Below are 57,065 nucleotides of genomic sequence, written 5' to 3'. Positions count from 1 at the left end.
AGGAAGAGAAGACAAAAAGATGTGCGTTTGTTCAGGGGATGTTGTTGTCCACCATTCTTGATGACGGTTTATGAAGTTTCCATTAGGCTGCTGGAGTGAAGTTTTCACAATCAAGAGAGAGCCCCTGCACCTGCATTCCGTGGTGGGTTTGTAGCGAGTATGCAAATGTACTGAACACAAAGAGTGTATGGAATGAATAAGTTGTAGGATCGAGTGTAATTATCTGGCATGTGAACTTTAGTTTATAGGCCTGAACAAACTTTCATATCATCTGTTATTTTCAGGTCGTTATTTAGTTTAAAGAAAAAAAAAGAAAAAAAACACTATATTTTCATTAATACTTCGCCCCTCAAATTCCTTTTTGCACTTTGTCCAAGCAATTTAATTCAAGCTTCTCCATCAACCCCTTTTTTCCTTCTCCTTTTGGATCTTTCTTTTTGGGGGTTCTGATCTCCTTTTTTATATAAGATTGCGCTAAGGGTGAGAGTGAATGATGGGACACCAAGTAGAAAATTGAACGTTTGGTAGAGTGTAGTCTCTTTTCTAGGTAACCCAATCTTTCTAACATGTAAACCAAATTCTTTGGCAGCATATTGAAGGAAGAAATGGAGGCCAACTTCCAAATTTTCACCGAACTAAAATGAGGGGAAGTTTTAGGCCCCGAACATGGCTAGGCTAAAAAATGTTTGGGATTTGGGAAAACGCAGTCATCCTCATCTCCACAACCACCTACCAACTAGAAAACAAAGGGCGCTATAAAGTTTGTTGAATTGGGAATGGGTCATGGGTGGGTGTGAAGCATAATTGAGGGGATATGTGAGCCGGTTACTTCATACAGTTGAAGAAAAGGACCCCATTGGAATTGACCAAAAATACCAAGGACCCCATTGGAAATATAGATGATAGAACAGTGGAGTTGTTTGTGAAAACATTAGTGGCATTGACATGGTGGGGCTGTTGAGCGTGGGCCTGGTGATGCTGGTCTTTTAGTGGAGGGTCGAGTCGGATGACAAACAAAAGGCTGGCTGGTGGCGTGAGTGATGAATAAGTAGCTTGTTAAATTCACCCACTGTCCCTTTTTAACTACCAGAGGCATCATTTTTCTGATAGAATCCATATTAGCAAGGGGGATTCGAATTCAGAATCCCGTATACAAGAGTAATTGCTTTTAACCACTTGACCACTTGACCGGCATCATTTTATTCCTAAATAGTAAATGCATGAGCCATGACAAGGCAAAAAGTTTACAATAGCAGACAGCTAGAATAATAACAATCAGGCTGCAAAGCAATTGGGGAAAAGACAGATACATAGCATTTTCAGTATACTGGGATAAAATTCCACAGAGAAAAATATAATTTGAATTAGCCTATCTAAACAATTACTGTAATGGGATTGAATAAGAATGGGGGGTCTTTTTTTACCTCAGTGGGAGTCAAATCTATAAACAAAGCTAAACAAATTATTGTCTAAATTCCTAACATCAAAATGGGATGAAGGGGTGGAAGCAGAAAGACACTTGTTGAATCAAATACCTACAGACCTAATCTCAACCACTGCTGTAGTTTCGTATCCAGGATCCTCTTTACGACTTCCCCTACAAAAGATTCAAAACAAGATGAACAGCAACCTCTTATCAGACTTGTCTTTCCGCCCACCGTTAATTCAACGTGGGAGCAGGTTGATGGAGGAGACACAGCAACTACCTCATTGCTTCTGTGCTCACGTCCACATACAGCTAAGATGGTGTGCGTTGATCTCCTCGCAATTTCCTTAAAAGTACCTTTGTCTGAAACACAAGAATACAAGGAGTTTGAACATTCCCATTGGAACAGTAGATAAAAATCTATTCGTCAAGTTCAGAAATACTCATAGGCACTTTAGGCTGCCTCATATATAAGAATCATAAGAATAAGGGGCTGGATTCAGATGAAGGCATTTCACATATCAATGAAGAAATGCCTCCGTCGGAATCAGTCCAAAATGAACTAGGTCATGTTTGCATACAACTCACTTGAAAGTTCACATACCTAAATTAATATCTCGGGACAAGTTATCCAAGTGGCCTTTGACCATCACTTTCAGCTGTTCCTTTGCTCTGTGAAAATCACTCTGTTCTATAGCTGTATTAAGGGTAGGGGGCACGCCACCATCAGATCTAATATTTGGTATACTGTTGATGTGATGGAACTGCCCATAACCTGATATTGAATTCATCCCTGTAAGTTCAGGCCATAATGCTCCATTGAGAGATCTATCAGCAGATGGTGCAATTGGATCCTGGATTGCTTGCCTTCTCTGATGGCTTGATGTTGATGAAAGAAAATCATTATCTTGCACTTGTGCTAAAGGATTTTCTTGTAATCTCTCCTCAAAGAACGTATGGTAAGATGCCTCCATTTCGTCTGTCCTTGTATGTTGTACTGTTGTTTCCCTCCCCTGAGCAGCTTGAGAATTTAAGAAATCATTACTCAAATTATCAGACGAGTTCCTCTCAGTTCTGGCCATGTAACTCGTTCTATTAGCATAAAGTAGTTGTTGAATATGACGCTGTATTAGGCGTCTCCCTGATAAAGTTGGTGCCCCAGCCCCAGATACCGGGGAGGCTGCTTGAAAACCTCCAACAGGAACTCTAGGGGATGATGGATTCCCAAATGCTTGAGTAAAATGTGAACGAGGTGAGGACATCAAATTAAGATCTATCTCTAAGCCTTCATCAAAATTTACAACAGGTGATTGTCTATTAGACAAAATGTTGTTTGTAGTTCTCGGATCAGACAACCGACCCTGAGCCTGTGAACTTGAGGATCCCATAGCTACAGGTCTACAACCCTCACAGTACCAATTACCTTCGGGTACTTCCCGCCCAAGACCAACACAATAGGTGTGAGCAGGTGAATCACATACATCACACAGTAACATGAGGCCATCTTCCCCACCTTCGTGGCATTCCGTACATATCACATTCTCATAAGGGTCAAGATAACTCCTGAGTTCTTCTTCTGTCGGTTGATAGACCTGCATAAAGAAATAAACCCACTTGAACAAAAAGAAGAAGAAGAAGCAGCAAACAGAATGCAATATAAAGCATGACATAACAAGTAATAAGGTACCTGATCACGCTCAGGGACCTGTATTACCACTTCTCTCAAATCAATTCCTGTTGTAGATCTTGCAGGCTTACTGATCGTCTTAAACCTCTGCTTGCACAATGGGCAACGACTTTCCACTTTTCCCCATTCCATGATGCAAACAAAACAAAAATAATGAGTGCAACAGTCTAGTGTTCCCCTCACTCTTCTTTTATCTTCCTCTGAGAGACAAATTCCACAGACCTGCTTTCCCACCTCCACCTTCACTTGCTCAATCTTCTCCTTGCCCTTCCTTCTAGGAGGCTTTCTTGGCTGCTGTACAAGTCTATCCTCCTGAATGTTAGTAGACACGGATGAACTTCGCAAATTAGTTTTCAAGCTTTCACACAACTCCTTGGCTTCCCTCACTTGCTCTCTCTCTTCCTCGGAGATGGTGTAGTCATAATCAGATGATCCAGAAGACACAAAATCTGAATCTGACGGTGCAACACATCTCCTCCTTTTCCTAACCCTTTTCTTCTCATTCCTTTCTCTCACAGGCAGGTTAATGTCCATAAAATCACCATCATTTTCAATATCATCATCACATCTTACCTTCCTCCTCACAGCCTGACCTTTTCTACCTTTCTTTCTCAAAGGCTTCTTTGAGGCCACAGATTTTCTACTTTTTTCACCTCTTAGAGGACCCTTTTTCTTCAAACGCCGCTTGCCCACTTTCACATTAGTTTTCTTCTTTTTCACCACCGGTTTTTCTTCCACCTCTGAAAAATCATCTTCATCTGGTGTAAACTCCTCATCGTCATCATCATCTTCATCATCATAATCTTGATCCTCTGCTTCTTGATATGCAACCTTTCTCCTCTTTCGTGATGGTTTAACCCCATTTTTCTGCCGCCCAGAAAAACCATTTTGAACTTTTGATCTGACTGTCTTCCTGATCTGTTTCATTTCCTCTTCGTCTTCTTCCTCCTCCTCATCCACAATAAAACCATCTGAACCCTTTTTTGCTCTTGGTCTACTGTTCTTTCTCACCTTTTTCACTTCCTCTTCATCTTCCTCCTCCTCAACAAAACTCCCAAAGCTCTCTTCTGATGCATCTCCATTCACAGAAGAACAATAATCCTCCTCCAAATCGTCAGAAACTTCATTTTCTTCATCTGAAATGACATAATCCTCATCCGAATCATCGGAATCCTTATACTTAGACTGAATTCTTGACGTAAATTTTCGCTTGGAACTAACCTTCCCTCCCTTTACCATCTGCTCCTTGCACCCAAATTAAAAAAGCCAAAAGTCCACATTAATCCAATTTTAGATTCCAAAATCCAATTAAAACAAATCAAATTTCAATCGTCCCCAATTATTTTCCTCTGTTTCGTGTTTACCCATTAACCAAGCATAACAACCAACCAAATATTTCCTATCACCGATCTGCTATTTTTGGCATTCAAAATCCAAACGAAAAACCCAGATTTGCTTTCCTACAAATTGTTTTCAACCACACAAAAATCCATAAACAAAAAATCAACGTAGAACATCATTCTCCATTTAGAAAAAATTATCTCCCCCCTCGTCTTTCATTTTCCTTTTTTTTTTTTTTTTTGAGCTCGAGTTTATACAAATTATCAACAAAACTACAAGGAGATAACAAATTCCCAATTGAAGAATCAAATCAAAACAAAAACATCAAAAATAATTCATCGCGAAAAACACAGAAATTAAAACCAGAGCTGGGCTATATATCTTTTAAAAATCAAATTCCAATTCATACAAATACACAGATAAAATACCTATATATACATACACAGAGGAACAGAAAATTGTAGAGAGAGATAGAGAGAGAGAGAGAGGGAAGGAGGTGTGCGGTGGGTACCTGAGAGAGAAAGAGAGCACCGGAAACAATGGAAGATGGTCCGAAAATTTGTATATATTTTGTTTTCCTTGCGTTTTTCTTTTTTTTTTCTTTTATATGTTATTTTGGCGTTATTTTCAGCCAAAACTTTTATACTGCGAGAAGAGAAATCGCTGCTTCTTACGGCGTGCGCAACTTGGCGTCCTCGTTGGAGGTTTCCTTTCAGGGATTTACCAAAATACCCTTCTGCTTTCTGGGCCGTTATTCGTACATAAATTTTGTAAGTTTGGTATATTTTGTGTCACTGCAGCTCCTGACTGCCAAGATTTGATTGTTGTTTAACCCAAAAAAGCGCCCCCTAAAAGGGTTACTTTTTTTTTTTTATCCTATGAAAATTAATATTATTTTTTTATTATGTTGTCAAATCTTTTATATTAAGTTAAAACATAAAATAAAATAAAAAATTATTTTGGTCAGATTAAAACCCAATATTATATTGGGATACAAAAAGGGAAAGCCAAATCATTTAAAAATCCCATTTTAGGAAGCAGAAAATATAATTGAATTGAATTTTTATATTGTAAGATACATTTTTAACGTCGAAATCTGATGGAGAATCATAACCTGCCTGAAATATGGATTTATAAATAGATTTAGTAATAAAGTTAAAAGAGTTAATTAATCAAGTTTTGCTTTCTTTATTATTTCATTTGCCATCATTATTATTCATAATCATTCAAAGGATTTCTTTAATTGCTGAGACCCCATCAAATATGTGTCACCATTAGAAATCGGCCCAGTTTGGAAATGCACCCAATAATTATACCCACAAAATGACATGAACCTACAGCTCAGCTACAGTGCTATTTTTATCTTTACTTTTTCCTTTTCCCTCGTTTGCAACCCAAAATATTGAGATTAAATTCTGGTTCAAGATTTTGTCAAATGATGCAAATTTAACTGACCCATCTGGGTAGGGATTCTGTATAGCCGCCAACAAGAAACACAAGAGAACAAATTAGTCATTAATTACAAAAGATTATGGTGTTCATTTTTGTCATGTGCGATCATGATTTTAATTGGGCTTTTGGATGAACAATTGACGGTAAAGTTATGTTTTTTTATTTTTAAATGAATAACACGAGTCGTTCTATGGTGAGGTTGTCATATATGGATAACAAATGTGGACCTTCATATAAGCCACATAATTCATCTGAATAATAACTTCACTTAAGTTTAATAAAATGATCATGTGACTAATATAAAGATCTGAGGAATTCATATATGGCACCCTCATTATAAAATTTCGTCATACACGATATATGTGAATTGGGCTTTGTTTTGGACACCATAATCATTCTTGAGCTTGGGCCCAACCAGCATTGGAAACCATAACAACTTTAGCTTGGGCTGACCCAACCAGATTTGGGTCTTGCTCTTTGTTTGTGGGTTAGCAATCAAACTTTCTGTTTGGGCTTTCAACTTGGTTTGAATTGGAGTTGAACCCATTTTTTTGGTTTTTTTGGTTTTTTATTTATTTATTTTTTATAGTCAATAAATAAACATTACAAAGAAAGAACATCCTCCAGTGATATTCACATCATATAAATCACAATGTAACTTATGTAAAACATCCATTATAAGATTTCCAAACCAAACACGCGTAGATGAAAAAGAATGATCATGTTTAACTAGAATATCTGCTACTTGATTAGATTCCTGATGGGCATGTTTTATCAAAACTTAATACAATATTTTACACAATATTATTAAGCTTGGAATCAATCAGCTTTCTTTTAGGTTAACAACTCATCAACTTCCTTTTCTCCCCACAACATGATATGATATGACTTGAAGGGGAGTTGAGTTGTCCAATCCAATCTAAATGGCTATTAGGCATAAGCCCCTAGCCACTCAATCTAAATGTTTAGGGACCATCCTAGTGGCTTAGTTTATGATAACATAATCCTGGCCCCTTAAAGAAGAACATCAAAGCTTCAACACCAACATCTTAGCTTATCTTTTTAGCATAGAAGCTCCTCCATGCTAGATTTAGGGTGAGATTAAAGGAGGATGTATATACAGACATAATAATTTAACAAGTCCTTTAGGGTGAGATTTGGACTGCCAATGGGTCCTTGGGTGGGTTGTAAAACTGAATAAAGCTGGCATATGGGCTAAAACTAAAACTAAGTTTTAAGATAATTGAGGGTTGATTATGGTTTTGAACAAAGTTTAGAGGGACAAATGACAATTAATAAAATGTTGGGTTTCTTTTCATTTTTATGATGAAACAGCAGACAAAACAATGTGAGAAATGTCAATGTTTTATTAAAAAGGTCACCTAGTAGTGGGATATATTTATAAGTTATGGGTTATGACATGCCTTTTACCCTTCATTTTATTTGGTTGGTCCAAAATATATGAGGCGGCAAGAAGACATAAAATTTTGATCCTGTCATGATTTTAGGGGAAAGTGTCATCATGATTAATTTCACTCTCCAGTCACCCTTGCATATGAATATGATTGGTCTCACTCACTCACTCACTTCTTATCATCATGGGTTTTAAAAATAAACAAACGGGAGTGTGAGTGGACAAAAAAGAAGTGAGAAAATCAACACCCTTAATATATGCTGCTAATTATGATAAATTTGGGTCGAATTAGTTAGGTTGGGATTTAGATTGCAAAAAATCGGGTGCATTGACGTTCTTTCTAAGTTTCTATGAGTGTGTGAAAGCCATGCCCTAAGATCCTGTGTTTTAAATACCAAAAACACTTGGGTTCATTGAGACCTTGTAAGTTGTATTGGGGTTGGTCTTGGCAGCTAGCCATTTGGTGGAAAATTGAGCACCATTAATTTATTTTATACTATACATATTGTGCTAACATGTCTCAATCCTCAACCAACCATTCTTGACTTGGAAGCCTTGGAACCTTTTCATTCTAGTTGCTTATGGGGAGCAAGTCATGATAATTACCACAACAATAGTAATAACTAAAAAGTTACACATGTATCAATCGTTGTTGATGATTGTATATCCGAGTTATAAGTAAATTTTGATTCAAGTGTTGTTTTTCAAGATAAAATTTACTTATACGAGTGTTGTTTTTCAAGTAAAATTTACTTAATTCGGATTTATATCATGACTTGCTATATGAGTGTTGTTTCCTAAACTAAATATGTGCATTTGTTGTTCAGTTCGTATTTGAGATTTTATGCAAAAATAAAAAAAGATTCATTATTACGTAATCTAATTGGATTCTGTTAAATTTATAAGGAGAGTCTTTGCAATCGCTTTTGTCTTGTAAAATTATAGAATGAAACTTGTACTCCATATCACTAACAAGGACCATAGTCCTCCTTTTATCATGAACATTTCATTAAACATATAAATTTTTCTTCCATACAAAAAATAAATTTATTTTTGTCATTATTATTATTATATTTTTAAATCTTATATTGACTCTGATTTGATAAGAACTAAGGTAATCATATAATTAGACCTAACCCTAAATCTTGGGGATCGTCTTGAACAGAAGAAAACTTGTGAATTGATTTTTCCGGCAACACTTTAGCCGGGCCGGTGGATCCCACTTGCTGGCAGTGTTGGGCTTGGGCCGGCAGCCTCATATCCTTAACTAATATTACGTAATGCCGGCATGGTTTTTTGGGTCCTACCAATTGTACTTTAATTTTTGGGCCCCACATCATGTTGTCAATCTCTTAGTCCCCGACTAACGAACATTTAAAATTGGCGCCGAACCTATTAGGCTCGTAATGTCCTAACCGTATGTTTGAATCTTTCAACCGTTGGAGGGAACGGAATGTGATTTACAACAAAGCCCTTCACTTCTCTTTTGTTTACTCTGATTTTATTTTTTGTCGTTGATATAAGCGATATTAAGAAGAAGGGGAATCAAACATAAGACTTCGGATATATGGGTAAATGCTCTTAACTACAAACTCCTTACTTGTTTACCGTAATGTTCATATTATATCATCATGCCAATCGGATTTTATTTGTTTATCAATTCTTTTTGGGCCATTTATGAATTATAAGTTACTTAGATTACAATAGACCCTAAAGAAAAAGACTTAGAGATCTCATGTGCATCTTCACCTTATCCCACCCCACCTCACCCCACCACAGTGACAAAGCCTAGAAGAATCTTGGACTAAGCAACTTTATCATTAAAGGAACCAAAAAGAAGAAATAAAAAAAACCCCAAAAGAAAAATATGGCCTAATTTCAAGATATATAACATATAGGCTTGTAATAAATAAACAAAAGCCTAAATCATGAAGTGGTGCACATATCATGTGCTCTCTTTCTTGCCCTGTCCATGTTATACTGGTAATGGTGAAATGGGCCATCAATCATCTTTCAGTGACAAGTGGAAGAAGATAAGGTGGTGCAGCAGCTGGTGCTCTTCCTCTTTCAATTTCCTTTTCATTGGTTGGATTTTGCATTTGATATCTTTTTTCATGATTGTGTGAGTTTTGTTTATGTGGGTTTTCAAAAGCACTTTCTGATTAATTTGCATGAGAGCTAACAGCTGAAACAAGTAACATTATCTGAGGGCCAAGTTCTCAATTCCTGGTTAAGTACAATGGTCCTAATGATCATCCCAACTTTTAGCAATTGAATTATTGTTGTTTTTTTTATTTATTTATTTATAAAAAAAGGATGAATATCTCCAATAACCATGGTCACATGTTTAGCCTTTACACATAAGCAAAGGGCTTAGTCTATGTTCTTGAAAAGACCTAAATCATATGCACTTGCTTTAGTTCTTTTCTAATTAAATTAATTTCAAGCTCCTCTTCAAAAAAAGGCTTTGACTACATTTTGAGTATTTTCCATGTAAGTTGGGTTTTCTTGATTTTGCCTTTTATTAATTTTTTTTTACCAAAGAGAAATTTCATTAAATAAACTTGAACGGTACAATAATAAAAGACATCAACAAGGTGGTAATTGCTTATCTTATGCGCAAAAAAGAACAAAAAAAAGATTAAAACAGAGAGGTCAATTATGATTTTCATGAACTAAATTAGCTTGGTTTCCGAATATTCATGAACTAAATCAGCTTGGTTTCCGAATGTTCTTTTTCATAACCAGAACAAAAACTTTGGACAAAACAGTAACTTCATGAATCATAAGACCTGTTCCCAATTGTTTCTATGTTTACCAAATTTTTTTTACAGAAACAATCCCATTAATCCACCTTCCAAGACAAAAGAAAAAGAAAAACTCCATCTCTCAACAAAAAAAAAAGGAAAAAAAAGAAGAAGAAGAAAAAGGTAAATTTTGTCGAGACACTATATATTTCATCCACCACCAATCCAATTGAGCAAAGAGCCTTCTCTGATTTGTCTTCTTTTTCACCAATTTTATTTTTATAGCCAACTAATTTTAAAAGCTTTTGTCACGCGTGAAATATAAACCGTTGAAGCCTAGTTTCTCCGAGAGGCTCGGAACTAGGTTCGGTGTAGCTTTTTCCCTTCAATATTAGACAGACAGAGCGACAGAGAGAAGGGAAACAAAGCTAAAACGAGAGAGAGACCCCAGAAAACTGAGAAACAGAGAGAAAGTGAGGGAAAGGACGACAAAATCATCCAACCCCAATCTTCTCTCTCTCTTCATTTTTGAAAATTCTTTTTTCCTTTTCTTTTCTTTTCTCAAATAGGACCTAATATCTTCACAACCAAGTCTCCCCTTTTCTAATTTCAGTCTCTCCCTCAGAGAATTCAATCAAACTTTCATAACTTCACCTGAAAAAGAAAGAAAGAATCAAACTTTTCTAAATTCCCATTACAGTTTTGGCTTCTGAATTGTGTTTTTAGATATCTTGGGCCTTTTGGATTAATGGGTGGGAGTTGAATTTTGAATTTGAGTTGGTTTCAAAGGCCGGACATTTTGTTTTTCTGAGTTTTATTGGCGGTAATGGCAACAGAGCAAGTATTGCCCTTCTCTATAGCTTCTGTGGTTGAAGACGTTCTTCAACAGCATGGGAGTCGTTTAAGCGATATTGACTTGGCTTCCAGGAAGGCTGAGGAAGCTTGTAATTATCTTTCCTTCATTCTCTTTATCTTTTCGACCTTTGAATTTGGATTAATTTGAGTTTTATTTTATCTAGTTTATTGGTTCTTCCATTTCTCGGGGGCTTTCTGTTTTACATTCGATTGAAACTTGTAGAGTTTTACCAATTTTGGGGGATAAGATTACGAATTTGTCAAGCAATATGTGGTAAGATAATAATTTGATGCAAATTTAATGCAACGATTTTTGGAATTTCTAGAATGCTGAATTTTTCTGCGTGGAAGGAGGAATGATTAATTTGTTCTCGTTTTTATCTATATCTCTGTAATTTTTCTTGATGAATTTTGGCATTGAAAACTAAGCAGTTAGTTGAATGTAAGTTTGGTATTAAACTTTCAATGAACTTGGAGATGAGTTTAAATATCATGACCTCAAATTTACAACAACAATTCGAGAGTAGAAGCAAAGTTTCTGATCACCTCTTCAGTGATAATCATTGCATTGAGATTTGGTATATGGCAAGTGAAAAAATGAATGTTGCCATGCTATTTTGCAGCCTTGAGAAGGTATGAAGCAGCGAGGTGGCTGAGAAAGATGGTCGGAGTTGTGGGGGGTAAAGATTTGCCAGCTGAGCCTTCTGAAGAAGATTTCAGGCTTGGATTGCGAAGTGGGATAATCCTTTGTAATGTTCTTAACAAGGTTCAACCCGGAGCTGTGCTGAAGGTATGACTCAACTTGGTTTTTACTTTGTCTTTGTTCAAGCCCTTTATTTATCGACTGTTTTTTATAAAGTTAGCTGCCTATATGTTTTTAGGTAGTTGAAGGACCTTCCGACTCTGTTCTTATTCCTGATGGGGCAGCTCTATCTGCGTATCAGTACTTCGAAAATGTCAGAAACTTCCTTGTGGCTGTGGAGGAAATGGGGCTTCCAACCTTTGAAGCCTCTGACTTGGAACAGGTTGGTGCTGTTTTGGTTGCATTGATACTAAACTTGAAGAGTCCATTCTAGGTCCTTCCCTCAATTATGGATGTTTGAAATGTACCCAGCAAACATTTATGCATCGTTACTTTGTTTATTTTGTCGTTCTGCAGTAACATTTTTCCACATTCTGAATTTACAGGGAGGAAAATCTGCAAGGATTGTGAACTTTGTTCTAGCACTGAAATCATATAATGACTGGAAACAAGGAGGTGGAATTGGATCATGGAAATTTGGTACAAATTTCAAACCACCTACCTCTGGGAAATACTTTTTCCGAAAAAATTCAGAACCCTTTGCAAATTCCGTTACAAGGACCTCATCACTGGGAGAAAAGTCCCTAGATAGTTTGTCCAGTGAAGATATCAATGAAGCAGTTAGTGAGATTAGATGTTTCTTAAATTTTTATTTTTACAGTGAAGATATCAATTGCAGAAAATAATTGTTCTGTCTTCTGATCTTCAGAGTTCCTCTCATGCCTTACACATGCTAGTCCATGAAGCGCTTTTCGACAGGAGACAAGAAGAAATTCCACTCGTAAATGTTCTTCTGCCTGTTATACTGATTCTCTTAATGAATTATAATGATGTGGAGGGGAATCAAAATAACTTTCACTCATTTCGGTCATGAAAGTAGGCCATTAATTGCTCTGTAGCTTGCTGCCATCCATTGAAATTGGTATACACTCCCCATATATTGAGAACATCTAGTGGAACTAGAAGTTTATTATTTGGTCTTTTAAGGGTCACATTCTTGCTCACAATATCATGTTTCCGGTTAGCCTGAGCACTTGTTTTTCCAATTCATTATATATGCATGTATACATTACTTACTTAGAGAAACAATTTCCTGTTGCTTTTAACAGATTGTGGAATCTATGCTGAGTAAAGTCATGGAGGAGTTTGAGCATCGGCTAGCAAGCCAAAATTCACTTGTAAGAAGCTGTCTTTATTCAACATTGGTTTACTGTTTCATAAGAAAGCTCATTGCTTCCTGACTCACAGAACTTGTACTGATTTTTAAAATGACAGATAAAAACAGCTTCCAGAGATATGACATTGTCTGGCCCTGAAAGATCTCTTTCTGAATGTTCTGCTGACATGAAGGTAGATGACCATGAAGAGAAAGTTGCGGCTGATATCAAAGAGGAAGAAATATCTGACCATGAAGAGGGATCAAAAACTGAGTCTTTTAAGCAGAAAATGCTGGTTGACCGACAGCAGAAAGATATTCAGGTAAACTGCAGTTGTATCATATTAGCAGCTACAAATTTTGTTAATATCCCCTAAATTACTGGTGAAATTTTTGTTAATATTCTGTAGGAATTGAAACATACTCTATATGACACAAAAGCAGGAATGCGGTTTCTACAGATGAAGTACCAGGAGGAATTCAACTGCCTAGGTATGACTTTAAACGAACATTGGTCTAATTTTTTATTTTTCAACGAGGCTAGCTTAGGGTGCTCACATTTTTTGGCTTCCCCGAAATAGAATGTTTTAAAGTTGTTTCACTTTCTCAATGGAGGACCATAACTAGTTTCCCATGTAGGTAAGCACCTGCACGGTTTGGCTCATGCAGCAACAGGATACCAGAAGGTTCTTGAAGAAAATCGCAAGTTATACAATCAAGTCCAGGATTTGAAAGGTAATATTTCTGGTCTTAAATTGTGTTGACTTCTATATTTAAAAATCAACTTATGTTTTCTATAAGATTAAATGGTCATCAATTATTTTGGTTAGGAAATATAAGGGTATACTGCCGAGTGCGGCCCTTCTTGCCTGGGCAATCAAATCGTGCCAGTACTTATGATCACATTGATGACACAAGTATTAAGATTATCACCCCTTCAAAATATGGCAAAGAGGGACGGAAATCTTTCAGTTTCAACAAAGTGTTTGGTCCATTTTCAACCCAAGGTTAGCTAATCTGCATATGTGTTCATTCCTAACCTGTCATATATGTCAGCATTTTCACTGCCACTTTTCTTTCACTGCAGAGGAGGTATTTTCAGATACGCAGCCTCTGATTCGGTCTGTTCTTGATGGTTACAATGTCTGTATATTCGCTTATGGCCAAACAGGATCAGGAAAAACTTTCACAATGGTAAATTATGTGCATAGATATTTCATCATGTAATCTTTATGCTTTGGCCAGTTGACTCCTGAAAAATAATGAACTAATTTTGTGGATTCATTTTGTTTACCAATAAAGACTGGACCGAGAGACATTACAGAGGAAAGTCAAGGTGTAAATTATAGAGCACTTAGTGATCTATTTCTTCTATCAGAACAGAGAAAGGACACCATTAGCTATGGAATTTCTGTTCAGATGCTTGAAATTTACAATGAGCAAGTTCGGGATCTCCTGTCGATGGATGCCACCAACAAAAGATATCCTTCATGAGCCATGACACTAATTCACTTTTCCTTATTGTTATTTTCTTTACAATGCACATATCATATTCTTGTGTGTTCTTAACTCTAACATACATTAGAAATTCGTAACAGTTCTCAAAATGGAATTAATGTACCCGATGCAAACCTTGTTCCTGTATCATCAACATCTGATGTTATATATTTGATGAACCTCGGGCATAAGAATCGTTCGGTGAGTGCCACAGCCATGAACGACAGAAGTAGTCGGTCACATAGGTAAGATTAATGATACACTGTAATTTGAATCGTGTTCCCTTCTCATTTAACATTTTGAGCAAAATTCTGAAGTGATTATGAGTCCATCTAAACTAACTCCTGTCACATTTCATACGCATAAAGCCGTAGACATTGACTTCCTTATGTTACCATAAACAGCTGCTTGACAGTTCATGTTCACGGGAAGGACCTGACATCTGGAAGTATTCTCCGTGGTTGTATGCATCTAGTTGACTTGGCAGGAAGTGAAAGAGTTGACAAATCTGAGGTGACAGGAGATAGATTAAAGGAGGCACAACATATTAACAAGTCTCTCTCAGCTTTAGGAGATGTCATTGCCTCTCTTGCTCAAAAGAATTCACATGTTCCTTATAGAAATAGTAAACTCACACAACTGCTCCAAGACTCACTTGGTAAGATTGTTTAATAAACTTGAGCTTACATAGACATTTTCTCTTTTTTTATTTTTGCGTAGTCTAATCATCTGATTCGTCCTTAACAGGAGGGCAAGCGAAGACGCTCATGTTTGTTCACATTAGCCCCGAGCTTGAAGCTCTTGGAGAAACACTTAGTACACTCAAATTTGCGGAACGTGTTTCCACAGTTGAGCTTGGTGCTGCTCGAGTTAACAAAGACAGTGCAGATGTAAAAGAGCTCAAAGAACAGGTGGAGTATGGCTTATATTATTATTCCGAGTTATATGTGCAATAAATTTATTCTTGATGATTTGGAGGGAGAACAACAGAGGTGAAGCTCTTGTTTACTATTTATTCTTTGCTTTTCAGATTGCTACTCTAAAGGCAGCCTTAGCAAGGAAGGAAGGACAGGGAGTGCAGCTTCAACATTCTCAATCCTTAAGCCCAGAAAGATTTAGAGTCAAGTCTGCTGGGTCTTCCCCTTTGCATTCTAGTCAGAAAAGCACTGGAGATTGGTCTGGTGGTTCCAGGCAACAATTGGAGGATTTTGGAAATATAGAGGTACTGTCCAAGTATTGAATTTATATGCCAAAGACTTTATTTTATCTATGTCATTTAATGAAATCTAAACACTATATGTTGCTTCAAATATTCATCTCTATTTGGATTGCACTAGGTTCGGAAAAACACTGCATCAAAGCCGAAAAGGCGAAGTTTAGATCTCCATGATATGCTAAGGAGTTCACCTTCCTGGCCACAGATTGGCAGTCCTGGATTGAGTGGAAAGGAGGATGATAAGGACTCAGTACTTTCTGGTGATTGGATTGATAAGGTGATGGTGAACAAGCAGGAAAATGCAAGCGGAGAAGAAAATCTATTAGGAATAGGATGTTGGGATGTGGACAACAGACAGTTGCCAGAGATGTTTGGTCCGAGCAGCCTCCCAGACCCTCCAAAGTTATACATGGAAAACCAAAACTTTGGCAAATTAATGGCAAACAAAGAGGAGAGCCAAGACTATGAAGTACAAAGGAGTCGATATGAGGCAGCCACCACGGATGACTCTGATGAGCTTGAGGCTGCAACTAGTGATTGCTCGGAGCCAGACATGCTTTGGCAACTTAATCCCCCGAAAGCGACTGGCATTCCGAATGGATTGGGAGCAAAACCAAAGAAACCTTATCCCAGGCCAGTAAGGAGTCCGGAAACTAGGTAAACTCTGACTTCTATCAATTTGCAATGCTTTCTTTGAGCTGCATTGATATATTGTGATAAACTGTTTCCATGTATCTGCTTGTAACCAGGAGTTTAATTCCATCATTGATTCCTTCGCCATCACGGAAGCCACCAAATGGGGTTAGTCAGCCTCTGCATAGAACTGGAAGGCAGGCAGGTCCTGGTGAAGGGAAGCGAAGATCTGGGAATGCTAAGTGATCGATGATGAGTTTACTTTTATGGTGTGTTGAGGGAAGTTTGGTTGCTCTACGATGAATTCTTTTTCATTTTTTATTTTTTGGTGTCAATTTTTGCGTATTCATATCTAGAGAGAGAGAGAGAGAGAGAGAGAGAGAGAGAGAGGTTTCTATGTATATGAGAGGTGGCAACAATTGCAGTTGCCTGAGTTTCTGCCGTGGTGGTCATATATGTATGTTGTCGCACCCCGTTCATCTCAATTTGTTTATATGAGTATTGATATTTCAATCAAAGAACAACAATTTTTTTTTTCCTTTGATGTGTTCTTAAAAAGAGAAAATGTGGTTTTGTATATATAATTCATTCCCAATGTCTCATAATGGCTGGTCTATTTTTATACGTACTTTGCTTGAGTCCAAGACAGATTGAAGTTGATACTCATTCATACAAACAACAAGGTTTTAAAAGCATGAAATATATTCCCTTCCCTTCCCTATGAAGCTAAGCTATCTATAAAACATATAATATAACTCAACATGAGAATTTAAATATGAACATTGCTTCGCTCCTATGCGTTAGGGGAACCTATTTCTCCTTATGACGTGGCACACTCGTAGTTCAACAAGTGTACATCTTTGTTTAATTATAAAACACTTAACTCATCCTCTCTTGTTATATCTATGATCATGAGATACATGTTGTCGCATTATATTCATCTCACTTTGTTTAAAGGTTAGTCTAAACAACAACGGGAAGTAGAGTTTTCACACACATTATCAAGGTACCATGGTGGTTTAAACCTGAGATCATTGATCTGTAAGTCAATATCCTTTTCCACTGGACTAGACCCATCGGCAAGAACTATCAAAGTTGATATACTTTTACTAAACCCAACAAAAAGAAAACAGAAATAAAAAATCTTGCATTCAAAGATTGAATATACTTCTAGAAAACATCCAATTGATGCAAGATTAGCCACATAATCAAATAACAAATAAATGTTGATATCCCAAGATTATAGAAACAAGCATCAAAATATAGATATAAATTTATTATTTCGGACGAGAGCTACGATTATATATATATATATATATATATATATATATATATATATATATATATATATATATCTTCGCCCTACTGAGTTTATTTGTCTCCCTGGATCGAAACCAAAGTGCTGGCACAAACAACAGCTTGAGTTCGATCAAAAAACACACCATTAAGAGGAAGATACTTAAACTTTCTGGTTTCAAGGTTGTAGAAAATTAGCACAACATCATCCCTGGCCACCATAACAACTTCCTCGCTCTTCCACAACGCCAACGGGAACAATGGCTTTTCCGGCTCAAAGGTTAAGTATTTTGTCCAGGAACCCTTCTTCCCACTCTCATCCATCACCCATATGTCAAAGCAATCTGGCATTGACGCATAAATAAATATAGCAACGCTTTCCTTCCACACCCCAAAAATCTTGCTCTCATAATACCCTACATCGGGAGGATACGGTATTATATCAAACACCTCTTCACCAAAGTCGAACGAAAGAATTCCTGCTTTCATGTCCCTTTCCTTCCTCTCCTCCTCCTCCCTCGCCTGCCGCTCGTTGTTTTCGGGGTTGTCTTCGTCGCCGTCGCCCTCGTTTTCCTCCCCGTAATCATACTCATCGTCTGTATAATTATAGCTGACGACGTACTCCCTGTCCTTATCTGTTGCGGGCCAATAAACAACACCCTTGCAGTACACAGACACAGCATGCTGAGGCCAAAAGAATCCGGTTTTTGTCACTATGTTCCCGATCTCGATCTCTTTCCACGAATCTGAACCCTGCAGGGTGAACACTTCTGCTCTCGGAGGATGAACAACGAAGCGATCGTCGTCAACTTTTTTGTCTCCATAAGTCACAAGCCGGACGACTTTATAATTCTTAGAATGCTTGAGATCACGCCCCAACCCTACCCCAAGTATGGCGACTTCTTCCGGGGAAGAAAGAAGAACTTCTGATTCAGGAAGAAGCTTGATTTCTCTAATGGCCGGGTTGCATAAGGCCACCTTTTTATGGAAATCAGTCAGACAGACGATCCCATCACAATGACTTGAAATGTCCGCGCCAACCCTATAAAACTCTGCCCCTGTGTCTACACCTCGAAAACAAGAAACTTCAAGGTCCTCGAAAACGGGACGGAGGTGATCATCGCCACCGTCCATATCATCATTGTCAACATCATCAGCGCGGAGATTAAACATCGAGAAAATGAGTTCCTTTTGGTCTGTGTTGAGGTCTGTGAGGATAAAATGCTTGAAAAGGATGGTGGTGGAGGGGGTGGAGATTTGGTGTCGGGTGGAATTGAAGTTGGAGAGGTGCATTTCTACAAACTTAGGGGTAGTGATCAAAACATACCACGACTTGCGGATGCATTTGAATCGCATGAGAGATTTGGGAGGCAGCCTTGACAGGATATGCGTCACCAGCTCTTCTGACAATTTTGAAAAGATTTGATCTGCCATTTTCTGTCTGCACTCTCAATTGGATCTCCTTTTCTCTTCTTCTTCCTCCTCCTCTTTTCTCTATCTCTATTACATGAATATTGTTGTTGCTAAGGCAAAAGTAACGGGGAGAGAAGAATGTGGGTGTAGCGGTGAGAGAGAGGAATATAGGTGTAGCGGGGAGAGAGGAATGTGGGTGGAGTAGACAGTAACTACTTTCCCTTAATTTACTTAAGCAAATTAGTTTTTAATTAATATTATACCTTTAGATTGTGGTGTATTAAGCATAAATATTTTCAAAATTTTTGAATGTTTCACCATTTGAGGCATTCTTTTTATATATATAGATAAAATATAGATATAACAATGTAACGTTATACTTACAAGAAATTACGGAAATCATGAAGCAGGTAACTTAAGAATTTGGGAATAAGGAATTGGAATTGGAATTGGAATTAGATCAACTACTTTCATAGATGAGAGTTCCAAGGTGAAATCCATAATCAAATATCCTCAAAACTAAGAATTAGATCAACTACTTTCATAGTTAATCTAATTCTTAGTTTTGAGGATATTTGATTATGGATTTCACCATGGAACTCTCATAATTTTTATTTCCGTATGTGTAAATAAACGCAATAGAAATAAGGAATTAGAATAATTTCAATACTCATGTGTTAGTAAACACAAGAGGAAGAAATTGGAATTATCCAATGCCTTTCAATTTCAGTACTGATAAGTAAACATGGATTATTTTTTTGTTAAGATAAATGATAATATCAGCTTTTTATTTATTTATTATAATTAAAGATAAATGAGGTCCAATTGTGTGTCTAGATATAAATAAATAAATGAAGTGAGATGTTACATAACATTCATTGGGATCCAAATCGAAAAAAATAGAAATAAAAATATGAACCGTTAGCGACACTCGATAAAAGGTTATTTAAGTCATTTTGTACATGCATGCAGTTCTGCACCGAAGGATTCGGACATAAATGTCATTTTGACAAAGTTTTCCCAAAAATCGCACCTTTTTTCCACATCTCTCCCTTTCTTCCAATCAAATCATAGGAAAAAAAAAAGTGACTCTCTCTCTCTCTCTCTCTCTCTCTCTCTCTTAGGGTTTATTTTGGAACAACCAGTGGGAGTTCAATTTCAATGAAGAATCTGTAGATGGACTTCAATGTCAGGTCCTCCCTGCTAGATCCGTCTGTCACTATCTGTGTTTCATCTGTGCATTCTAAGGTACCCAAATATTTCCAATTTCCACTGATTTTTCCATTTCGAAACTTTTTTTTTTCTTTTGCAATTTTTATCGTTTTCTGTAGTTGGGGTTTAGCTCAGTTTATCCATTTGGGGCTTCGGTTGACTTCTGTGTGACTTATCTACTGGGATCTTTTGATGGGTTGCGGCTTCTAGAGGAGACAATTTTTTGCACATTTTGTAAAGTTCTTAATTTCTGAAGTTTACTTCACTGTTTAGTGAAGTTGGAAAAATTAGATTATTAGGTGATTTTGGCTTTGATTTGGGTGGTTGGTTTTGGTGAAATGTGGTTTTGAGAATAAAAGGTATGAACTTCTAAAACTATACTACCAAAAAGAACTCTTTTTATATATGTTCTTTTATGTGCATTCTATTGGTTTTTGTTTTTACTTTCAAAATTGTCTCTAGCTTACTTCGTTTCAGTAGGCCTTGACACAAGGGACTTAAAAAACGTTTAATGCATTCCAACATTATTATTTTATTTTGTATCTGTTTTCAGCACTTATGTTTTAGTGTCATGTGCTGTGTTAACTAATGATCATTCTAATTTTGATGTGTAAATCATTTGAATCAGTTGGTGGAGATATGAGGTGCTTTTAGTACATGTGTGCATGTATGCAATCAAATTCTGACAAGATTTTCTTCAATTGGGTCTTGGGAATGTCACAGCAGAGACTAAAATGAGCCAGACTGAAGTATCGGGAATGAAAGCTCCTCTTGTTCCACTTGCGACTCTGATCGGTCGTGAGCTTAGGAGTGAGAAGGTTGAGAAACCTTATTTGAAGTATGGGCAGGCTGCTGTGGCAAAGAAAGGAGAGGATTGCTTTCTTATAAAAACAGATTGCCAGAGGACTCATTCGAATACGTCAACATCATTCTCTGTCTTCGCGGTACTCCCCCACCCCTATTTTCCGTCTTTGTAGAACTGATCTCTGGTTGGATTCTTTATATAATTGTATTTTGCCCAGTGGAGTGGAATCTTATTTTTCTTGGGTTTGAAATGGTGTGATAAGAGAGAAATCACAAGTTTATCAACTTTTCTTTCTTGTTGTATATTTGTCAGCAACAAAATGGAGCATGAATTCAATCCCATACTTTCTCTGATACATATTTGAAAATTTTGATCTCCAGATTTTTGATGGGCATAATGGTATATCAGCTGCTATTTTTGCAAAGGAGAATTTATTGGCTAATGTTTTGAGTGCCATTCCTCAAGGAATCAGTAGGGATGAATGGCTTCATGCCCTTCCTCGGGCGCTGGTTGCAGGTTTTGTGAAAACTGATATAGAATTTCAGCAGAAAGGTATACATCAAACCTTTTGTTTTTATTATTACAACATGTCTCTCTTTTCTTTTCGTTTGCTTTTGTTTTTCTGAGCTTTATGGTGTAATATAACCTCAGGGGAAACTTCTGGTACAACTGTGACATTTGTTGTGATTGACGGTTGGACTGTGACTGTTGCATCTGTTGGGGATTCTAGATGCATATTGGACACCCAGGGTGGCGTTGTTTCACTCTTGACTGTTGATCACAGGCTGGAAGAAAATGAAGAAGAGAGGGCGCGTGTCACTGCCAGTGGTGGTGAAGTAGGGAGGCTCAATGTTTTCGGGGGCAGTGAGGTATAGGATAGCTTATTTTGTTTATCGTTCTAACTTGTAAACTGAAAGACATCTCAATGGGAAACATATCTTTGAAGGTCTAAATTTTGTATTTTTACTTGGTTCACAGGTTGGTCCCCTGCGCTGCTGGCCTGGTGGATTATGCCTTTCTAGGTCAATTGGTGACACAGATGTGGGAGAATTCATCGTCCCAATACCCCATGTCAAGCAAGTGAAGGTAACTTCATACTGCTATTGACAATGGTTCTGTTTACTTTTCTTTCTTTTATTACAACATTTTAATGCTCAATACCTTTTTTCTTTCCTGGTTATGTAGCTTTCAAATGCTGGTGGAAGACTTATAATAGCTTCTGATGGCATCTGGGATGCTTTGTCTTCTGATTTGGCTGCCAAGTCTTGTCGGGGATTGCCTGCAGAGCTTGCTGCAAAGCTGGTCGTTAAGGTAATGCCTGAGATGCAAACTTTATGTACAGGCCAAGAAAATAAGTCTGATTTTACTGATTTTGTCCAATTTTCTTTGTTCTACTTTAGGAGGCTCTGAGGTCAAGGGGTCTCAAGGATGATACAACCTGCCTAGTTGTTGACATAATCCCTTCAGACCACCCTGTCTTGCCTCCAACGCCAATGAAGAAACAAAACATCCTTGCTTCGCTTATCTTTGGGAAGAAAACTCGGAATTCTGTGAGCAAAAGAAATAAGCTTTCTTCTGTTGGAGTTGTGGAGGAGTTGTTTGAAGAAGGTTCAGCAATGCTCGCTGAAAGGTATGTGCAGCATAGTTTATTATGTAATTGATAAGACAGTATTGCTAGCTTGAGTATAGCCTTTCTTTCTTTCTTTTCTTGACGGAAATGCAGGTTGGGTAAGGATTCTACTCTGGATGCAAATTCTGGTCTTTTCCGATGTGCAGTCTGCCAAGTGGATCAGCCTCCAGTAGAAGGTTTATCAGTAAATTCTGGGCCTTTTTTCTCTCCAGCATCAAAGCCATGGGAAGGTCTCTTTCTTTGTGCCAAGTGTCGGAACAAGAAAGACGCCATGGAAGGAAAAAGACTGAGCTCACCCACGGTGATCTTGTAGTAATTTAACTGATTGCATATTCTGTTGTATTTTTTCTCTGGCAGTGTGAGCATATGCTTGGTTTTCCTTTTTTAGGTGGTGACTATTATAGATGTGTGTAAGAAATGAAGTTGAGGTATGCAGAGTAAGTAGGTGTTTTGCAGTTTCAAAAGTTTGTGTCGGTTCTGGTTTGTGCTCAGCTGTTGGACTGACTGACTGACTGACTGAGGGCAGAGGTGTTATCATCACTAACAGCTTTAATTTGTAAGTAAATCGAAGGTTTGCGTAATACTTTTGGTGTAGCTGTTCACTTGAGTTCAGTTGGAAATTAGCAACAGCACGCGATCTAACTCTAACTCATTGGTGTTCCCTCTATTTTATTTTGTTAGAACAATTGAATATATAATCTTTTTATTTTGCAATTGTCTACGAAATCTGGTTTGACCCGGTTTGCCACTTCTTCCATATTATTATGCTCTTGTGTGTTACCTAATTCATTCTTTATTATTCCGATAGCATATTACTCTATGTTTAATGAGGAATGTATTTGAAATTGCGTGGAGGCTATAACGAGGAGTTTAAAGTGAGGAGGCTATTTGAGGAGGTCAATCACCATCAACAAATGTAAAGAAATAATAGGACTTAAACTAAGTCGGTGTAACTTTTAAGTAATTTCAGAGGGTGAGATGAGTAATTTGAGGGGTCACAATAGGTGCAGCCCTTCTTAGAAAATGAACACCCTTTTGCATATATTTTTATCAAAAATTTATTTTTAATAGAACTAGAATAATGTTGGCACCAATGTCTCTCTTCTGGTTGCTCAAATCGCTGTTATTTCTACAAACAAGCTCCTTCCTAAGCACACAAGAGTTCACAACTATTAAATTCATAATACAAGGCCAGAATTTACTAAACCAACAATCAGAACAAAATTAAACATGAACCACAGAAAGCAGCTGAAGACCAAGAGAAAGAAAACAACTTTGTTACATTAGGTTGCAAAGAAATGCATAGATACTAATAACATTTATTAGATTCTAATCTCCTCTTCCATAAGCACACCCAACAAACTCAACTCGGTTAATTCGGAGGCAGCCATTGCAGCTCAATGCCATAGCTCCATTTCTCAACAGGATCTTCGGGTCGAATATCAACCACAGAAGTATAAGCAGTGCAGCCTCCAACCCTAACCCTAATCACATATGAAGTCATATGTGAATCTTTCAAGTAATGGCAGCAGAGGCCACCTTTGCATGCATTGTTTTTGCCCTCCAACATTTTGTCCTGAAAAACCCTACAGAGGCTATTTGAGGTACAGTTGAGTGGAGATCGAAGCAGATTGTCAGAGCAATTGAGCAAGATGACTGTGTTGCGAGTGGACACATTGAAGGGCAAGTGTTCATCAAGCCTCAAGCCTTGAAGAGAGAAATCAGAAGTTTGACACGTGTCACCATCTTGTACCAGATCAGGTGGGCTTATGATGAGCCTCTGAGCACTTGGGTCAATGCTGAGGATCTTGTAGTAAAACCCTTCAGCTGACTTGAACTCAAGAATGCTATTGCCATTGTTGCTGTTGTTGCAGTAGATTTTGTACCTTGAGTCTCCGCACGTGTCATCTGTGCTGAAAGGGTATGGAACTTCCACATTGCCACATTTTGGGCAAGATCCAAGGGCTGACACATGGCCAGTTTTGATGATATTCATGAGCATGAGCACAAAAAATGTCGAAACCATCTTGACTTTAGCAGAGTCGGAGACAGAGAAAGCAAGAAATGCTTAGAGCTAAGTACCTATTTATACAAAAAAAACCACAGAATTAGTTAATCAATATGGGAACTTACAGAGTGTTGCTATTTCTACTGCCTGTCATATTTCTCCGCTCACCTTATCTTCCCATCCACCATATAAATTTGAAAAAACACAATCCTATCTTTCCACCCACCATTATTCTTAAAATACCCTTTAATTATTAATTCAAGCAAATTTTTTTGCTAATTATTAGTATTTGCGATACGAAGAGGATCAAGCAAATTCTCTTTCTTAAAATAAAAAAATAAAAAAGAAGTAAATAATCTAATTAAAATAGAAAAAATATTAAAAGATAAAGATTTATTTTAAATATATTTACCCCTGCACTTGATATCCTCGATTCGATTCTCCCCTCTTCCAATATTGCTTGTATAAAAAAAACATATAGTAGAACGTTGGTATGAAAATGAAGTTCCTTTTTTGTGAATGAATAATAATAATCAACAAAGGTGTGGCCAACAGGTGTTAGTGTATAAGATTTGGACGGAGAGATTAAGAAATGACAATGAATATACAAATCTTAATTACCCAAAAGAATTATATTATTAAGTTTATTGGCAGCCATGAAAGATGGAGCTAATTAGCTGGTTTTCACCCATTGGAATCTCATATATTGTATTGTATTATTGTATCTAGATTTGCTCCACCATGCCATTTGCATTCATCAACCAGAGAGGAAAGAGCCAAGTGTCAAGTAATATGGAAAGCAAAGAAAGAGAGAAGGCAAGGTTAAGATCAAATTAGATTAATTGATCTCCAAGCCAACTCGTGGTGAGGAACAATTGGGTTAGCATATCCCACTTTCGATTTTGAAGGAAGTTTCTAGGTTTCATTTGCCTTTCGAGGGGGCAGTGGGGCACTCATTTCCCAAAGTGGCCGAAGTTCTAATAGTATAAAGAAACGTACATTTTGGGATAAAGCAAAGCACAAAGTTCTAATAGTATAATGCTATTTTGAGAAATTTATAATTAAGAACATAAAGTAGCACACAAGGTAGACAAATATGTAAGCCATGACCCCTATCTTACATCAATTTATTGGTCCACATTTAAAGCCAATTTAATAAGAACCGAAAATCTTTAATCCAAAATATACCCTTACTATATACTATGGTTCTTGACGGCCATGTGTCGTCCTATAAAGTTGCTAGATGCAGTAGTCTGCTGCAAATTATATCTTATATTGTAAAGAGATCAAGCCAACGTTACGATCATTTGTCTTAAGGAAAAAGTGGTTTATTCCCAGCCCCCACCAAACCAACCACAAACCACTCTGGTTAATTAACTGTTGAACACTAAACACCTATGAATAAAATTTGAAACAGGGCAGGCACAAGGAAACCACTTTTAATTTGAAGACAATCAACATATGATTAATAATACTAAAGGAAATAATGACTTCATTTTATAGGATTAAGAACATCAAATAGTCTTTACACATTGATCTCAGTTGTTAAGTACCCCCCCTTCTCCAGAAGAGAGGGAAGGGTAAATGACTTCATTCACTGGGGAAAGAAAGAGAAGAATGAAAACTGGGTGATATATCAACACATTGAAAAACAAAACTCAAGCATTTTTCTTTGCTAGATTATAACTTACAACCAGACAAGAAAATATAGCATATGCTTCCTACAAAAGTGGCTTGAGCTACTCTTCCTTTCCAGGGCTAAGTGTTTTCCATGATGTGCCAATCAACTGTTCGCTAAACCAATTCTTCTCCTGCAAGTAACAAATGAGCACATTGATCAAAACATAAATGTCAAAAAAGGAAATGGTATAAACTCAAACAACTAAGGTGTTTTTGTCTGAAATACTTTGTGCAGCACAGAGGTAACGATGGTATTGCATGTAATGTTAGTTTCGTATGGAAGTCTCACGATTGGGATAGCAAGGGAGTACATTACTATTTACTAAGGGGTCATGTCATTAGCTGCAGATACTATAAAAAGTAGAAGGAAGGAACTTACGCAGATCATCCAAGGATATACTGCTGATGCTTTCTCCAGTCTTTATAAGACGAATCTTCCCTGCAGGGTAAATCACACTATATAAGTAGTTTCACGTTATCATTATAGCAAGACAATCGTTGAACAAAATACCATGAACATGACAGAGTTCTATTTTCTTTTCTTCTTTTTGAAGGGTTGGAGGGATGGGGTGGTCCTTTCAAGGCATACTAAATATTGATATTTATCCTTTCAACTTGTATTCGCCTTGTCGGCACTTTTTCTACTGATGCAGAACAGGGTCACAAATATGAATCTTCATTCCCATGTTTATTCACCCATCAACAAAACCTTTAAATCTATGAAATTCAGACATGACAATGTTCTATGCTAAATTAATGTATCCTCCCAAGTTATCTCATAGCAACAGAACATTGGAACATAAATATTAACGAAGCAAAGTCATGTAATATACACAAGTCAATCCAAAAACACTGCAGAATGAAAAATTACGACTTAAAAAATAAACATTTAGAACAAAGTCAAACTGTAATGCTGGTATTTATACCATCGTAACGAACACATATCTCTGGAATATTCTTAACTTCACCATTGATGCTGTCATTGTAAACTCTGGTTTCAATGTCACCCTCCACATAAATTGATGAACTGCAGTTAACCTTCAACCATTAGAGAGACAATATACAGAAACTTCACTCATCCTAAAAAATGGACACATACTTCTTAAAAAGTTGTTTAACCGCATAAGCCCCAAGTGCTTCATTATGCACAGCAATTCGATGCCATTGAGCGGGTCTTGGCAAGTCCTTTGCACCCTCTATTCTTTGGTCATACATGCCCCCGGTCCCAACTGTGAAGATGGTTACAGTCCGGCCATTCCTCAAGATCTTCTGCACAGGGGCTTGCCCAACTTTACCGCAGATAATTGCCTGTATAAATTAAGCATAGCCTAGCATAAACATATGACAAAACATATGGAAGAAGGATATCCCTACACAACTGATTGATTGCTGATTTTAAAAAAAAATAGAGGAAAGATTACTCGCTCTGGTGATTTATGTTGTTTCCGTGTCCTAACATCCCTAATGGAACCAACAGGTTTTGTTAGGCTTATATATGTACAATAATACATGATGCACTTGCATTTGTAATTTTGTTATGTGAAGGTACATTTACACACATGAAAACTCTAACATCCAAATGGGTAAAAGTTACAACTTTTGTTCTATTGAAACTACATATGAAATACCTTGTGCACACCGCGAAATCCCCAGCCCCTCCTGGGATCCACACCTTGGGCTTGAAAATGCGAATCTTTCTTCTCACCCAAAATTTCGTCAAAATCATCTTTTGCCTCAGTTTTCTTTGTCTCATCATTGCTAATGTCAGATGAGGTGCTGGAGCACCACAACTTTGAGCTTCTTTGCACACTCACTGCTGTAATAAAGGTCAAAAATCAACATAAAAATGGCACACTAAATTTCATTGTTCAGATTCTTGGCATGCCCATCACTATTTGAGAAAATTGTTCTAAGAAATAACATGTAAACCATGCTGAATTCTATGCAACCTGTTATCCAAAAAGCCTTTTCTGGACTAAACCCATATCTGGAATTTAAAAGTTCAACTGACCGACGAGATCATTTAATTTTGTAGAAACTTGAATGTGTGGTTCCATTTAAAAGGCGTTTGAACTCAACCCATGAAAAAAACAACAATGTTAAACCGAATGAGATATCAGAAATGAGCACCGCAAATAACACATTCATGTCATACGTACAAAAACAAAATAAATTTATGGAGGAGAGAGACAGAGAGAGAACCAAGTGTTGGGTTGGGCGAGGAAGGAATAGAGACTCTCATAAACTTGGCAAATTTCACAGCGAACGAACTCATTTTCAGCTGAAAAATCAGTAAGTCTAGGTAAAGCGAATTGGTAAAGACTGGGGATGGGAGGGTTCAAGGAGGGTTTAGCTGTTAGGAGGCGAAAAAGAGAGGAAGGTGCGAGGTCGGGTTAACTATAAAATTTAAAATAAAAAAGGAAAAGAAAAAGTTGCAATCCCTAATTTTGTAAACTGAATTTGCTCTTGAATTTTTTTTCTTCTTTAAAACCTATATGTATGTATTTTTATTTTTTGAGAAAAAAGAAACCTTTTTCATCACCCCATCCTTTCCAAACTCTTCCGTTTCCCTTATAAAAAATAAAAAGTAAAAATAATTAACATGGAAAACATTATTTTTTAAATATTTTTTATTTACGAATGCAATATTTTAAACTACATTAATGTATATATCTAAAAAAACTACATTAATGTAAGAGGAGGGAATTTGAACTTAAGTGCAATGGAGAGGACCCACTGCCTTAATCAACTTAACCTATATTTGCAATGAGGATAACATGATTTGTTAACACAAAGACTAAATGCGGTGGGTCAATATCAAGCACTGCTTTAATCCACTGACTTAACCTATATTTGCAATGAGGATACCATGATTTGTTAACACAAATACTAAATGCGGTGGGTCAATATCAAACACAAGTAACCTGTTTGTACACAATAAATTTGTTTAACTAGTAATTTTTGAAAATTATTTGCTTTTCTTAGCATGCTTTATATGAGTCATTGAATTATTGGATGATTACTTTTGTGGTGTTCTAGTATCATGATCAAATAGATCTTCATTTCGTAATTAACCTACAAGTGAGCTTTCAAGGCTCGTTGGCAGGCACGTATCAGATTGAGTTCCAAGGATGGGAGAGAGATGAATTGTTCTTAATTTTAGTTTTCATATTTCTAAAGGGCAAAAATAATAGTTCCAAGAAAGAAAAAAATACAAATCTTTTGAAGTGTCCTCATAAAATTGAAAAAATAAACCTTTTGAAGCCCTCAGATTTGCAGTTGGAATCAAACTACTCTTATAAACGTTGAAACACAAAAGCTATTCATATTCGAAATTCAGGACAGAAAATTTAGCAAACAGGAACCGCTGGAAATCACCTTTGAGAAGCTACCACTACTTTGTATGTAAGCATGCACAGAAATAGAAATGAATGTGGAAGACAAGTATGGGAATGGGAGGGAACCAAACTAACTTCCAAGTCTAAACTTTGAAGATTACAAAGAGCATTCCATGAGAAGACACTCAGCAAGATGGAAACGAAACAGGGGAAAAAGAAGATAAACTAAAAGCAAAGAGTAACAGCAGCTCCACTAGGTCTTTCAGTACTTAAATAAGAATAATAATCTTCTTAGTTCACCCGGAACATTACCAGCTTAATCATAATCAAAATTGCCCCAGGATCAAGCAATGCCACAAAAAACCTCTATATATGATTAGCGCTCCGACCCACGGGATGGAACCCTGGATGAGGACCAACTAGATTTTGAGCCACCAAAGGTGGGGGGTCTTCGCTCATCACTGCGCCACCTATCACTTGATGGGGGTGGGCGGTCATCTGGCCTACTTGCCCTACGATCAAGATCTGGAGGAGTCTGTGCAGAGGGTTCAGTTCCTCCTCGCCGAAACCTAGGCACGTATTTCCCAGGGGCTGGTGCGGCGGCGGCAGCAGCAGCAGCAGGAGCAGCAACTGCAGGCTCAACTGGACGAGGCTCAGCAGGCCTAGGAAGCTCAGCTGGTCTTCCCAAAAGTGCTTCTTTCCGCAGCCTTTCTTTTTCTTCTAATTCCCTCTCTCTTTGCCTCTGCTTTTCAGCAATCTCATCCAGTTTTGCCCTGCGCTCAGCTTCTTCTTTCCTTTTCCTTTCGGCTTCTGCATGGTTCAAAGCAGCAATGGTTGATGAACATCAGAAGACAAAAACAAGAAGACAGTAAGGGTAAGAATTATAAAGGAAAATTATTCAAAAAGCTTGAAAAACTAATAGAAGAATTGCAGGAATCAGAAATAGCCATAAGCAGGGAGAACAATACTTCACTTCATGTTTTCCAAAGAAATGATAAAATCATCTCAAATGAAATTAATTTCGTAATCCACACAGAGAAGATGCTCTAGTGCTCACAAAAAGCTGGATAGACTAAATTTTTTGTAAGAACACATACCTTCACGCTTGTGCGCTTCCTCTTCTTCATGCAGCTTTCTTAGCCTTTCCTCTTCAGATCGCACATAGAATATTTTCTTCCTCTTTGCCTCCCTCTCATGTTTCCTGGCCTGAATCATTTGACTGATTTGTTCCTCTCTCTCTGCCGTCCGTCTGTCATATTCTGACTGCCTACGATGCAACACCCTTTCCTGGAAGCTCATCTACCAAAGAGAAAAAAGATTCATTGTTTCTCAGCATCTACCATACTTGTGAATGAACACGTCATGATAACACAAGTGACCAGAAAGAGTTGTATGAACCTATTGTTTGGAAGCATTGGGATAGAAACATTTATAGTTTGATGATAGTGTTAGTGGTTCTGTGCATGCATATGTTATTGCTTTCCCCAGGAATCAGAACATGCACATGTTTTAGGGCGGTGTATACATTCTAGACAGAAATCTTTGTGTGAAAATGCAAATAAAAGTGTAATTTGTTCGGTCAGGTAAAATTGCAAACTCACCTTATTCTCCAACATCCGCGCTAGCCTATTCTTCTCCTTCAGATCTCCTTCATGTCGCTGTTGGCTCAGCTCAACTTCCAGCTGCAAAGCACAATAATGAATTACGGCTAGCATACAAGGCAAAGGGAAAAAAATCAACATGAATTGTAAGGGGAAAGAATGGGAAATGTAACTGTTATATATACCTGTTGATTACGTTCATGAAGCACCCTCTCTTCCACTAAACGTTGTTGATAGGCAGCTTCAATCAGCGGAGCAGACTCTTCTCTTTTTGCTCTTTCCAAGTAATCCATTGTTCTAGCAAGTTTTAGTAATTTCTTCTCCATTTCTTGCCTTTCCCTGAGCTGTTCACTCAGGGCCAACTCCATTAGAGATTGCTTAGTCACCTTTTCCTGTATAAATATAAAACTCATTAGATACTGATAAGATGGGGTCTTCCATCAAAACCGTACTTAAATAAGACATCTTTCACTCACTCCTTCCAAAAGTGGCTTCTTTCCCTTCTTTCTACTGCGTGCTTCCAGAAGGAGCGCCTGTGCTTCTTCAAGTTCTCTCTCCTCTATTTCCTTTAGTATCCTTTGATTCTTCCTTTGTTCATATTCACTTGCAAGCCTCTTCTGCTCTGCTTCTTCAGTTATTTTCTGTAGTTTGAGCCTCCTAGACTCTTCCTCACGTTCCTAAAAAAGGAAAATTGAAAGCTTAGTCTAAGTTCCGTCCATTTCCAGACTATTATCAATTGCAACTCAAAAGTATATGCAGGCATACCATTTCCAGAAGTTGACGTTCTTGTTCTTCCTTCCTTTTCTCAATGATTGATTTCCTAGCAAGAAGCCTTTTATGTTCCTTATCAACAGTATCTGCTAGAGTAGGCAGAATTTCACCTAGCTTTGATGCTCCCTTTAGAGGAGGGTACATCATAGCCCTTCCCTCATTTAAAGACTCAGCAAGATTAGTCAGGTGATCTCGAAGCCCGTCAGACTCCAAACCCTGAAAAAGTTTGCAAGAGAAGACAGTCAAATTGTGACTTGTACAACATCAACATCAAAAATTATAAATGCAGAGAATTCAAGCTCTAACTTACCAAGTTACCAAACAACATAACCCCCTTCATATGGTCAACTTTCATAGCTATAAAGTTATGTTTAACAGCATCCACATAAATCTTCTCAACAACAGAAAAGTCATAAAATGGTATCATCGAAGATAAACATTCAATCTTCAGTGTCTGATACACCTGCGAAACCTGAATAGCGTAGAGGGAAGAATCATCAACTCTGTTATAGATTTAAATGAACTAAAATGTACAACTCTGAATGAATAAGAAACCAAAAACTCAACCCACCTGCTGGAGCAACCTCAGAGTACCAAGCTTTTCAAGGGCTGGAACATACTGAGACAGTTGCACTTCTGGAACAGAAGAAGCCGAAGACAGCTTCCCCCCAACTTTTGAGATTTTGGCCAACAATGGTTGCATCTTTACAGCAAGATTTAGAGGTAAAAATTCATGCTCCAGGAGATGGTAAAGATCTTTAACTTCCTGGGTTGCACAGCTCAACACACCTTTGGAGACCTGAAAACAACACCGAAATAAATAAATAAATTCCTAAGCTGCATAATAACACTTGCACATTTAGAAACATTTCAAACATGTAAAATCCAATTTGATTTGTCGTCAGCAAATGCATATCCCTGAATATTGATTGATACAAAAACTTAAGGGACATTTTTCATCATCGATCTCAAAAGAAAACTCCACCCCAAAATGATTGTCACAGTTTGAAAATCACATATTACAGTAGGATTTCATATAACCTCTAAGGGGTAATGGGAAATAAAAATTTGTATTTCTTTGACCATAAGAAAGACTCATTTTGGGACAAGGGACAAACTGTGGTACACATTATGAAAAGGACAGAGCACCACTAAGCAAAATTAAGCTATTCAAATTTGAAAAGAAAGCTATGCATATACTTCCTTTACTCTATTATTAATGTTACCTAACCAGCAAATTGAAAATCTGGTCACAAAGTACAAGAAAAGTTGTGTCTATTTAGAAAATTTATAATTGTTAATGTTCATCACAAGCAAAAGGATTAAAGCTCAAGAATAACAGTAAATAACCATAAAACAGACCATGGCAAACTTACCAGTTCAGAGAGAAGAGATGATCTTGAAAGCTGGACACAAAACAGATTGTCAGAATGGAAAACCCATTAAAAGATGGAATCAAAAGAAAAACAATGAATAAAATGACAATACCACATCTCCTCTGTCAAGCTTGGGTTCAAGATTAAACCCGATTAGATTAGCCATCCTCAAATTGCGCTCTTTCTCATTTTCAAATTCCAAATGTGATGCAGCACGTGTTTGATCATAGGGGGCAACTGAAAGTGCAGCCAGGACAACAGATGATGCTATCAACTGCAAATCCTTCTGGCTTAAGTTCTTGTTAAAGCTTTTTTGAAGTGTAAACAGCTTTAACCATGCATAAGCATGATTAAGGTGGCTAGCTGAAATCCAGAAAATTTCTGTTAGCTTGGCATAGTAAACCACCATCAAGGATGCTTTGGGGGTTTTCTTAACCATGCACATCAATCCATGAATATCTTCAACAGAACGAAATGCTTCCTGCAGATACCATCAGGAAAAACGTAATGTGAGAAATAGACAGAATTCAAAAGCAGATTGACAGATTTTGCAAATTTGTTGACAGAATTCACACATAAAAAATAATAATAAAAACATCAGAAAAAATAAAATCAGACACCTGCCACAATTCAAGTTCAGTAGCTATCTTCAGCTGCTCAAATCTTGTATCCAGATACAGCTGCAAGCTCTCAGGTGCAGATAGGTCAGGTCGGTCTCTTTGATCTCTATATTTATTCAGATTCGCTAAATGATTCCTGATGATTTCACATAACCTGCGGAACTCTGTCGTCCGCTTGTATTGCTTGCAGAACTGGAAGGCTCGATGTGCCGTCATCTAAAGATTAAAGATTTCAATCAGACACCATAGTTTCTTCTATGAAATAGAATTCTTAAATATTACAATAAAGCAAATTGTATACTTCTGTTCGACACAAACCACAAAAGTATACCATGATTAAACTCGAATATGGAATATATATCATTATTAATGATGTTTTAGATGATAATAGCAGAAAACAAGATTGGCAGTGTGCTGCTAGGTCCATGAGGTGGAAAACTCAAACAGAAATGGCAACATTAATTTTTCTGTAACAGAAGTTATCTAAAACAAAACCCAGGTATACAGCAAAGCTATGAATTATATCCTTCCAACTCTAATGAGAAAGGGTCAAATAATGGACCCTTTGCAAGGCCTTCGAAGCAAGAACAAGGCTTTTACGCAAATTCACCTAAATCTCAACAAATTACTCAGTACAATAAACGAGCCAAAAACAATGCAAATCCTCTCAAAGGCAGTTATAAGTAATAGAATCTTAGTGAGTTGTTTTTAATGCTAAGATTATGAAGTAAAGTACTAGAACCTTGGAGAACACTCGATAATCTACAAATGCCTTCTTTAACTGCTGAGTGATTTGAACTGCTAAAGTCTTTATATCTTATGGACGAATATTCTTAAAGAGCAGAATGACTAAAGCAGTCAAATTAAAAATTTTTGTTCTGGGCAAGAATTACAATACCGCATAAAGAGCCTCCAACTTTGAGTTATTACGTAAGATCTCCAGCACAGTTCTGTAGGTCTCCCACAGAAACTTGAACCAAGGGGTAACAACTTCACGATCTGATCTATCTTTTCCTTTCTCACCACTGACATAGCTCAGCATCAGATCTTCTGGCCTTTTATCTGCTTCAAGGTCATCGACATCAAGTGCTTCTTCCAGGGCTTGAGCCTGAGTACGAGCCTGCTCAGCTTTCTCAGTTGATAGATGCATGAAATGCTTGATCACCTCTTCCAAGGAACTGACATTAACTTGTTGACATATTATGCGGTACTGAATCAGACCATCCTTGGCAAATCTACCCTTACGCAAGTCAACGCAAAGCTCTACATATTTGAACATAATCCTTTCCAGTGGTTTTTGCCATGCTCTATATCTCTTTGAGGTGATAAGATCATGAAGCGATTGTAATGCATCCTGCTTTTGCCCAACATTGATCAACTCTGCAGCGACACATTATAATTGTCAATTCAGATTCAGATAAAAGGGGCAATGATTAAGGCATAAAATTGATATGCAATTAACTTGTTCAATGAATATCCCAAGCACTATTGTATAAAGAAACAGACACATGTTAACAATAAAGGGTTACAGCAACTTCAGAAACTATACAATCAAATGAGTAATAAAAACTTAGTAAACTAAACAATCAGACATTCATATTTAGCTAAGAAGCCATAAATCAGCAGTGACTCACCTTCGGCTCGCTTCAAGGCATTTTCCGGTTTTGCAAAATTCGACATGTTCGATTCGAAACTTCAGCTGCCCCGCACAATGCAACAGTCACCTGAACCACAAAATGTCCTTGTTGTCACAATTGAAGTCGGATAACAAAACATCAAAATCCAAACAGCCAACTTAAACCATTAATCAAACAAATACTAAGAAAACATGGCACACGTTTAACGATTCATTCTCCCAGGATAAAAACCACCAGCACCTGTGCCTCCAAAGAAAATCCAAACAGAAAAAAGACGTAATTTTGCTATCGGGAAACCGATGCAGGGATACACATTAAGCATCTATCATCAAACAATGATTATAAGCTTTAATTCGACAAATCGGACGGATTTCTCGGGAAAAAGTTTAGAACTTTATCTGAATCCGAGATCCGTGAGATACATGGCGTCCAAAATTTCAACAAATTGCATAGAATTCTATTCAATTCAGCGAGTCATCGTGAAATTTATATATCGGGAAAAGAGCGAACTTTCATACAGTTTATATTACGGCCAGTTGTTATTACGAACAGAAGAAGGTTTCAATCGGAGTAGAAGCTCGGAGAGATAGAGAGAGATAGAGAGTGAGAAACAGAGAGAGAAGGTACCTGAAGTGGCCGCAATGCTATGCACAGAGAGGAAGCGAGAGAGAGAGAGAGAGAGAGAGAAAGAGGAGATTGTTTTAGGGTTTTAGGTTTGTTGTCCAATCCGAGAAAGATTGGAGTTACTCGTTCAGTCCGATAGATTGGGCTCTAAATATGGACTAAATGAATGATGTGGCCGACTTTGATCTCAGGGGTTTTGCAGATTCGCGCTCTTATTTTGGGCCGGGCTTTGGTATGGTCCACACAATTTTTACACACATGAGTTGGGAATGAGATCTCCTGCTACTTATATACATACAATTTTCCTGGTCTATGTTGGAAAGGAATTCTCCTAGGAATAGTAACTCATCTTTCCTATCAATCACAAATACGTGCGTAAATCTTTCCTTTTTGTCTTTCTAATAAATTATTTTTTCATGTGTCAAAATGGAATTTGTAAAAACCAAGAATGTTTTCAACCAAAGAAAAAGGCAAACCAGCATCCTAAAAGAAAGAGTCTTTTTAACTGCAACACGATTTACACTATAATAATAGTAAGGTGTATAATTTTCTTGGTCACAATATGCGGAAGGAAAACACTAGTCTTCTCCCTGTGGGAGTAGTAATTGTAATTCCTACTTTCATGTCAATTCCAATTGGACATGTGCGCATAAATATTTCCTTTTGTATTTCTGATTGTATTTAATTGAATAAAGCAGGAATGTCTCCATGGAGGGAAAGAAACCACCCATACCCTAAAATCTGTATTAACACAAAAAGAGAGTGTCCTTTAAACCGCAACACGATTTTCACTAAATTTTTATTTATATTGATCAGGTTTGCTATTGTCCTAAAGAATAGCTAGAAGCTAGTAACAAAAATACAAGATCAAATTACAGTTTCAACATAATTTCATCCTAATTATTGGTATATTTTATATCATCACACTAAAGTTATCTCTGCAATTCTCTAGCACTGGTTGCTTCTGTTTAAGGGAACTATGGTACCCACACACACAACTTGCAAACAATCCGGGTCTCCGCCCCAAACCACAACATACTCGTGGAAGACAGAGTCTTGGTCGTCGTCCGTGCTGCGAACCGGAACATACTCTTGGGTTTCTGTATCGAGGTCGAACGTGAACAGGCAGCCTTCCTGGGAAACCATAAGAAGCAGCTCATCATGGCTGCTGCCTCTCCAATATCGCAATGGTGACGGGACATCTTCCAACGCTGTAAAGGCAAATAGCTTCGTCCAACCTCCGCCGTCATCCATCAACCATAATCCCATCGATCCATCATGAATGGATGCATAAAGATCAACGGATTCGTCCCACACAAGAAGCTGACTATGTGGACTATAGCCCGAGTCGTATATGATGTCGGGAAACAATATAGGATGAAAAACCTCGTCAACTATATCAAACGAAATGATCAATTGCCTAACTGTTTGGTTCTCCGTCATGTCAAACACACTGATGAACTCCTTCAGTTGCTTATTTCCCGTCCAATAACAAAATCCCTTGTAGTACATCTGTAAACAACCAGGCAAAATGTAGATGGTTTCGGTTTCTAAAGTGTCGGTGTTGATTTCTCTCCAAGATTCGGTAGATAGAGTGTAGAGTTTTATTGTGAGAGGATTGCAAATGAGGTGTTCATCATCGCCGTCGTCGTCGCCCTCACCGTTTTCAGTAATGTTAACAACTTTGAAATCCCTGGTTTTCGGGTCGATTCTGAATCCCAAAGCACCAACACCTGGGTCAGACGAAGCACACTTTTTGAATTCCCTGGTTGCCGGGTTGCATAAAACCATTTTGTTGTCGGATTCGGTTAGACAAATGATCCCGTCAGCATGCCCATGAAGAGTCACAGATTTCAAATCCTCAAACCCAAAACATTGTTCCCTAGCGATGTCTTCGGCGACAAAACTATGACTTGTTTTGCTCATCATCATCAGCAGCAGCATCTTCGCGAGCATTGTCGTAGCTGTTACTAACCAATGTGAGGAGAGTTTCCCTGTCGTCGGTTTCGGTGTTCTTGATGACCGAGCGCTTGAAAAAGAGACTGCTGGACGTACGCGTGGAATTGGAGAGGTGTGTGGTTATGAAATGGGGGTTGTTGATCATGTTTTGCCAGGATTTATGGACGCATTTGAATCGAACCAGAGATTTTTGCGGCAGCCTTGAGAGAATATTCAATGCCATATCTTCTGGCAGATTGCAAAGCTCTGTCATTTCTGCTTCAATGGTCCTTTCTCTGTTTTTCTTCTGTTTCTTTTGTATTTATTTGTATCTACAGATCAAATTAGACAACACACAGAGGCAGACATTTCCATAAGAAAATGCTCTAAAGTTTCGAACTTTATGTGAACCCAAAGATCAATGATGCAAAAAAGCGTACAGATTTTGATGGGTTGTGCAATGCAATGTGGATTTCAGCTATTCATATCAGAGAGAGAGAGAGAGAGAGAGAGAGAGAGAGAGAGAGAGAGAGAGAAAGAGAGAAAGAGAAAAGAGAAAGCAGCTGAAGGCAGAAGTGGTCGCAATGTGATTGATGGACAAGAGAGGGAGGGAGATCCGGGAGCGAGAGAGACGGTTTCAGGTTTGTACCGTCCAATATGAGATTGAGATTGTTTTCCAAATAAAAATGTCACTTCTTTTTTGGCCCCTAGAATTGCAAGACACAGCTCCACGGCTCCACCCACCCACGTCTGCCAACTCTTCCCCCCACTTCTCCAATCCACTTTCTCTATTTTCGCGGAGGCCACCAACAAAGTTATATAATATTGCAATGACCACTTCGATTTGCAGATAGAAAGTTGGAAGGAAAACTCAAACTGTAGTTGTTAATATTGCAATGGACCGCAGAAATATACCACAACGCCCTCCGCTGTCATATTTTATTAGGATCACTACTCGTCAGCCAAAGATAAGGATTAAGGTCCCCAAATTGCTAGCCAAGACCATGCAAAAACGATTTGATTATGGGTGCAGCAAGAACATCGATGGAGGATATAATAAGCAGCATTGCACGAAGGAGAAGAAGAAACTCAAGAACAAACCCAGAAAGCTTCTGCCGAGGAAAATCAGTTCCCTCTTCACCTATGCATTTGGCAACATGAAGATCAAATCACCAGAGAAAAAGTCTTCCTCCAATGGCGGAAGTTTCATGAAAAGCAAAACCAAGTGCAACAGCAGAGCCAATGATGATGATACTAACCTATGTGCACCTTTTTGTTATATCAAATGTGATAATGCTAAACGAGTTGATATTGGTGTTGCTCATGCTACTTTCAGGGTGATTGGGGAGCAAGAAAGTTCAGGTAACTTGAATTTGGTTCCATCAAAATTCATGCCGACTAATCGCTGGAAGTTGAGAATGGCAAGGTCCCTAACAAAAATGGTAAGTAGGGAGATCGATGGGGAAGACAATTCAAAGCAAGAAGATAGCAAAGCTATGGAAGAAAGAGGTGCCCAGGAGTTATGCAAGAAAAGGATTCTAATGGGAAGCAAGTGCAGACCACTGAGTTTATCTGGCACCCTTCAGTATAATGCAAATGGCATTTTGATAACTGAGATCATGCCATGATATGAGTATTTGTTCCCTTCATGATTCTGTTTTCTTTTCAATTTACTCGTGCTATTCTTTATTTTTGGGTCAAGACTTGTGTTCTTGTTAGATGTAAAGATTTTGCATGTTTCTTCTTATAAAAGTATTTAGCTCTTGTTATATTGTTAATGCTTTCACAAATGCACGGCATTTGTTTTGGCCCATACCAATGCTGTACACAAAACCAAGAGTTACAGTTTTTCCTGAAAAATGGCTGCCTGAACAGTCAGTAAAAATGATCTTTATATGAACTTGAGTAATGGATGTACAGGAGATACTGAAAGCACTAGCTGTAAAAGGTTCAGAAATCCAAAGACAGTTGAAATATACTCACATTAACATGAACTAGTCAACCAACATTATCACATCTTCAGAGGTTTCAATCCAAGAGATGTACGGAGACTGTTTGCTTCAGCAATCTCTGGATCTGGATGGTCTGTCCCATCAGTCTTCTTCTCCTTCTTTTCTTTCTTCTTCTTTGACTCCTCACAAGTGCCATGCTCATCATGCCCATCCCGTCTCCTGGGACTCATGCTGCTGTGGCCATGTCTTTTGCGATTATCCCGACCCTCACGATCCCTACTCCGACTTCTGCTCCTTGAATAGCTCCTCCTCCTGCCATAATCCCTCTCTTGCCTATCCCGCTCCCTATTGTGACCACGATCCTTTTCATCTCTTAGTCGATAACAGTCCCGATCCCTATCTCTTTCTCGTCCATGTCCGCGTTTCCTGTCATAGTCTCTATCCCTATCATAGTCTGTCATAATCGTGGTCCCTGTTTTATGGGAGTAAATAAGGAAACAGAAATGGCAGTGTTAGCTTCAAGATGACAGTTTCAATCCTTTGTTTAACAACAAACAGTAACTATATGGTAGAATTCGACATTTACAAATGAAATCAACCACAGGGCTTCCCAGAAAAAGAACCAATGGCATTCAATTAACCAACTTTGCTGAATTAACTCCAAATGCAAAATAAGAAAAGACACAACTGACCAGGGAACCATATTTACACTGCAGGAAAAATGTATGATCCATCATACTTCTCACTGCACACTGTCAGTGCAGAGAAACCTGGCAGAATCAAGGATATACTATAGGAAGCCATTATATAACACCTATTGCTTAAAATTCAATGGTAGAAACTTCAATGACATATGAATGTACTAGTCTGAATTTGAATAGCCAGACAACAGCTTTCACTTTAAAAGTCATTATTTTTATGACATAAAAGTCTAATAAATTTCCCACAACAGCTACAAGACTGATTCATCCAAAGACAGGCAGAACCCAAATGAAAATCAGTTGAGATTACTTGAATGGATTTCATGTTTACCCAGACACTCATTTATAAAAGGAAAAAAAAATCAGTTTAGACTTGCTTTATTTTATTTTCTTTTGCCTCTCATTCTATTACTCCATGCTCTCAGCTCGATTTTCAACAAAATTTTACTTCCCCCGCACCCCCAAAAGAAAAAAGAGAGAAGAGAACATTCAGTTTAGTTCAGAAATCACCTGAAGATCCAAAATATCTCCACTCACACACAATAACACAAATAATAAGAACCCAACCAATCTAATTCCCAGAGCTATTAACCAAGCCTTCATCCCAACCGACCAACAGACACAAAGAGACAATCCAGTTATGTGTCAGAATTAATATATGGTAAACATAAAAAATTTGTATAAAAGAAAATTGTTCATTCTCAGTCAATCATCATGATGCAAGGAGGCTGTACTGTACCTTACTATGTTAAAAAAAATATACATAAATATTAGAAAGAAACATCAGTCAGTGACCAACATAAACATTACTTCCATGTCTAAAAAACAAATCATATGCTACAAACAGAGAAACGAACCTGTATCTGTGACTGTCGCGTCTTCTATCCCTGTCCCTTTCTCTTACAGGGCTTCGGCCACGATAATAATCCCTATCATGGACTTCATCATCCAGTCCATCAAGTTGATCGTTCTCCTCTTTCTCTCCCTCCTCCTCAAAGTCCTCCTCCAACGCACTTTTCCTGAGTTCCAATGAACCAGTTGCTTCCAGAGTCCATCTGTATGAATATAGAAAGAAATTACATACATAAACCTAAAATTGTAGAAGTAAAAATGGACCCTCATGGAAACCTAGAACAGGGGAGAGATACAAGGGGCCAAATACAAAACCAGGCCAAGTTGCATTCCAAATGTAAAGAAGGGTGAGGATATTCAACTATGTCTATAGGAAAAACAAAAAACAAAAGTCACCATGATAAAATCAACTAGGAAATTTTATTCCAATAAACAACCACCTTTTCTTAATTCGTGGCATCGCAATGTCACAAGAGTAATCTTTTGTCAGAAGTTCATCAATAACCTCATCCACACGTGTCAAGGCATAATCTGGATACAATTAGAGCAAGAAATAATTAGCATTCTCATTAAAATCCAATAGTAAGTATGCTAATCAATGCAAACTTCAGAGATGATCATATAACTTACTCCCATCAGCCAAATTTCTCCTCAACTTCCGATAGTCATTGTACAGAGGCTCTAGGTACTGGTACACATCAGTATCGGTGCCCGTAAGACGCAAATAAAATGCAACCAAGTATCCGGACATATCTGAAACGCAAATAATAAATGTTAACTTTTGGAAAGAGACTATAAGAAAAAAAGCTCCAGGTCCACATGAAATGTGAAAAATAAATATATTCAGCATTAAGAATCATAAAGCTGCTTCAACCAGAACATAGCAAAAACAATCTCCACCCTACCAAACCAACTTGCACTATTATCCCAACCCTAACTGTTTCGACCTTCCTAAGCAAAAATTCAAAAACAGAAATCACCAATTTCCTCTTCATATAACAAGACCCTATTATTTCCCGTATCCTTCCTTTACCTCCACCTAACACAACAAAGAATATCAGATATATCTCCTACATTTTTTTACAAAAAGCAAAACATTGCTATATATCCAAACCACCCAAAATATCTCATTCCGCATCTGAAAGAATTCAACGTCTAAAACACACTTTTCGGATTAGGGTTTCTCAGCAAAAACCACAAAACTCCACAAATTCCCCTTCCTTTCCCTTCAACACGAATTCTCCCAACTAACAGAGCATGCACATTGTCAATCACATAAGCACGTCCAAAACCAATTACAGTATGTCAAAAGCAATTAGTTAACTGGACAGTAAAACTCACTTGTAGTCGTCATTTTTTATGAACTCGATAACGATCTCCTTCTCGGGCTGGATCTGAAGCATCTTCATCACGAGGCACATGAAAGGCGTGGGCTTACGGTTCCCTCCGAAGGTCCCACCGATGTGGTCGAGCTCCATGGCTTTGTCCACTAGGGTTTCGGCCGTCAACCCGAAGCACTGCTCCTTCCAGTACGTGTTCTGGTATATCTTCGACCGTACGATCTTCTCCACCAGGTTCTGCGGGTTCGTCCCCCTTATGCTCTTTGCCGACGGGTCTGTACGGCTCGCCATAACCGGAAGACGAGAGAAATTGAAATGGAAAGTGGACGAAGCGTGAGAGGGGCAAATAAACCCTAACCCTAAAATCAGAGTGTGAGATAGAGAAAAATTAGAGACGTTGAATATAGTCTGAGGAGTTGGACGATGCGTTTTGGATTGGAAAGGAATTATTCCCGCCACGTATAAAACGACGTGTCGTTTACTTTGCCTCAAAGATATACCACTTCAACCCGTTATTAAGGGTGTTCTTGTAATTTCACATCAACCCGTTGGTTGACCGTTGAGTCATGGATTAAGGGTGTTCTTTTAGTTTCATATGCAAGCATTTTTATGGGAAACAAGAACCAATAGATAGATAACAAAACATCATACAAAAAAACACATTCGTTTGTGAGATGACCATTTTCCTTGGCCTCTGAATTATGTGTTACAACTACTAAATGTGTCCCTAGTCTCTATCCACATATCAACCTACATCCAAACTTATCCTTTTGATAAGGGACAATTGAGCAACTGAAAACCTAACATTCTATACTGAGAAATTACAGCTCAGGACATGTCCTAAGAACTTAAAACTATTCTCGTCTTTGTATTTGATCGTGCGTGTGGTTGCTGGTGGTCGACGACGATCCTGCTCTTCCATTAAGTGTTCCGTTCTCAATAGGTGGGGACGATCCCCACCTCCCCTCTGATTCGGTGGGCTCAATAACTTTAACAGAGCCATCGCCCAAGCCGACAGCAAACTGGTTGGGTTCTTGTGGATGTACTGCAACAACAAGCGGGTACACAGCTTGGCTTCTACAATGTAGGACATGGCAGGATTAGTTAAAAAATATCGGATCAAGAACCTTAAAAATTCATGGTAAGTTCTCCACAGCTTACCCATTCAAGACTGCTTGGGATAGGTATGCTGATGGAGCAATGCGGCATCTAAGTCTTAGGGTATCAGCGTCGAACACCCCTATGTTACTGTCAGAAAAGGCAGCATATACTAGTTGACTGTTACAGGAGTATGCTGCATAAGATATGGGTGCAGGAAGTACATCTTGTGGAAGCCACTGAGATGGAAGAACAAAGTTATAGTAACAAATCTAGGATCATCCCTGGTTTAACTAAAACATCAGAGTAAACTTTCTACCTGTCGGATGCAATCCATCTTTGAGGCATCATATATGGCTAGTTGCGTGTCATGAACCACCAGCAAGCGAATTTGGTCAGAATGGAATTGCACTCGAGTGTCACCAGCAGGTGCCTTTCCAGAAGGTATATGTATTGCAACTGATTTCCTCTTCTCCCATGTATCAATGCTCCACACACACAGCTGCAGGTTGCAGTTAAATATGTAGTTTAGATTTGGAAAAGACAATGCCAATGGGTTACTGGGCATTTTATCAAAATAACCAAAAAAATGTACTTACTTGAGCATCAGAACCAGACGAAACGAGTATATTAAGATTGGTTGAGAAAGCTAAACCAGTTATCCGCTTCTGATGACCCTTCATTTTTGATCTCACCTAAAATTAACAGATAAATCATGTAGGTCTTTAGCAATGCAACATATTCATAGTTTTGAGGCAAGAAAGAAAATAAGATTAAAGCATAGGAAATGGAGAAGAAACTGATAAGTAATTACCTCATCAAGTCTAACATTGTAAATATGGATGGTAGAATCCTCCATTCCAATGGCTATGATGTTATTATCCTGAGGATGGAAAGCTATGAAGGTGGATGCAGGAGGAGGTGCCATGAATGTTGTCATTACCTACAACTCAAAGAAACTCATATGGTTAACCATAAAAAAGGATCCCAATTTTTTTAAAATTTTCTAGACCGTATGTACAGATTTACCTTAAATGTCATCATGTTAAATAATGAGACCTTTCCACCACAAGCTGACATCACATAAGAGTCATTCTTTGAGAGTGCTATGCATGGAACTGCTTCTTCAAGGTCAACACCTGTGACATCATTAGTCATAAGAAGACCACTGTTCGGTTGCCAATGCTGTGGAACAACACTGGCAGTGGCCTTTAAACACAAACAAACTTCAGAAGATGCACTGAACTAGATGGAAAAGAGAGGAAAAACAGATGATTGAACACTTCTTCTAGGTTAGCTATTACCTTTCCACTTGGATTTTGTTCATTACGGACCCACTTCCACAGCTTCTGCACACCATTTGACCCAAGTGCCAAAATGCCAGTACCAGAATTTGTGTACAGGAGTCGAATAACCTAAATTTAAATGCAATGGTTTAAGAATATCATGGCATATAAATGTCACAATAGAATGTGATAAGCATGAAATACTTAACACACCTTGCTGGAAGTATCTGTTGTGTCGGGCATTGTAGCTAGCCGGCACTGTGCAGAATCCTGAATGTCAGTCAACTGCCAGATCTTGGATTTATCAATTGCATCCTCCAGACTTCTCATTTTTTCGAAACTTCTACTCATGTGATCAATTCCAAGCTTGAAATAGAGCCAAAATAATCAAATGAATGCTATGCCACTTAACAAAGAATATTTGAAAATAAATAAAAAGAAAAAACATTTAGAAAGATCAACTGACATACAAGAATTGGAGTAGACCTAACAGGAGAGCTCCTTTCCACTTTACAATTGACCGCACTAACATTTGTAACAGACGGCGAGCCAGATGCCTATTTAGACACAAATAATAAGGTCTTGAAGATGTAATGAAGAAAAAAAAAATGATAATAAAAACATGACCAAATAAATGATTAAAACCTTGATAACAGTAGATTCAATGGGAGGCCTTAGTCCCTCAAAAGATGTGGTGGACTCCATAAGTTTCAGCGTTTTAACTCCAACAGCATTTGCAAGTATTTTGAATCCGTTGTCTGCTGTTGTGACTGCAAGAAGATTTCCTTCCCTGTTGAATCTCAAGCGAGGTTGGCTCTGAAACATATAATATAATGATATCATGCCCTAAATCGACATCCAGGGGAGGGGAGTTTAAGAAATAAACTAGAAATTATAACAAAATACTGACTGGAAGTCCACCCTCTGCATCTGTGCTAGTCAGAACGTTGATATTGTCCATATCCCAAAACTTTATTTGGCTATCTTCACCCACAGCCAAAAAATGATTCTGTGTTGTGTCGAACTGCACAACCCCTGCTGATTTCTTTCTGAGTCCAGAATATGTTCTCTTTATTGCTCCTTCACTTTCATTCCATTCAACTAGAAACGATTCTCCCTCTTTACTTGTTCCGCAAGAGAACAATCTGAAATGATAATAATACTAATAATAATCAATCTTAAGGATAATACGAAATGATGGCACTTACATAAGTTTTGACAAGACATTTCAACTGTGATGAATAACTCATACGTTTGTCAAAACTGCGAGATAATAACAGAAAAAGGAGTAATAACTTTTTTTTTACTAAATACTCAATTTGTAGAGGTCTATATTTTAAAGTTTTCATACCGACTTCCATCTGCACTGTATAGCATTGTGGTACACCACTGGCCAGGAGCATCATAGTCAACTCTAGAACCCAAATTGTCATACAGCCAGGCCTTTATTTTTCCATCAATAGCAGTTGAAAATATGAACTGAAATTTCAGAAGAACACTTCTTATTGCACGTGGTGATGAGAAAAGTAGATGACAAGGAAGCAGGGTACTCAAGTCAAACATTCAAAAAAGTTTCAAAAAGAGACCCTCGGCCAATAAATCTAAGCAATTAGTTGTTTCAGATAAGTGAAATCCATAAAGAATGTTTTCTTATTCCTATATACTTATGTCTAAATTCTCAAAATTCAGTAAATGAGAAAACTTATATAAATTTAAGTTAAACTTACACAAAAGCATTTGCTTCCAAACACTAATAACAAATTAATCAACAAAACAAATGCTTTCTCCATTTTGCAAACATACCTGAATGTTCTCCTTGTGATGAGGACAGACTGAATAGACGGGTGCATCATGACCTTCAAAGTTATATAGTTTTCGTCCTGTTAAATCCCATACCTGTTTCACTTCGTTTAGATAAAGTGGAAACTTTTTAAGTAAATTAAATCTTGTGATGAGAATTATAATTCTACCTTTATTAGCTTATCATCTCCACATGTCACAACACACAGTTGTTTATTTGGATAAGCAAAAGCTAAGTCATTCACAGCACCATTATGGGCGTCAACCTGCAAAAAGAAAAGGGATACAATTTGAGCAGCAGTTACAAATTTAGCTTTCTTGATCAATCTGAAAAATTATCATAATATCATATCACCTCCACATGTTGGCGCAGATCATTAGATCCATGATAAGCATACAAGTGAATCAAATGTTTGGTAAATGCAACCCCTGTAGCAAGTAAAACAATAAGATATACACACAACTCTTCAAGAAATAATTTCAAGCTTCAAAATGTACCTACCCACAAAGCTCCCATCTGGACTCCACGTAACACGGCTGACAGAAATCGGGGTGTCTTTGACAATTGTGGCCTGTACAAAAACTAAACTGTTAAATACGTACATTTTAAATCTCTGAAAACTATACTATAGGCAAGACCAAAAGTGCTTCCATCACATGGCTTTAATTAACACTAGACCATAAAAATTTAATACCAAATCAAATCTTAACCCTCCAAAAAAAACATGACTAAAAGATGACCTGAAATTGCAATGAACATGTTGTCATATCCCATATCTTGAATGGCTTTGAAACCAACCTCTCACGCAACAGAAGTTCCCAAAGAGTAATGTCACCATTATTAGAACCAACTGCCAGACATAAAATAAAGTTATAGAAGACTCAGAAGAGAATGGAAGAAAGCCCAGGGGCAAGGCAACCTATTTAAATAGGGCCTTATTTATAATATTACTCGAACTTTAAAAGCCAAACACGACGACAAACAATCACACCTAGCAACAATGTATGGTTAGACGGATGAAAGTCCAGGCTTGTGACACTGGATCCTTGATGCAAGGTAAAAGCCACTGTTCTGGGTAGGTCGTCCGGTGACCAAGAAGCTTGCTGTCTAGATGTTGGATATATAACCTATAAGTAAAATGGTGACAAGAATGCCAACATTAGTAACAATTGCAAAGTAAACCAGTCCTACTATACTTTCAGTATCACACAGAAAAAATGCAAAAATATTCCAAAATTAGATACTAAACAGAATATTGTCTAGATTACCTCCCCAATAGATTGAGCAGGTCGCAATCGTTTCATAAGTTGTTCATGATCAGCACTCTGATAATCAACCATACCTGGGGTTGCTGGAGGTGTTCTTGGACGTTTCAAGATTGCAACTGCTTAAATGAAAAACTAGATTGTCAAAACATAGAGAAACTAAGGAAATGAGTAAATAAGCAGAGAGGGGACGTCATAACTCATAAAAACAAAACTTAAAAACCTTTTGACCCTGTAATCAATTGAATAATACTAGAACGTGTAGTGTAACATTAAACCTAGAAATGCTAAGACCATCCAATTTTCCTCAGCTACGGAACTGAAACTTGAAATTATCTGAAGTACATTCCACAATATGAAAATCAAACAACAATGTACAGAAAAATGATTTTAAAATTGCAACTCAAGTTCTCACCTTGGTTCTGTGGAACAGGGATGGATGATGCAGTAACAACTGCTGCTTGCACGGATGAAGAGACTGAGGCATTGACCATCCAACCTGCTAAAGCATTAGCATTAGCAGTGGCTGCAGTGACCGGAAAGGGCTGTACACAGTAAAGGAAACAAGACATTTACTAGTCAACATTTAAATTTATATCTCTGACATATAATCAAGAAGGAAAATTGAATAAAGATCAAAGCTTCTATGTATAATATCATACACCATGAGCTCCAAGTGAGGGATAAGCAGCAGGTTTTGCAACTGCAGCAACAGGAAGAGTGACGGGTGTAGTAGTATGAGGACCATTGGAAGGTGCACAAGTATGATCTGTGAACAAAGTCTTGATGTCGGGGTTTGGTCTTGGATTCTTGCATAACTGGTGCTGCCAGTTCAAACTACATAGAAGTATCAGATATCAGACAATGATTGGCTTAGCACAAAAATCTGAACCAATATGATAACTTTACAATAAGAAAATGTTAAAAGAACTCCACTAGCCCCTCCTACCCTTACCCGGGCTCAGGACTGGTATACGACACAAAAGAAGCACAATAGCCTCCACTAGCTTATAATTTTTTCCCTTTTGGGAAGAAGAGAAAGGAAACAGGAAAACACAAATGTTAATGATTGCATTCAAGTTTCAAAATAAAACCAGCTTCAGTCATTCATTTGTCCTTCAATAAGGTGACACAAGTGCTAGAAGCACCCTATGCTTGAATGAAAGCAACCAATTAACATATAATGGATAAAGAATGCGTTTATTTGAAAATTGAAATGCTGAAGTACAAGCAAGGGAGTCAAGCTTAGCTAATTTATTGAGGTAGGGAAGTGAGGCAAAAATATTTACTTCAAATTTAAAATTAAGAAAAGAATAGCAAATAGGGAATTATTTATAAAAAAATCATATGTCTAGAACACCTGTACATGAAAACCTATGAGGGGAAAAGGAATTGGGAACCCAGCGTTGTTCATCCAAAAGAATATCACTCTCACCTTTGATTGATCAGAGTCCTCAGTCTTGATGCCTTCAGAGTGGGAAAAACAAGCTTATCGCGAAAGAGGGGATTTGCTTCTATAAGTTTCTTAAGCTCTATCAACATTATGCTGCGAGCTGTTTTGGTGTCACCGTACTTGGAAAGCTGTTCATTTTCCCTGGTAGTTATTTCCAAAAAAAAAAACCAAAAAACCAAAAAGACAGTTACCTACAATTACCATATATTAGGGTTATAAAGTGACATAGAAAAACAAGCAATCCCACAGAGCTGTTCATTTTCTTTTTCCTTTTTTTTTTTCTGATGGCAGGGTACTTTGAACTTAATTGTCATAAATACACATTGCCTCTCCTTTAAAGTATGATTCCAACAACATGATAGCCCCACTCGGTTGACGACAAAATGTGGAAGAGGTAAAATAACTCACTCCTCGATTCATTTTTGTCTTACATGCTGCTTTGGCTTCGTAGTAATAAAATCCTACACCCATCAAGCCAAGCTTTAACCGGTCTTGGTTGGGCAATTGTTTGTTCTCTAAGGTTCCAAGCAATGAAACTTTTCTTTTTTTATAAGTACGAAATTTATTGAACGGATCAACAAATATCAAGGGGACCTCATCCAAGTACTCACTCCTTTTCCCTAATTTTCATCATCAGTTAACCAGGCCATAGGAGGAAGCATTTGTCAACATAGACCTTGCTACTAGATCAATACCCTCTTTATTTACATGCAAGAAATTACCTGAAATTTCCCAGAGTGAGAAGCTGCGTGATTTCTTTGTAAAGTTCTTCATTAAATGTGGAGAACACTTTCAAATCATTAACTAAGATTTCAACAGCCTTCGGCTTGTCTTGCCTATAACATAATAAACACGAAAGGACAGAATATAATATTATACTCTTGCCCAATAAACTCAAAATGGTTTTTTTAAGAAAAATAAAAAGCCTAACAGAAAAAGTAGATTCCAGTATTACCGATCAAGTGCTTCAAGATATTTTTGCTTCCTTATTTCAAAAAATATCTTCATTGAGTATCTGTTGTCATCAACTTTTGTAAATCCTGATAAGTACTTCTCTACATCATCCCATTCTCCAGCCTGAACTTTCTCTTCAAAGTACTTTGTGTTGAAAAAGAACCCTGATTCTTTCTCAAGCCTACAACATATAGGTTGAAATTAAAATAGTTTCAAGATAGAAGAATTTGGAGTGTAAGAAAGAAAATAAATGTTGAAACAAGATTTCCAAATTGAGAAAAGAAAATCAATTGCACACACGGAAATTATATTGATAATTTTGTTAAACAAGAGTTTTTTTCTCATTATCATTATTTTTTTTCCATTACATCTTGCTATCATAATATATCCCAATTTAAACAAAAAACTTGCTTGACCAAACCTTATTAAACCAAATTAGATGTATTTCTCTTTCACTATTAGTTGTCACATATTCATAGCTTCATCTTTCATCATTTTCTTTTTTAATTTCTCTCATACTGCAACATCATTTATCGTTCAATAAATTGTGGGAGAGACAAGGGACACATCATTGACTCTAAAACCTTAGATTATTTCATTTGTAAGCATCTATGTTTCTAGACCCCAATAAATCACCCTCATTAATCAACTAAGCTCAAATGCTACTATTTTGCTCAAATTGAAAAACAGGTAAATTTACTCATAGATATTGTTCCAGTTTTCAAAGTCTTAACCCATGATCCTTAATGAACCTCAATTCAGCCTAGTGCGTCCATTCGGCGTGAAGTTATCAATTTTTTTAACAACTTAAAAAAGTTTGCTAGGATAGAAAAATTAAATCCAAATAATCACCGCTCAAGAACCAAACATAGGCTAACTTTCATTAAAAATTAAAGTTTAAAAACAATGAAAATGAAAAGACATGAACTTTAAATAATTTAAGTCTCATAATCATCACATAAAGCCAAAATCAACACAACAACCTCCGGTTGACAAATACATGTATGTATTATGTACATGCATGTAAAAATACATACATAAATTACGCGTATACGTGTACAATTATAAATACAGAGGGTGGGAAGCTTAGCTTACCTGTGTACGGACTCTTTGAACTTCTCCTCCTCCAGGAATTGGAGTATGAGAAACACCAATTCTCTGCTCAAAGACGACATTTTTCGACTCTCAATTTTCAAACCCAAACTTCCCTTTCCTTCTCCGAAACAGAGAAATAACAGAGCTTTCAAATTCAACTGCACAAACAAACAGACACATAATTAACGTTTGAACCCAAAATCATGCAAGTTCACATACTCAGGCTCCGAATCTGAGTTCAGAGAAACCTCAAAGCGCAAGAATTCATCGGTATTTCTAAGATTTATGAAGCTCACCGTTCGAGGATTTCTAGGGTTCCAGGGAGGGACTGCGTTCAGAGACACAGAGAGAGAGTCGCTACCTTCGATGCATTTACAGGGGTCTTTCCTTTTCTACTGACCTATCAGTGATAAGTACTTCCACTTATTGATAAGTACACTGACTTATTTAGTCGGCTTATGAACTTATCATTGCGTGTGGGATGTCGCGGATTCGAAATCACATATTCAAATCTAGTGAATATTCGGTACACACGTCCAGTCGAACACCATTCGTTTGCTTTTTGTACTGTCGCTTTCGAGTTTGGGCATTCAATTTTTAAAACTAATAAAAGTTTAGAAAGTAACTGTTTGAGTCAGTCGTCAGTTTCTCGCGCTAATTGGTTTTGATTGTTGGAGTTCTCCGCAAATGAGATTTAGTTTTGGATAAGGTTTTTGTTTATTGGGTGAAGCATGACTGGACGAGGTTGCTTACCTCACACACGAGAGTTTCTTGAACTCGCTCGCCCCTCGATATATACACTTGCTGTCGAAAACTGTTTCCGTGTCGGCACGAGTCACGACTCGTCGCGTCGTATACAGACAACACTCGTTAATGTCGTATTCTATTTCAAAAAGGACACTCCAGAATTCTATCTGAACAACCAGAAACTGACTCATTATGTCTCTGGGCCAGGCAGCCCAACCAGATCCTCCATCTAACAATGGGATGCTGCCCAAAACAGCCCAAGACGAGAGCCCCGTGTGAATGATCATATAACACCACATGCTATGCCATAAGCATTCATGTGTTGTCGTAACATCTGCAGAAACTCTGCAATTAAAATTCTGTGATAAAACTCCGAATTTTTTTATTTGACCGCATCCTCGATGTGTCACATGAGATGTGAATGAGATACTTAAATTTAGTACTCGAATTGGGATATGTATCTTGAAATATTTCTATATTAAGGATGTACAAAATGCACACATTCTCATAAAAATTGTCTATTTTAGGTTATCTTCGGAAAAATTGTCCAAGTGCAAAGATATTTGGTCATTTAAAACATGAAAAAAACACAGGTAGTTAGATAAAACTGAAGAAAAGAAACGTGCATAATTAAATAATTTCCAATTTAGCTGATTTTTTCCGTGAATAATCCTCGAAACAGAACCTACACAACTGAACGTTTCCGATCATTCGTTTACATTCCATAAGTAGGATAAGGACATCACTGGACATACCTACCATAGGAAGCCTATGTATCTTGAAACTTAATTGGGCATACAACTATAGAAGCATCTAGCTGTTGATTGAAATCTGAACCAAGATTTTTGCTTGACTAACTTCCTAATCAAACATCTAACCAAAATCAAACTACTACAAAGTTACATGATAAACAAGGAGAAGGAGGAGCAAGATTTCTGCAAGCTATTTTGGTGTGGCAATACTGATTGGGTGAACTTGCTGAGGGTCAGACAAAGGGGAAGAATGAAAGAAGAGGCAAATGGCTGAAATGTCATCCATTGCTATTCCCCTCCTCTTGCGCTTCCATGCATTCACAGCACACTCCACCAGACGCTTAGCAGACTTTGCTCTGTCTGCTGTTGAACCTACAATCTGCACTGCTTCTTGATTTGAAACAACATCCCAAACCTACAAGTAAAAATATAAAAAACAAGTTTTAATCACAACTTTAAGTACCCTTTTTGAAATATTGCAAATTCCTGTTTTGTTTTTCAATTTTGAAAAGTTTCATTACAAGAGTAATGTGCATACCCCATCAGTTGCCAACACAACAAATTGATCTCTGCTTGTTATATTTCTCTGTGTCACTTCAGGCACAGAAATGAGCCCAAAGCCCTTCACACAGTAATCTCCAAAGGCTCTAGACATTGCTAGTCCTGGTGTTTCTCCATCTGGCTGCCACACCCTTTGCACCCCTGGTTCATCATCTAAGCAGAACACTCGCCCGTTGCTTTGAATTATTCGCTCCGCCTCCTCTGCAAACAAAGAAATTGAAACAAAAAAAGTCAAAATGTGTGACCATATGTTATTTTCTCCATTTGTGTGTTGAGAGAGAGATCATATAGATTAGAGACTCACGAGGTAAACTGGGCTTGAAATCAACAGTAAGCTGAACTGGCACTAAGCTTCCATCTTCTGAAGTGGTAGCCAAAACAGCACGAGAATCGCCAACATTTGCTATAAAAATGAGATCACCCTACACAAACAAAATTTAGGATGTACATTCATGTTAATACTGTTCAAAATTGCACAAACTCATACAAAGCCTAAAAAAAATTAGAACTAGTTTCTGAGTCAAGGCTCATTACAGCAACTAGTTTCTTCACCTAGTAAGTTAATAGCTTAATAAGAACTTAAGTAAACAACTTAGAAACAGTTTATATTTGCTCTACGTATTCCAATGACATATTAGTACCTGTCTGACAATAGAGAGGGCAGTTGTTCCGCTGTAAAAGGAATCGATTCTACGATGCCGCTCAAGCTCCTGATCAATAGCAGCACAAGTTTTGATATAGGAATGCTTCCATATATTAAACCGGTGACCTTTTTTATCCAATTCCAAGTCCAAATCTGGATCGAGGGAAGTTTGAGCTAGTGTCTCTTGCCAACTACACAACAAAGAGAGTGGCATTGTTTCTCTGATCCTTTTTGCCACAAAATGTCCCCATGGACCATGCCCGTCAAATATTCCACAAAACATCATGTCCTCTTGGCACCCAAATTCCTAAAACCAAAACAAACAACATTCACATACATCAATACAGAACAAACACCATGTAGCTGATCCAGAAATTTAATTTTGTCTTATATCCAATTTCCTACTAGTTCTAAATTGGCAACAAGAAAATTAGCAACCTTTGCTTACCTCCCACACAATACAGCAGTCCTGGTTCACTCCTTTCTGGCCTCTCTTTGAGAAAACTGAAGCAAAATTGTTTGAACCATCAACATTGACAATCCCGGAAGAGCGCAGTATCATGTCATTCTTCTTCGCCTCCTTCGCCATTGCTTCCGCAGCATCTCTTGCATCAGAATTTCCATGGTTATTTTTCCCTTTCTTGATTGATAGCGACCTCGCCAGTCCACTGAACATGGAGGAGAAGTGCCCCATTAGCTGTGCCTATGCTAGCAAGCTATTCAATTCCACTTTTCCAGGCCACCAAATTGTGGTTGTAGACTCAAAAAATCTGAACAATGTTGAACATTTATAAACATCACATAACAGTCCTTTTGGATCTTGGAAAGAACAGGCACAAGGCCAAGAAAATGCTTGACGCATTTGTTAGTTTTCAATCCCATTTTATTTAACTTTCTTCTCTGAGAACTGACAGAAGTTTAAGGCAACTTGACTTGAGTGATAGTACGGTGACTGACAAAAGGACATGATCTGACTCAGAAAGGTAAGAATCTTTGAATTTAATATGATATACATACAAAGACATTGAATGGTGAAGAGATTACAGAGAATGTTCATGCTTGCGTGGAATTCCACCGTTGGATTCAGAGTTTTCTTTGTAATGTTTAAATGGAAGAACCCATGTCCCTAAACAGTTTGAATGCTATTCTATTAATTAATAGTTTGGCCACCCAGATCCGGTAAAAGGAGGGGAGATAGGTAGGTATTTTGGTTTTGTATGTTTTCTGTAAAACTCTGGTTTTGGCATTAAAAAGAAAAAATTGAGAACATATTAATCTTTTCTAGTAACTACAAAGACTTGTCTAAACTTGGCAAAAGTAAATCAATTCTTTCTTTCACCTTTCCTCCATTTTCTTGGCTTCTATAAAGGGCAAAAGCTCTGCTTTTTGAAACTTTTTAACCCCTTGCCCAAAAAACTTACTGCAATCTAAGAAAACCCAGATGAAAAAAACCATTAAAGATAACCAAAACAAAAACAAAGTTGGGCTTCACCTTTCTTTTCCATCCCAATTTTCTCAGTTACCAAACAAAACCCAAACAGGAACTTTCATAAAGGAAACGAAAATAATTCAACTTGAACTTCTCCGCTACCGAAAAAAACAAACTTTTCTTTCATTTCTCAGCAACCAAAAAACATAAACCAACAAAAAAAACCAACCAAAGTAGACGTAAAAGTAAAACCTTGATAATCCAATCCAGCTAAGTTTGACCAGAAAAATCAGAAGCTAGAAAGCCGGAACCTCAGGCAGCAGCCGGAAAACTGGTTTCACCGATCGGAACGGGTGGCAATTCCGACGAGCCCAGCTGAGACCTTGAGGAAGTGAAGTTAGAGATGGATCAGAATCCATAACACCCTGCCTGTCTCTCCTCTCGTGTGTGTGTGTGTGTGTATGTGTTTGTGTTTTTGTTTGGTAATGGCGAAGGTGAAGTGATATTTATCTGATGAGGAGAAGAAAACAAAGCACAGAGCTTGCTGTGCATACAAACAATAATACACAAAACACTCAAAGCAAATCACAAACTGGACGTCATGAAATGTTAAAACCCTGTGTGTGCGCCACAGTTAAAAGATGTAAACCAAAAAGGCTTTAGCTTTTTCAGCTCAAGAGGCTTTCTTTTTTATTCCTATTTATATACTCATGCAGATAACTCTGTTAATTTCTACGTATTTGTTTGTGTAAATACATTGTTCACATGTGCAGTCAAGTTCGTATTGGGTCAACAATTTGTAGCTACAATATTGTGGAATTTTTTTTCTTCTATATTTATGATGTAGAAATTAGGCCGTGATATTTAATATTTTCTATTTCTAGCAAGTAGCCTAAACGAACACCTAGAATAACGAGATTGGGGGAGGCGGATTTTAAAAAGGGAGTTCGGGTGCAAGAAT

At 37.6% G+C, this 57,065-nt stretch overlaps 12 protein-coding genes and 1 pseudogene across 19 annotated transcripts in view; 4 read left to right on the top strand and 9 right to left on the bottom strand.

Annotated features, from left to right (window-relative positions):
- The window catches only part of LOC110762883 (protein DEHYDRATION-INDUCED 19 homolog 3), a 4,262-nt gene extending 3,202 nt beyond the window's left edge, over positions 1-1,060 (top strand). For 2 of the 3 annotated variants that reach the window (XM_088255277.1, XM_088255278.1), the window contains exon 5: positions 1-338. This exon is cut by the window's left edge and continues 35 nt beyond it. In XM_088255277.1, the coding sequence (XP_088111403.1) occupies positions 1-74 (74 nt within the window). In that variant the 3' untranslated portion in view covers positions 75-338. Of the gene's footprint in view, positions 339-589 lie in introns of those variants that run through there. The other variant, XM_088255279.1, reaches the window with a different exon arrangement.
- Positions 1,061-1,291: 231 nt separating this feature from the next.
- On the bottom strand, positions 1,292-5,290 carry LOC110762862 (RING/U-box protein). Its single transcript, XM_021965565.2, has 4 exons — positions 4,966-5,290; positions 3,114-4,352; positions 2,031-3,018; positions 1,292-1,789 (listed from the first exon to the last, which is right to left on the bottom strand). The coding sequence occupies exons 2-4, from the start codon at positions 4,350-4,352 to the stop codon at positions 1,536-1,538; spliced, it is 2,481 nt and encodes an 826-aa protein (XP_021821257.1). The 5' UTR covers positions 4,966-5,290; the 3' UTR covers positions 1,292-1,535.
- Positions 5,291-10,436: 5,146 nt separating this feature from the next.
- LOC110762861 (kinesin-like protein KIN-14I) lies at positions 10,437-16,764 on the top strand. The gene is made up of 17 exons (XM_088255276.1): positions 10,437-11,011; positions 11,546-11,712; positions 11,804-11,947; positions 12,111-12,344; positions 12,434-12,505; positions 12,834-12,902; positions 13,000-13,203; positions 13,291-13,372; positions 13,520-13,615; positions 13,711-13,887; positions 13,968-14,074; positions 14,183-14,622; positions 14,782-15,035; positions 15,125-15,288; positions 15,408-15,599; positions 15,715-16,250; positions 16,343-16,764. The coding sequence occupies exons 1-12, from the start codon at positions 10,894-10,896 to the stop codon at positions 14,372-14,374; spliced, it is 1,662 nt and encodes a 553-aa protein (XP_088111402.1). The 5' UTR covers positions 10,437-10,893; the 3' UTR covers positions 14,375-14,622; positions 14,782-15,035; positions 15,125-15,288; positions 15,408-15,599; positions 15,715-16,250; positions 16,343-16,764.
- On the top strand, positions 14,594-16,472 carry LOC148293488 (kinesin-like protein KIN-14F). Its single transcript, XM_088253937.1, has 6 exons — positions 14,594-14,622; positions 14,782-15,035; positions 15,125-15,288; positions 15,408-15,599; positions 15,715-16,250; positions 16,343-16,472. The coding sequence occupies exons 1-6, from the start codon at positions 14,594-14,596 to the stop codon at positions 16,470-16,472; spliced, it is 1,305 nt and encodes a 434-aa protein (XP_088110063.1).
- An 827-nt stretch (positions 16,765-17,591) lies between the features above and the next one.
- LOC110762836 (F-box protein CPR1) lies at positions 17,592-19,030 on the bottom strand. The gene has a single exon (XM_021965532.2). It carries the CDS (start codon positions 18,954-18,956, stop codon positions 17,598-17,600), a length of 1,359 nt encoding a protein of 452 aa, XP_021821224.2. The 5' UTR covers positions 18,957-19,030; the 3' UTR covers positions 17,592-17,597.
- A 963-nt stretch (positions 19,031-19,993) lies between these two features.
- On the top strand, positions 19,994-23,308 carry LOC110762892 (Protein phosphatase 2C family protein). Of its 3 annotated transcripts, none has more exons than XM_021965609.2 (8): positions 19,994-20,183; positions 20,874-21,091; positions 21,333-21,504; positions 21,604-21,821; positions 21,931-22,038; positions 22,138-22,263; positions 22,353-22,582; positions 22,676-23,308. In XM_021965609.2, the coding sequence occupies exons 2-8, from the start codon at positions 20,882-20,884 to the stop codon at positions 22,893-22,895; spliced, it is 1,284 nt and encodes a 427-aa protein (XP_021821301.2). In that variant the 5' UTR covers positions 19,994-20,183; positions 20,874-20,881; the 3' UTR covers positions 22,896-23,308. The 3 variants fall into 3 exon arrangements, with proteins under 3 accessions (XP_021821301.2, XP_021821303.2, XP_021821300.2); XM_021965611.2 differs by having other exon boundaries at positions 20,871-21,091; XM_021965608.2 differs by having other exon boundaries at positions 20,776-21,091.
- A 617-nt stretch (positions 23,309-23,925) lies between these two features.
- LOC110762908 (wall-associated receptor kinase-like 20) lies at positions 23,926-24,608 on the bottom strand. Its single transcript, XM_021965629.2, has one exon. It carries the CDS (start codon positions 24,606-24,608, stop codon positions 23,955-23,957), a length of 654 nt encoding a protein of 217 aa, XP_021821321.1. The 3' UTR covers positions 23,926-23,954.
- Positions 24,609-26,055: 1,447 nt separating this feature from the next.
- On the bottom strand, positions 26,056-28,730 carry MTSSB (mitochondrially targeted single-stranded DNA binding protein). Of its 2 annotated transcripts, none has more exons than XM_021965553.2 (6): positions 28,473-28,730; positions 27,899-28,083; positions 27,370-27,578; positions 27,197-27,297; positions 26,650-26,709; positions 26,056-26,401 (listed from the first exon to the last, which is right to left on the bottom strand). In XM_021965553.2, the coding sequence occupies exons 1-6, from the start codon at positions 28,543-28,545 to the stop codon at positions 26,385-26,387; spliced, it is 645 nt and encodes a 214-aa protein (XP_021821245.1). In that variant the 5' UTR covers positions 28,546-28,730; the 3' UTR covers positions 26,056-26,384. The 2 variants fall into 2 exon arrangements, with proteins under 2 accessions (XP_021821245.1, XP_021821244.1); XM_021965552.2 differs by having other exon boundaries at positions 27,899-28,086; positions 28,473-28,728.
- A 989-nt stretch (positions 28,731-29,719) lies between these two features.
- Positions 29,720-36,391, bottom strand: EIF3A (eukaryotic translation initiation factor 3A). Its single transcript, XM_021965545.2, has 14 exons — positions 36,241-36,391; positions 35,611-35,700; positions 34,875-35,356; positions 33,977-34,192; positions 33,469-33,837; positions 33,357-33,386; positions 32,552-32,779; positions 32,291-32,452; positions 31,975-32,196; positions 31,686-31,886; positions 31,395-31,601; positions 31,210-31,290; positions 30,706-30,907; positions 29,720-30,418 (listed from the first exon to the last, which is right to left on the bottom strand). Exons 2-14 carry the CDS (start codon positions 35,654-35,656, stop codon positions 29,985-29,987), a joined length of 2,880 nt encoding a protein of 959 aa, XP_021821237.2. The 5' UTR covers positions 35,657-35,700; positions 36,241-36,391; the 3' UTR covers positions 29,720-29,984.
- A 619-nt stretch (positions 36,392-37,010) lies between these two features.
- Positions 37,011-38,193, bottom strand: LOC110762899 (F-box/kelch-repeat protein At3g06240-like). The gene has a single exon (XM_021965619.2). The coding sequence runs from the start codon at positions 38,191-38,193 to the stop codon at positions 37,186-37,188; it is 1,008 nt and encodes a 335-aa protein (XP_021821311.2). The 3' UTR covers positions 37,011-37,185.
- A 1,828-nt stretch (positions 38,194-40,021) lies between these two features.
- On the bottom strand, positions 40,022-43,465 carry LOC110762855 (pre-mRNA-splicing factor 38-like; annotated as a pseudogene). The gene is made up of 5 exons (XR_015836263.1): positions 43,022-43,465; positions 42,311-42,433; positions 42,121-42,211; positions 41,686-41,883; positions 40,022-40,599 (listed from the first exon to the last, which is right to left on the bottom strand). The product of XR_015836263.1 is annotated as a pre-mRNA-splicing factor 38-like (transcript).
- A 159-nt stretch (positions 43,466-43,624) lies between these two features.
- LOC110762854 (topless-related protein 3) lies at positions 43,625-52,420 on the bottom strand. 2 transcript variants are annotated; one of them, XM_021965556.2, is made up of 26 exons: positions 52,269-52,420; positions 51,973-52,130; positions 50,879-51,058; positions 50,646-50,759; positions 49,906-50,064; positions 49,133-49,307; positions 48,886-49,015; positions 48,474-48,592; positions 48,197-48,332; positions 47,946-48,055; positions 47,707-47,776; positions 47,560-47,633; positions 47,375-47,470; positions 47,208-47,300; positions 46,756-46,883; positions 46,315-46,549; positions 46,050-46,220; positions 45,875-45,961; positions 45,618-45,770; positions 45,423-45,533; positions 45,148-45,327; positions 44,933-45,061; positions 44,718-44,813; positions 44,438-44,620; positions 44,182-44,357; positions 43,625-44,097 (listed from the first exon to the last, which is right to left on the bottom strand). In XM_021965556.2, exons 2-26 carry the CDS (start codon positions 52,050-52,052, stop codon positions 43,875-43,877), a joined length of 3,408 nt encoding a protein of 1,135 aa, XP_021821248.1. In that variant the 5' UTR covers positions 52,053-52,130; positions 52,269-52,420; the 3' UTR covers positions 43,625-43,874. The 2 variants fall into 2 exon arrangements, with proteins under 2 accessions (XP_021821248.1, XP_021821249.1); XM_021965557.2 differs by having other exon boundaries at positions 48,474-48,589.
- Positions 52,421-53,354: 934 nt separating this feature from the next.
- LOC110762867 (putative protein phosphatase 2C 34) lies at positions 53,355-56,774 on the bottom strand. The gene is made up of 6 exons (XM_021965570.2): positions 56,357-56,774; positions 55,124-55,445; positions 54,674-54,982; positions 54,337-54,454; positions 54,010-54,233; positions 53,355-53,886 (listed from the first exon to the last, which is right to left on the bottom strand). The coding sequence occupies exons 2-6, from the start codon at positions 55,367-55,369 to the stop codon at positions 53,662-53,664; spliced, it is 1,122 nt and encodes a 373-aa protein (XP_021821262.1). The 5' UTR covers positions 55,370-55,445; positions 56,357-56,774; the 3' UTR covers positions 53,355-53,661.
- Between the last annotated feature and the right edge of the window lie 291 nt (positions 56,775-57,065).

Source organism: Prunus avium, chromosome 6, assembly GCF_965620075.1.
Source record: "Prunus avium chromosome 6, drPruAviu1.hap1.1, whole genome shotgun sequence".
NCBI classification, from domain to species: Eukaryota; Viridiplantae; Streptophyta; class Magnoliopsida; order Rosales; family Rosaceae; genus Prunus; species Prunus avium.
Note: the sequence above shows the minus strand (reverse complement) of the source record. Positions and strands in the feature narration are given on the sequence as shown.

What these genes read in the sequence shown, in the direction of transcription:
- LOC110762867 (XM_021965570.2), bottom strand. Translation starts at nt 55,369, where the DNA reads ATGGGGCACTTCTCCTCCATGTTCAGTGGACTGGCGAGGTCGCTATCA. An exon ending in ACTGCTGTATTGTGTGGGAG is followed by an intron (nt 54,983 to 55,123) that starts GTAAGCAAAGGT and finishes TTTTGGTTTTAG; the next exon opens with GAATTTGGGTGCCAAGAGGA. An exon ending in TTGTGTTGGCAACTGATGGG is followed by an intron (nt 53,887 to 54,009) that starts GTATGCACATTA and finishes TTTTACTTGTAG; the next exon opens with GTTTGGGATGTTGTTTCAAA.
- LOC110762862 (XM_021965565.2), bottom strand. Translation starts at nt 4,352, where the DNA reads ATGGTAAAGGGAGGGAAGGTTAGTTCCAAGCGAAAATTTACGTCAAGA. An exon ending in AGGTCCCTGAGCGTGATCAG is followed by an intron (nt 3,019 to 3,113) that starts GTACCTTATTAC and finishes TTCTTTATGCAG; the next exon opens with GTCTATCAACCGACAGAAGA. An exon ending in GTCCCGAGATATTAATTTAG is followed by an intron (nt 1,790 to 2,030) that starts GTATGTGAACTT and finishes CTTGTGTTTCAG; the next exon opens with ACAAAGGTACTTTTAAGGAA.
- MTSSB (XM_021965552.2), bottom strand. Translation starts at nt 28,545, where the DNA reads ATGAGTTCGTTCGCTGTGAAATTTGCCAAGTTTATGAGAGTCTCTATT. An exon ending in GATTTCGCGGTGTGCACAAG is followed by an intron (nt 27,579 to 27,898) that starts GTATTTCATATG and finishes TAATTTATACAG; the next exon opens with GCAATTATCTGCGGTAAAGT. An exon ending in GATATGTGTTCGTTACGATG is followed by an intron (nt 26,710 to 27,196) that starts GTATAAATACCA and finishes TTTACCCTGCAG; the next exon opens with GGAAGATTCGTCTTATAAAG.
- EIF3A (XM_021965545.2), bottom strand. Translation starts at nt 35,656, where the DNA reads ATGTCGAATTTTGCAAAACCGGAAAATGCCTTGAAGCGAGCCGAAG. An exon ending in CATCTCTTCTCTCTGAACTG is followed by an intron (nt 32,780 to 33,356) that starts GTAAGTTTGCCA and finishes TGTTGTTTTCAG; the next exon opens with GTCTCCAAAGGTGTGTTGAG. An exon ending in TTATGTTGTTTGGTAACTTG is followed by an intron (nt 32,197 to 32,290) that starts GTAAGTTAGAGC and finishes AAACTTTTTCAG; the next exon opens with GGTTTGGAGTCTGACGGGCT.
- LOC110762836 (XM_021965532.2), bottom strand. Translation starts at nt 18,956, where the DNA reads ATGGCAGATCAAATCTTTTCAAAATTGTCAGAAGAGCTGGTGACGCAT.
- LOC110762899 (XM_021965619.2), bottom strand. Translation starts at nt 38,193, where the DNA reads ATGCTCGCGAAGATGCTGCTGCTGATGATGATGAGCAAAACAAGTCAT.
- LOC148293488 (XM_088253937.1), top strand. Translation starts at nt 14,594, where the DNA reads ATGAACGACAGAAGTAGTCGGTCACATAG. An exon ending in AGAAGTAGTCGGTCACATAG is followed by an intron (nt 14,623 to 14,781) that starts GTAAGATTAATG and finishes TACCATAAACAG; the next exon opens with CTGCTTGACAGTTCATGTTC. An exon ending in TAAAAGAGCTCAAAGAACAG is followed by an intron (nt 15,289 to 15,407) that starts GTGGAGTATGGC and finishes TTTGCTTTTCAG; the next exon opens with ATTGCTACTCTAAAGGCAGC.
- LOC110762892 (XM_021965609.2), top strand. Translation starts at nt 20,882, where the DNA reads ATGAGCCAGACTGAAGTATCGGGAATGAAAGCTCCTCTTGTTCCACTT. An exon ending in CCCATGTCAAGCAAGTGAAG is followed by an intron (nt 22,039 to 22,137) that starts GTAACTTCATAC and finishes CTGGTTATGTAG; the next exon opens with CTTTCAAATGCTGGTGGAAG. An exon ending in CTGCAAAGCTGGTCGTTAAG is followed by an intron (nt 22,264 to 22,352) that starts GTAATGCCTGAG and finishes GTTCTACTTTAG; the next exon opens with GAGGCTCTGAGGTCAAGGGG.
- LOC110762908 (XM_021965629.2), bottom strand. Translation starts at nt 24,608, where the DNA reads ATGGTTTCGACATTTTTTGTGCTCATGCTCATGAATATCATCAAAACT.
- LOC110762861 (XM_088255276.1), top strand. Translation starts at nt 10,894, where the DNA reads ATGGCAACAGAGCAAGTATTGCCCTTCTCTATAGCTTCTGTGGTTGAA. An exon ending in TAGCAAGCCAAAATTCACTT is followed by an intron (nt 12,903 to 12,999) that starts GTAAGAAGCTGT and finishes TTAAAATGACAG; the next exon opens with ATAAAAACAGCTTCCAGAGA. An exon ending in CAGGAAAAACTTTCACAATG is followed by an intron (nt 14,075 to 14,182) that starts GTAAATTATGTG and finishes TTACCAATAAAG; the next exon opens with ACTGGACCGAGAGACATTAC.
- LOC110762854 (XM_021965556.2), bottom strand. Translation starts at nt 52,052, where the DNA reads ATGTCGTCTTTGAGCAGAGAATTGGTGTTTCTCATACTCCAATTCCTG. An exon ending in AGGACTCTGATCAATCAAAG is followed by an intron (nt 49,308 to 49,905) that starts GTGAGAGTGATA and finishes ACTTCTATGTAG; the next exon opens with TTTGAACTGGCAGCACCAGT. An exon ending in ATCTGCGCCAACATGTGGAG is followed by an intron (nt 47,471 to 47,559) that starts GTGATATGATAT and finishes TTCTTTTTGCAG; the next exon opens with GTTGACGCCCATAATGGTGC.